The sequence below is a fragment of the Daucus carota genome, chromosome 1, assembly GCF_001625215.2.
Source record: "Daucus carota subsp. sativus chromosome 1, DH1 v3.0, whole genome shotgun sequence".
Lineage (NCBI taxonomy): Eukaryota > Viridiplantae > Streptophyta > Magnoliopsida > Apiales > Apiaceae > Daucus > Daucus carota.
Window position 1 is genome coordinate 30,624,548 of NC_030381.2, and position 62,462 is coordinate 30,687,009.

General features: G+C 32.7%; 5 protein-coding genes and 1 non-coding gene across 10 annotated transcripts; 4 read left to right on the forward strand and 2 right to left on the reverse strand.

The window, feature by feature from the left end:
* The first annotated feature begins 11,101 nt into the window (after window positions 1-11,101).
* Window positions 11,102-22,532, forward strand: LOC108227583 (GPN-loop GTPase QQT1). The gene is made up of 13 exons (XM_017402819.2): window positions 11,102-11,369; window positions 12,684-12,728; window positions 12,807-12,886; window positions 13,457-13,531; window positions 15,334-15,437; window positions 15,547-15,703; window positions 15,801-15,888; window positions 16,676-16,748; window positions 16,828-16,958; window positions 17,492-18,934; window positions 20,715-20,984; window positions 21,679-22,083; window positions 22,157-22,532. Exons 1-10 carry the CDS (start codon window positions 11,278-11,280, stop codon window positions 17,550-17,552), a joined length of 906 nt encoding a protein of 301 aa, XP_017258308.1. The 5' UTR covers window positions 11,102-11,277; the 3' UTR covers window positions 17,553-18,934; window positions 20,715-20,984; window positions 21,679-22,083; window positions 22,157-22,532.
* LOC108227596 (NAC domain-containing protein 60) lies at window positions 18,461-21,813 on the forward strand. Its single transcript, XM_064085960.1, has 3 exons — window positions 18,461-18,934; window positions 20,715-20,984; window positions 21,679-21,813. The coding sequence occupies exons 1-3, from the start codon at window positions 18,461-18,463 to the stop codon at window positions 21,811-21,813; spliced, it is 879 nt and encodes a 292-aa protein (XP_063942030.1).
* Window positions 22,533-37,274: 14,742 nt separating the features above from the next.
* LOC108227603 (transcription factor MYB46) lies at window positions 37,275-39,934 on the forward strand. Its single transcript, XM_017402849.2, has 2 exons — window positions 37,275-37,696; window positions 39,003-39,934. Exons 1-2 carry the CDS (start codon window positions 37,410-37,412, stop codon window positions 39,589-39,591), a joined length of 876 nt encoding a protein of 291 aa, XP_017258338.1. The 5' UTR covers window positions 37,275-37,409; the 3' UTR covers window positions 39,592-39,934.
* A 1,035-nt stretch (window positions 39,935-40,969) lies between these two features.
* Window positions 40,970-49,793, reverse strand: LOC108227096 (protein DETOXIFICATION 42). Of its 4 annotated transcripts, XM_017402093.2 has the most exons (15): window positions 49,704-49,793; window positions 49,191-49,317; window positions 47,718-47,868; window positions 46,981-47,102; window positions 46,024-46,233; window positions 45,729-45,919; window positions 45,484-45,619; window positions 45,091-45,187; window positions 44,844-44,944; window positions 44,102-44,265; window positions 42,854-42,925; window positions 42,650-42,766; window positions 42,453-42,548; window positions 41,505-41,626; window positions 40,970-41,273 (listed from the first exon to the last, which is right to left on the reverse strand). In XM_017402093.2, the coding sequence occupies exons 3-15, from the start codon at window positions 47,792-47,794 to the stop codon at window positions 41,231-41,233; spliced, it is 1,548 nt and encodes a 515-aa protein (XP_017257582.1). In that variant the 5' UTR covers window positions 47,795-47,868; window positions 49,191-49,317; window positions 49,704-49,793; the 3' UTR covers window positions 40,970-41,230. The 4 variants fall into 4 exon arrangements, with proteins under 4 accessions (XP_017257582.1, XP_063935615.1, XP_017257589.1 ...); XM_064079545.1 differs by lacking the exon at window positions 49,704-49,793 and having other exon boundaries at window positions 49,191-49,643; XM_017402100.2 differs by lacking the exons at window positions 49,191-49,317; window positions 49,704-49,793 and adding an exon at window positions 48,019-48,729.
* A 2,411-nt stretch (window positions 49,794-52,204) lies between these two features.
* On the forward strand, window positions 52,205-52,278 carry TRNAV-AAC (transfer RNA valine (anticodon AAC)). The gene has a single exon. It is a non-coding gene; the product is annotated as a tRNA-Val (tRNA).
* Window positions 52,279-52,471: 193 nt separating this feature from the next.
* LOC108227641 (chaperonin-like RbcX protein 2, chloroplastic) lies at window positions 52,472-56,119 on the reverse strand. 2 transcript variants are annotated; one of them, XR_001808025.2, is made up of 6 exons: window positions 55,498-56,119; window positions 54,239-54,330; window positions 53,682-53,739; window positions 53,507-53,572; window positions 53,220-53,404; window positions 52,472-52,852 (listed from the first exon to the last, which is right to left on the reverse strand). XR_001808025.2 is itself a non-coding variant. In XM_017402912.2 (5 exons), exons 1-5 carry the CDS (start codon window positions 55,786-55,788, stop codon window positions 53,282-53,284), a joined length of 630 nt encoding a protein of 209 aa, XP_017258401.1. In that variant the 5' UTR covers window positions 55,789-56,117; the 3' UTR covers window positions 53,040-53,281. The 2 variants fall into 2 exon arrangements, 1 of the variants encoding a protein (XP_017258401.1); XM_017402912.2 differs by lacking the exon at window positions 52,472-52,852 and having other exon boundaries at window positions 53,040-53,404; window positions 55,498-56,117.
* Between the last annotated feature and the right edge of the window lie 6,343 nt (window positions 56,120-62,462).

Below are 62,462 nucleotides of genomic sequence, written 5' to 3' on the forward strand. Positions count from 1 at the left end.
AAGATTTTAAAGTATTATATTTAGTTATAGAGTAACTACATCAATCGTACGACATTTTATCTAAAATCTTCATAAATTTAAAATATAATTGAGTAAATCAAATTAAACCGGACCGAAGGCATAGGTTTAATCTATAAATATGGGTAAGAAGTATAATTACGCAAGCAAAGTACTTGAAAGAGGCGGTCACCGTCATAGATGTGATGACAACTATATTACATGAATCTTATCGTCTCCTTCGTTTTGTTACTGTTTCGTTATATTTGGTTCTTTACTATACTTCCTAGAAAAGGAAAATTTTAAACTTATCAGCTAAAAAGCTTTGTTCCAAAAATATAGGGATGTTTAATTCGGTGGGTATAAATTTTGTTAACATAATAATAAAATATTTTTTTTAAATGGTTTTTTATATTTTTAAAATCAAATTTCAAAAACTAAAATAAGTCACTAAAAATTTATTCGGGTGTTTGGGTGCAAAGAAGAAGCGCTTTTTCAGCCGAAGAAGTCATTTCCATATTCTTAGTTGCGTTTGGACAAATAAACAGCGGAACTTATTTAGAGTTTATAAGCGGAAGTTGGAAAGCCAGGTTTTATAGTTTTTCTTTTCCTCCTTTGTGCTTACATGGCATACTGGCATACTGGAGAGGACTTGATGCTTACATGAAAATTTATAATATATACTATTGTAATATTATTTTTTAAAATATATATTTATGACTAAAATTTTATAATAATAAATTTTGCTTTAGACTAAGTTGATTTTTATTTTGAATAGTATTAATTTATAGATTCAAATTATAAACAATCAACTAAACGATAAATTATAGGTAAAATTATCCAAACACATAAAAAATTTATAAGCGCCACGACACTTTAATAACTTATAAGTCGTGACTCACTTATCACTTATAATCTATTTCTTCACTTTAAGCAATAAGTAACTTTTTTTAAGTTAAGCCAAACGGCCCCTATGATTTTCAACTTTTTATATTCCAACTTATAAGTCGGAAATTGACTTATAAACTTTACACAAACAATACGAATAGGCAAGGTTGTAAAATGATTCAGATGAAAACGAATACCGCTCAATCAAGTATCGGATCATATTATTTTTACATTGTTCAGATTTAAGTCCGGGATCATTAAATTTTTTTTTTTTTTTTGACAATGAGAATGAATCTCAACGAAAAGATTCGGCAATTCACCGTGATAATTCTTTCATTCAAGAAAACTTATCATTTAACCATTGGACATGCAAGATGGCCGGGGAAATTTAGACAATCCTATCCTATATTATAATAGTTGAGTCTACCACACTCCAGTTAACCAATAAGAAAAGAGGGATTATTTTAGGACCAATAAGAAATTAATCCTAAAATTTAGACCAATCAAATTATAACACTCGTTAATTAACTTGAGCTTCAACCATGGTTAGTGGTAACAAGTTAAGAAATTGATCCTAAAATTTAGACCAATCAAATTATAACACTCTTTTAGTTAATTAACTTGAGCTTCAACCATGATTAGTGGTTAAATTTTATTTTTTTAATAATAAAAGACCAACCTAAAATTTAGACCACTTAAAATTTAGACCAATCAAATTATAATATTCTTTCTATTATTTATCTAAAATTTCAATCATAATTAATATTTAAATTATACCAGTGAGACGATATTATAAAGGGAAAATAGATTTTTTTGCCACCCAACTTATTATTTGTTTAGAAACCTACCACTGAACTATAATTTTTTTCTTTTTTGCCACTAATGTTAGGTTCGGATTTATTTTTTGTCACTAACGTTAGGTTCGGATTTGATTATTAACACTGTGTTATTCTTTTTAGAGTTAATTGCATTTGGCACCCTTTTGATTTCAGCATGTTGCACATTGCACCTAATAGTTTTGGAATAAACACTATGCAGCCCCTTACTTTTAACCCGTAGACACTTTGCACCTTTTTCGTTATTTTCTGCCGTTACCGTTAACTTTTGAAGGGGTATTTTGGGAAATTTTATTATATTTAATTAAAATCAGACCTTTATTTAAATTTCCCGACCATCTAAACGATATTTTTCGGAAATTTATTTTTCGGTAGTCTGCAATATAATAGTGATCTGTGTCTATATCTTTATATGTAGTACTCCATATGTGTCCTAGGTAGTTTATCTTAGAGGACGAGAGTACGGATTTTCTTACTCAGAAAGGAAATCTCAAAATTAACTTATGGAACTATATTTATAAAAAGTGGGAACCTTAAAATACGTGACAAGTAGTGGTAAATAACTATAAAGTCAAGTGATACTATATATTTGTGAAGTCTTAAAATAATTCATAAAACTAAATTTTTTAGGTTCTTAAAATGCCTGTTAAACTCTCATACTTCAAGGTAAACTAGCTAAGGGACATATAGATAACTGTATATAATGTTATAGACACATATCATATCACCATAATATTGCAGACTACCACTATGTTTTTATAATGCTTAAAATATAACATATTGTTAATAATCAAATCAAAACATAACGTTAGTGACAAAAAAAAATCCAACGTTTTTTTAAGGAAAAAAAAAACCAACATTAAATTTTATACAGAAAAAATAAAATAAAATAATTTTTAAAATTTTTTGGAGTCTCAAAATGCGTGTCCAACTCTCGTCCTCCAAGGTAAACTACCTAGGACACTAAGATATAGACACATATCAGATCGCCATTATATTGCAGACTAACACTATATTTTAATAATACCAAAAAAAATAACATAGTGTTAATAATCAAATCCGAACCTAACGTTAGTGACAAAAAAAAGTCCGAACCTAACATTAGTGACAAAAAGGAAAAAAATTATAGTTCAGTGGTAGGTTTCTAAACAAATAATAAGTTGGATGACAAAAAAATCTATTTTCCCTATTATAAAACAAAGTAATTAAGCACACCAAAGACCGTTGGACCAATAAGAAATTGATCCTAAAATTTAGACCAATCAAATTATAACACTCCTTTAGTTAATTAACTTGAGCTTCAACCATGGTTAGTGGTAACAAGTTAAGAAATTGATCCTAAAATTTAGACCAATCAAATTATAACACTCTTTTAGTTAATTAACTTGAGTTTCAACCATGATTAGTGGTTAAATTTTAATTTTTAATAATAAAAGACCAACCTAAAATTTAGACCACTTAAAATTTAGACCAATCAAATTATAATATTCTTTCTATTATTTATCTAAAATTTCAATCATAATTAATATTTAAATTATACCAGTAAGACGATATTAATAAAACAAATTAATTAAGCACACCAAAGACCGTTCTACATGAACCCTGAGTCATGAAACTCCCTATAATAAACCAACTTACTCCCTATAATAAACCAACTTAACCTATTCCTCCACAGCTTCGTATTCAGGTGGCTCTACACAAGACAGAGAACAACTAAAAAGGTGGAATATAACAGAAAGACTAAAATTCCGATAACAGCAATTTTAAGACAAAATTTTCATTATATTGGTGGCTGAAAATAGATATAAAATTCAAATATATTCATTTTTTTAAAATTTTAATTATGTAAGTGAATTTTTATAAATTTATACTTTTACGACATGCTTTATTGAATTTAATAATTTATATTATTTCATAAACAAGTTAGGTGCCTCGAATTTTCTAAAATAATAATGACTGATATTACGGGATGCACATCTCCAATCCTAACGACCATAATCCAAAATTACCTAATTCAGTACGGGAAACTGAAAAAAGTTATGACCTCCCGCCCGCTCCAGTCCTCATTCTCTAACCTGCTCCCAAATCCTCATATATATTATAAAAAATTATATATAAATATTACATAATTGGTGAAAATATTATAATTTTATACGAGTCCACCCCTAAATTTTTATATGACTAATCGATATTTATAATTTTAGATCAATTTGATAGATCTTCTTTTAAATTAGGCGAATCTTCACACCCTACAAATTAGAACGAGTTTTTTAAATAAACATCAATCATTTTTATAAGTATAAATATATAATTATAATGAGAGAAATAATATAAAATCAAAACAAGTTAGCATTCAGAATGACCAGTTTTTAGAAATCTCACAGTGACTTTGTAGTTTAACATGACAAAATTTTCATTATATTAGTGGTTGAAAATAGATACAAAAATCAAATATATTTATCTTTTCAAATTCATAATATTTATTTTCCCATAAGTAAATTTTTACCAATCTATATTTTTACTGCATGCTCTACTGAGTTTAATAATTTATATTGATTCATAAACAAGTTAAGTGCATACAAATTTTCTAAAATATGTCTATAAAGACTAATCATGCAGATATAAACGAATTTATGCTTTCAAATTAAATAAATTATATATAATAATAATGACTGATATTAGGGGATGAATCCACCCGATCCGATTAACCTTAATCTGACATTACTTTATTCAATACGGAAAATTAAAAAAAGTTATATATATATATATATATATATATATATATATATATATACTATAAAAAAAGTTTATATGTAAATATTGCGTAATTGTTGGAAATAATATAATTTTTATATGTACATCTTTTGTACTCTTATCAGTTTTCAATATTTTATATTATAAAAGCGAATTAGTTTAGATCATCATCGGTGCAAATTGAAACTAAACCGAGATAATTTAAATTATGGGTCTGAAACCGGGAGCTTGGATTGTATTCCGCGATCTCTAAACAATAGTCGATCAATATACTCCCTCCGTCCCTGCCAATAGTATACATTGGGGGGCGGAGATGCGACACAGATTTTAATGCCTCAATAAAGCATAGTTCTGTAACTTATTTTTAAGATTTTTAATTTTTTTATAAAGATATGAATAAATTCTAAAAATAAATTATGGAACTATATTTCATAAGAGTCTTGAAACGTGTGCCGAGTAATGAAAATGAAACGTATACAATCGAATGGAACGAAGAGAGTATGATATTTGATTGAAAAGAAAATAAGGTTATTTCATTTAATATAATACGATAATTAGAGTATTTAAGAAATAATATTATTTTAAAAAAAATATTATACCTATATTATATAATTAAATTTTATAAATAATATATACTTAATTTTATAAATAAGATCAAAATAATATATATTTGATTTTATAAATATACAAATTTATTTTTATTTTATAAAAATAACCGTTCGGTGCGTAGCACGGGTAAAACGCTAGTAAAATTTTAATGTCCGAAAAGAAAAACCCGTCTTCTTCCAAGCATCCTGAAAGTATAAACAATGGAACAAGAATAATATAAGTCAATATATACAACAACTAATATATATTACAAAATTAAGGATAATATATCCAATAATAAATAAATATTAAAAACACTTGTATATTATTCGGGATGGGAAAATGAAATGAAATGAAATGAAATAAAGTCCAACCAAAGATGGATCTTTGGTTACACACTAAGAAAAAAATAAAATATTGAGAATTTAATAAATCAGTCATTAACAAGCCAACAAGGTGGCACTTAATTGAAGCCAACAAAGTGGCACGTAATTGTATCTTACAAGCCAAAAAAATCCATTAATCATGGTCACCCGTAAATGGTACAAATTAGCCATCAATGAAGGCACAATTAACATACGAATTAACGAGTAAATGAGAATAAAAACGTTTCCTAACACTTTCAAAAAAATTCCATTTATACAAAAGAACAAATTTTAATGTGATAAAGTAAATACTAATTAAGAGTAATAAACAGTGTTCTAAAAGTCGGCGATTAATCGGGATTAATCGCCGATTAATCGCTGTTCGGTCGGTCACCGTCTCGATTAAGCGTTAATCGGTAAAAAATTCGTTTTTTCAGAAAATCGGTCAAAATCGGGATTAATCGGTCAAAAGTCGGGATTAATCTGAAAAAGTCGGTCAAAATCGGTAAATTTAGAAAATTTTAAAATAAAAAGTAAATTTTTTTTAAAATTTTAAATAAAACAAAAGGCACGGAAATGACAAAACACAAGAATTAAAGTTGTTTTTATTAACAATATTAATTCCTAAACTCTAATTACATAAATTTGCAATATCTTCCTTCGCAGATTCAATCAAATTTGCATAAATTTGCAGTATTGTCTATATAAGATGACTAGACTTGTATCATGTTTTGTGTTATAAAAAATTATCAATCTTTTAATTTTATATGACTATAAATTTATATTATATATAATTATATATATGTATATATAATAAAAATAATAATATTAAATTGATTACGATTAATGATCCGATTAATCACTCCGATTAATTTCCGATTAATCGTTGGACGGTGTCTTCACCGACTAAGTCCGATTCCCGCTTTTTACAACACTGGTAATAAAACCTTTATACAAAGACCAAAAATTCTAAACAAAACATCAGTTAATATATCTTATCTAATCATAACTAAAAAGGATAATATCAAAATTTAAAAAATTAAACTAAAGAGTCAATCACTATCAAAGAAAAAATTGCATGAAACAATTAGCCTCCATTACAATCAAAATAATTAAAGAAATTAAATGCAGACAATTAAAAAACGAAAATTAAATACAAAACAAGAACTGAAATCGTAACTTAAGCCAAAAATTAAGTCAAAAAATCACAACCACAAACCACTGCTAAACCACCATCAACAACCACAAACCACTGTTAAACCACCATCATCAACCGAAAACACCGTTAAACCACCTATCATCTAACCGATATCTAATAACTTGCAAAATCATGTTAACACCAGATCAAAACCAAAATTTGATTATGGACACGAAAAGTTCATGCTAAAGCAAGCAAATATCAAAATACAATGAGTATATTCATTATATTTTATGAAGTAAAGAAATTAAGAAGTGATGCATATATCTACATAAACAAGTATGATTGTGAATTAGAAAAAATACACCTTAATTTTTGTGGAGTATATTCACACAAAATGAATCGTCTTCAGATTTAATCAGTTCTTTAAAGATGTCTGATTCCGCTTCATATATGCTTGCGAGACTAACTTTTCAACGACCGCGGCAAGAGGATGTGTTCGATCATATATGAATTAAGGATTGTATACATGAAATCGTAAGAATACTAACCATCTGGAGGTTTGTGTGTGCTGTTGCTTGGAAATTTTGCAAAGCCCCCACCACACTTGAGTTGTTGCTTGGAAAACCGTTTTATCAGTATAGCAATTCAGAATTAAAAACGTCAATACCAAAAAAAGGGGTTCAGACCCGTGTCCAATCTTTTCTAACACAGAATTTCAGATCGAGAGAAAGGGAGAGGAGGGAGAGAATGTCAACGTTTTTTATTTTTCAGGATCATTAAATTTGGATATAAACCAATCCCGGATATTTGGGGTCTCGATAAAACTGTATACGAGCTAATATCATATTTTTATTTTCTAATCAGTAGTTTATGATCCGTCGAATAAGATCCACTAACATTAACTATCATTTTTATTTCAGTTATTCAAATAATTGTCATTTAGTCTAAATAAACATATAATACCATAATAATTATAACTTATAAATTATAATTATATGCATGGGTTATTCCCAAATATCGATTCTACTTTTGAATGCTGAAATCTCGGTAGGTTAATCAATTAATGTCATGTCCCTGCCTGAAGACATGTTCCTGAACGTGTTGCTTGATTATTTGTCAGCTCAGTTCTATATTAGAGCCCTTGTCCAAAAATGGAGCTCGCTAGAGTACTTGTTCTGGTAATCAACCAAATGACCAGCTAGCTAAAGAAGAGACAACCCCTGCAAGAGCAGCGAATACTCCTTCGATCTTGTGGGAGAACCCTAATTCCCAAACGATCTCAGCCAAACCGAAAATCATCATCCCTACTCCATCGTACACCGTCATCAACCACCACTAATTCTAGCAACCCTCCCTGAATCTTGTTATAACCATATTCCTCCGTTAACAACACATATGTATGTATAATTTATTATATATATATATATATATATATGAAGATTATAGGTATTATCATGTTGAATAAATCATATTTTATGAAGATCCAAACTTAAATAAGATATAAAAATTATAAAAAATGATGATTATTTAATAACAAATGTAATAGGTTAATAATATAATCTATATTTGAGTTCGAATCGAATATGAACTATGGATTAAATGAAGATTATATGTATTATCACGTTGAATAAATCATATTTTATAAAGATCTAAACTTAAATACGATATAAAATTATATAAAATGATGATTATTTAATAACAAATGTAATGGGTTAAAAAATATAATCTATATTTGAGTTCGAATCGAATATGAAGTATGGATCATATTCGGGTAGGATCATATTGTGAAAAAATAATATGAGACATGATCTGAACGGGTATATGAGTGCTTATATTCAAGATAATATACTCTTTGAATTAATTTTTGCCAGATTTGAATCATTTTCAAAACGGATATGAAACATGTATCATATTTTCGAGCCGAAAATAAGCCGAGTCACTAAATAGTTTGGATTGATTTATAACCCTGCAAACATGCGACTTATTACGACTTATTAGTATATAAACCGGCCCAACAAACACCACCATAAACTATCCAAAACATCAATCATGCATTTATTCTTTCTCAGCATAAATCCCAAAAATTATATTTTTGGACATTTCTGCAATATCATTTATATAATTAACATTAACGAACTAATTGTATTAAGATATATATTCTTCGATTTGTGACAAATTTTTATATTTCACTTTGTACATATAATATCATTTAAAATTAACTAGAACATAACATAATTGATTCTTAATTATAAAATAAATTTTTTAACATAAAATCTTATAATAAATATGTGCGAAATTCCTATGAATCATCTAAAACGGGTGAAAATGACCGAAATATATTGAAATTTCATAACTGAGCTTGACCATTGATATCTTATTCATTTTTGTTCTATTTATATATTTAACGTCTATTACATATATCATTTCACAAAAAAAGATTAATACTACAATATTTTATAATCCGTAATTGATTCTATGCATGATATTTTAATTAATATAAAGATATTAAATATAGAAAATCAAATATACAAGATTATATCATACATATAGAAATAAAATATGCAGTTACATTATTAGGAAAAGTCAATTCTATATAGTTGTGTTATTGAGAATATCCTAAATTTTTTTTTATATAAAATTCTTGTTTTGTATTTGTCTTGTTCTTAACAAAAATTAAATTTCAGTTCTCCTTCCATTCCATGAACAAATACTGACTTTTTGTCTATCTCGTATAATAAATATTTATATTTATTAAAAATTTAAATTGATGAATGACCAAATATAAATAGCTATAATATTTTCAATTTGTTATAGTGTTATGTCTTCTAACTAATTGTAATTATAAAGGGACACATATTATGATACGATTTTAATTTAGACATGTCTTAAATATTATGATAAATATTTAATTTTTTTTCGAAATCTTTCGATGTATTTTTATATTCTATGTTATTAAACTGACTTGGGTACATCTATTTTTTAGTTTAGACATTTTCATCTTTTATATTATTCTTTGAATTCTTGTCGTAGTCTTGTCATGCATGTAATAGACCATTTTATATGTGATTAGTATTTTCAAACTTATTTCTTGTAAATTTAGTTTTGTTTTTTATATTTTCATTTCTTATATAGTTTTCATTAAATATTTGTCATGAATTCTATATCAAGTTGGTTGCACTTTTGTTAAAACGTTTGATTTATAAAATTTCTCGTTACTTTCTAACAGATCTTTAACTTAGTAGGCATCATGTCATTTTTCATGTCATAACTTTATTAGAATAATACCTAACCCATATAAAATCCCAACCACTATATATAACAATTTAAACAAAAAAATCAGTAATTTACTACACAAACGAAAATCGAGTTAGGCCTCATCATAATCTTACATCCCAAAACATCATCGAAACTCACATTCCAAAACATCATAACCAATAATTCAGACATCGAAAAACAACCCACTAATAATATAATGAAAAAATTTACTAGTATTGACATTTTACGCATGAAGATTATGAACAATATAATGAATTGATAAAATTCTCAAAGACACAAGGTGGAAGCATCATTGATGACTAAAACAAAATAACGTTCTAGTGATGTCAAAACAGAGACGACACTTGTGCCAAGCCTCTTAGTTCTAATAATTAGAGAGAAAATATCGATGACATCTTAGTAATGTTTAATGGTTAAGTATTTTTTAAAAATATGTTATTAGTAAGTTGTTATATATAAAATATATTATTTTAATTAATTAAATTTTAGGAGTCCCACAAAAATTGGGATGTTGACCCTTGTTATCATAATTTCAACTTTAATGTCCCGAATAGCAGGACTCAAAAATATGATATCGAATACCATTTATTAACGCAACATCATGTAGCGTTTTGCTTTAGAACAAAAAATGTTATACGAAAGCGTTGAATAACCCTAATCTAACCCTACATTATGCAACATTTTTAAAAAGTAAAACGTCACACGAAGATTTTTAAGCTCACGAACTGGGAGGTAATTGCTTACTCGATCTGTAACCAGACACTATCTATTTGAATGTTGCTAAAAAGAGCTCGTTGATGAGTTTTATTGCTGAGATTAAGGGGAGCCCAAGGGCCATGTCACATAAAAAAAATAATCAGAAGATCTGATGATTATGAAGTTCTTTAAGGAGGGTACCGAAATACTACACGATATATCGTTATGTTGTTTTTTAAAAATTATAACACTATATGCTTTAGCGTCTAATATATAAAACAAAACGCTATTTTGTATTTTAAAAAACACACTGCGTTACATGTGTAACTAAATGATATTGAAAAGTATTTTTCTTAGTGACAGAGAAAACTGTTATATTATGTGCAATTTTTATTTTTTTGACAACGCAGACTTATATACCTTACAAATTAGTATATGTTTAAATAATTTTCGGGTGACCCAAAGTCGAACCAGGTATCCCGGGACAACGGAGGATAAACACAAAACTGGGTTATCCAAACGTGCTCCTGTGCAATTTTTATTAATTCCATTTAATCTGCTGTAAGCCTGTAACTGGTGAAACAAGATTAAACGAGCAGGAACCAGTGAAATCACGTGCTTCTAAATTCAAAGAGGTGTATAAATTCTCGTACTTTTATGAAAAATTGAAAACCCAATAACAAACTCGTGAAGTCACAAGCACGGGAGAGTTTTGCAGAGACAGAGAGAGGAGAGGATGGTGTTTGGACAAGTAGTAATCGGACCACCTGGTTCCGGCAAGACTACTTATTGCAATGGCATGTCTCAGTTTCTTCCGCTTATTGGACGGTACTTTCATCATCTCTCTCCCTAATTTTGTTTTGTTTAAAAATTGAGGGTGACTAATTAAGCTTAGCTATATATGTTGTTTGGAACTTGGGCTTTTAAGGTAATTGTTTAGGGTTTTGTTCATACTGTTTTGTTTGGCTGGTCCACCACCTGTTTGCTCTATTGCCTGAAAACTTAATTGAGCTTAGCTATAGATGTTGTTTGGAACTTGGGCTTTTAAGACATTTAAGAGGCTGTTGGAGATGCTCTTGTGCTTGACATGCTGCTCTGCGTTAAAGCTGATTGTACGAGTTTAGCTGTATCGTAAAAGCATTATACATATGTGTACAATAAATGCTACGGAAAATATACCAGAAATCGGTTCACATTTTGCACATCTTTGAAACTGTAATCGCACAATGATAATGATGATATTAGGGCATCTTTGTCAAACAGACTTCTTTGGTATGACTTTCAAATAGCAACTTATGACTTGAAATTGATTCGCAAGTTTAATTTTATAAAAGTAGGAAACGGGTATTTGGTTTCTTGAATTTGTTAGCAGTTTTACCCTCCGCACTCGACTGTTACTATATATTTTTGTTTGTGTTGAAACAGATATTTAATCTTGTAGTTGAACAGTTTAGTTTTATATATAAATTATTAATTAAACTCTTTTACTTGTAGGCATTTTTACTTATATATTTTACTCTCTCAAGTGTTTACATAGCACATGTTCTGAACTTGTGTTTCTGTTCACTACTTAAGCAACTTGCCAAGTAGACAGAGGAATATTTGGAAATAAAATGATATTGTATAGGCTAATTAATGTTGGGACTTGGGAGGCCTTTACATTTCTCTTTTCTGGGTAATTCTTCTCCATGAAATGAAAGGTATTAAAAAAAGAAGGTTAATTTTTATAGTCATCGGGATTTAGGGTATCCAAGAAGTGACAGTGAATATTAGTAACTGATTTTGTATTGCAAAGTGGATGCGTAATATTTAAGTATATGTTAAGCAAAGATTTTAAGGGGTGGCAATTTCGGATAACGGGTCGTGTTCATGTCAGCAATCGGGTCGATTTTGGATCAAGCTAAAATCACTTAAAATTGAATAAAACTAAAAACTGAAGTTATTTGAAATGAAATTCTAATTTCGGGTCATTTCGGGTCAATTGGGTGATTTTCGGGTTTTGTCTCAGTGAATCGGGTTTTGGGTCGGGTCGGGTCGGGTCGGGTTTCGGGTCGTGCCTGATATTGCCACCAATAATATTTTTACTATCTGTGTGCAATGTTAAATTATTTCAGTAGTCACTAAATAGTTGTTTGCATGCAGGAAGGTTGCTGTTATCAATCTGGATCCTGCAAATGATTCTTTACCGTATCCTTTGCATATAAAAATTTGCTGGCTTACATGTGATATTTTCTATTTTTTTTGGTTTTTCCATAATATATACAGATATGATTGTGCGGTGAACATTGAGGATCTAATAAAACTCAGTGATGTGATGAATGAGCACTCTCTTGGCCCAAATGGAGGTGAGGTGGTCTTTAGGAATGTGTATCGAAATTTGTTAAGATTGCATAGATAAGCTTCTTTCTAAAATTTAGATACCATACACGGAACCGCATCCTCTCCAATTGTAGCCTCATTTCTGAAGAATTCCGCACTAGAGCAATGAAGACATATCATTGGATTCCCCATTTAGGATTTCGTTTATCTTTGTCACATGCTCATATCTCATCACACCTTCTTACCACAACTAGTTTAAACTTTAAATTATAAAAGGCATTTTGGTTGTGGTGAGTACACTAACTAAAGTTGTCCATGATGAGATTTCTAGAAGTGGCCTGATTGTAGTTTACTTGAGTACCCAACAATATGTAGTTTTTTATAGCTCTTGTGCATAGAGACTGATATTTTTGGTTATGTATATGGCTGTAATCTTTATGCATGACTGCATTGTAAAGACATTTGTTGCAGCCCTTAAGATACACACATGGAGTTTCCAAACCAATTTTTGTTTTAAAGTTGTTTATGTGATTCTACCTAATCGATTTTTTTTTTTTAAATAAAAATTTACCTAATTGATTTTGTATGTGACATAGGCCTTGTATATTGCATGGATTACTTAGCAAAAAACATTGATTGGTTGCAGTCCAAGTTGGAGCCGCTTCTAAAAGGTTGGCTCACTTATACCATCACCTATATTTGATATTAACCAGTTAATTGCTACTATTTGTTATTGTTCATTATATTCATAATAGATGTGCTACTTTGGTAAATATGTACATTTCTGAGATATGTCATGCAATTGGATAATGCAACACATGTCTGAACATGGCAAAAGTTTCAATTTACAATAAAGGAAGATCTTCACTATACATATTATAATATAGGAAAAAGTTATATGGAGACCACTATTTTAGTGAAGACCTCAGAGACTATATATGTACTGCAAGTCTGCAAGCATAACATGTTTTGTGTAATAATATATTGCAGTGTTCTACTTGCAGAACATATATAGTCTCCAAGGTCTGCAATGAAAAAGTGGTCTCCATAGAACTCAAGCCTTATAAAATATGATATACAATGATGATATAGGCAAAATTTGAAAAGAGTTTTGGCTTCTCATACTTACAGGTAAAACAAAAGTTGTGTTTAATAAAAATTCTTGCTTTAAACAGAGAACAAATTGTTGTTCCTTTTTATTGTGGTTCCCACCCAATTTGTGTGAAAGAGGAAACTAGATCTGAAACTGTTAGAAATTATTGTCTATATCATTACAAACCTTTATTCCAAATTTGTACAAGCATACTTGAAACAACCAAATTCAAATGGGATCAGAAAACTAATTCTTTATTTCATAATTGTTCACAAGTGTGACACTCACTGCTAATGTAAAAGCACTATACACCAAGATTTACCTACAATTTTGAGCTGACATTTTGGCAATACAGATCACTTAAAGCTTACTAAATTAAAACTATAAGCACAAAATGAAGGAATAAACCAGGCACTAGTATGCACTTTTAGCAGTGCATATATCATATTTGCACTATCAGCAGTCTTTGGTTGGTCTTTTTTTAGAGTTTATCATTTGATGTGGAACGGAAGTGAAAAATATACATGCATGTTTTTATTTAGTTTATATAAATAGTGTAGAGGGAATTAAAGGTATCTATGTATATGTTTTATATGTGGGGCTAGTACTTTATTACATTCGGATTAGTTGTAATAAGCTCAACTGCTTGGGCCTTAGGCCATCATGTTATTCTATTAGAGTTTAATCCCTATATAAAATTATAATCCCCACATCATCTCAGACCTGATACACAGACAGTGATTGTCTTGTGACTATTGATTTTGAGTCTCTTCCATAGGTTGCAATCTATAAATTTTCTCTCTTTTGCGATTGGGAAATCCTTGGGGTAGTAGATTTCCTGCTGTTAATACACCAAGTTTATTGTTATTTTTCATTCTACTTCATATATTCTTAATTGTAAAATCTGTGCTGCATCGCCATTTGTGTGAAGTGAAGTACTGCACTTAAATGTTCCTGTTTTAACGATGATATATCAAGACAATTCCTTTCTGTTGATAAATTGTGAATTGTCACACAGTCATTGTCCATGCATCAAACCATTAAGCACACCTGTTTTCCTGAAGTGTGAATTAAACAATTCATTTATGAAAGGACAGAATCATATACTTTTTTATATGACAGTCACTGGGTTTCATTTTTTCAAGAGAAGGAATTGATTGTGCTGTAAGGTTTCAACTTTATAGATAGCTTGTAGGTTTCATGCAGAAGTCGGGGCTCTTATATTTATATAACAAACTTGTTAAGTATTGGCATTGTTTTTGTGCTTCTACATTTTGTATATTGTAATTTGATTACCGGATTCTTCTATTAGCTTATGTCATTTGTATTATGTACAACATGAAGATCTCACTTAAGAGTAATACTACTATGATTATGCAGATCACTATCTTCTTTTTGATTTTCCTGGTCAAGTAGAGCTATTTTTTCTTCATGACAATGCCAAGAGTGTCATCATGAAGCTCATAAAGAAGCTGAATCTTCGGGTATGTGCTTATGAAGCATTAACGGGAATATAACGAAATAGTGGGCCGACTTATGGTTGTTCTGATGCAATATTAGTAGCCTTAAAGGAGTTTCTTTGTCTCACTGCAGCTGGCTGCAGTTCATTTGATTGATTCCCATCTTTGCACTGATCCTGGAAAGTACGTCAGTGCATTGCTTCTCTCCTTATCAACCATGCTACACTTGGAACTCCCACACATCAATGTTTTGTCGAAAATGGATCTTATTGAAAGCTATGGAAAGCTAGGTCAGATCATTGCGTTTTCCTTGACATCTTATGATAACTTCAGTTGACTCATTTTGTGTTACTCACCTTATGTATTACCATTTTGATTGTTACACAGGTTTTAATCTTGATTTTTATACGGATGTAGAAGATTTGTCCTATTTACAAAATCTACTCGCTCAGGATCCTCGATCTGCCAAGTACAGGTAGGTGTATAAATAACCAATGTCTATATAAGTTTGTGTTTAATTTTTGTAGTTCATTTCAGTTGTAATTCTTTGGAGCTGTTTCTTGCCTTAAGTTTTAGCTCCATGTCATATCATGTATACTGAGACATGAATGCAAAGGTACTATTAGCAAGGTCTAATTGATAGTTTGCACTCTGCATTCTTCTACTTGTGCTTTAAACTATGCTTAATTTTTTAAAGCTAAAAAAGTTGTACAAGATATCACAATATTATTTTCTTGTTGTGAGACTGAGTTGATGTTATGAGTAACAGGAACAAGTATCATGATTTATATACTTAATTGAGATATGAAATAATTAAGAGATTTTGTAGCTTAGCATTATCATAGTAAACTTTGTCTATCTAAATGAAGAATCTTCTAATTGATGATAAGATTAAACAAGAATTACTTTTCTGAAAATTGTTTTACTTCTCTGAACATCTTGAGCTAAGAACCAATCATCAGTATCATACTATTATTTAATTTTGAACCTGTTTTCCACAGCTATAAAGGTTCAGTACTTGGCAGCATTGTTGTTTATTTTCTTTAAAACTTCCAATCGATAAGTTTGCATTTTTTAACTATAAATATTTTAGATTTTGTTTCACATTTAATGCCACCAGTCATCAGCACTTGTGGGCTGTGGCTGGAATGTTAAGAGGTAATTTCTGTTTCAGTTATTGGACATAACAGATGCAGTCACCTAAATTATCAGATAATTGAGACAGCCTTACGTTTGGGAATATTCCAATATTTTCATCGCAGGAAGTTGACAAAGGCGCTGTGTGATGTGATAGAAGACTTTAGTCTCGTCAATTTTTCAACTTTGGACATTCAGGTTTGTATTGTCTGTTTTCGCTTGGTTTCTTACTTGCGTATGTTTATTGAAAGCTTTCTTGTTACCGTTTGTGTTTCAGGATAAAGAGAGCGTGGGAAATCTGGTTAAGCAGATTGACAAGTGCAATGGATATATATTTGCAGGCATAGATGCCAGTGCCGCAGAGTTCAGCAAAATTGCAGTTGGTCCTGTTGATTTTGATTATTACAGATATCCTTTTATTTGTTTCTTTTCAGTTGAAATCTTTCTCGTTATGTTTTCTGTGCTCGTTATATCATTGATCAGAATAACATTCAGTTACGTATTTGCAATATCTTGGTTTTAAAAAGTGAATCTTAATATCTTAGTATAATGGAGAATAGTGCAATTCTTTTTATTGGTACATGCTAACATTCTAGTAAAAAGTATTATGAGGTGAGTAGTATATATAGGAAAGATCTGGCAGGTTTTAAAGCTGAGCATCACCTTGGAACGTGCACCAGCTGGTTAGCACAACCAATGTTGCATTCCGGCTAGTATATACCTTAGTAGCAATCCTTCTATAAAACACTTAATGTACTGTTTCTATTTTAAAGTTCTTCATAACATGGCTAAACTAGTAGTTGGCTTCATATATTGCCGTTATGTTGCCTATTTTAAATATCAATTCTTTCTTATACTTTTGCGTTTGATACGTTAAGTAGTTAATTATGTCTTGGCTTTATAAGTGGTCCACTTTTGTGTTGCTTAACGCAGCTCTTCACAGTTGCAGCAGTGCAGGAGAAGTACGTGAAGGATGATGATAATTTTGATGTTGATGACTAGCGTTCTGTGCTTGGGACTGATCCGCAGTATCTTCAACAGAAACATGTACACTGCCTGTGATTGTAGGAAAATGGATTTTTAACTTCTCCTGAGTTTCTTTCGCACATTAGACAGTAATGTAATTATTATCATCATAGAAGAAGAAGATTCAGTTAATTATAATGTAATGGATATTCCCTGGAGCGTAATATGGAGTTATGGACCAATGGAATGGCAAAAACAACTGAAATGGCTGGCTAATATGCCAGAAAACAGTGTGCAGATGCCTATATATTTACTTCGGTATTTTTATCGGCAGAACGAAAGTGTTACTTGGGTTTTTTTTTTTAATTTTTGAAGGATTTTTGTACTTGGGTTACTCGGCCCTTTTTTGCATGTTACAGATCTTGAATTTCTTTGGTAATTACAAGACTCTATCCAGATTAGATGATCCCCGGTTTCGAATTATATGATTTATTTTTTAAATAGATGATTCGGTAAATATGTTAATGTGCATTCCCTACGTATTTTTTAAATTATTTTTTTTAATTTTTAGGCATGTTTCGAAAGAAACATAACATCTGTGAAATGTATCCATTTGATATTTGAGCTGAGTCTAGCATCTGTAATTTTTTTGTATAATCGTCATGTTGGGTTGCCTTTTTTATTCATTTTTCGATTAGACTTATGTGTACTCATTTTCGGGATTTTTTTTAATAGAATTTATTTAATAATAAAAATAAAAATAAATAGAGGGGTGAGCTGGCAAGTAGAAAAGCTTGAATGCTACGCCTCTTTTACTCCCTCACCCTCAGGCCTCAGTCCCCCCACTATAAAACCCCTCACAGTATCTCTCATTCTCCCCTAAAATCAAACCCTTATTAACAATTATACTTACACATATACTTACAAACCCATCTCCCAATTTCATGGGAGATCATCTCACTCTCCCCTCTCCAAACCCTAATCCCCCACCGTCTCTCCTCCCTCCCGGCTGCCGTTTCTTCCCCTCCGACCAGCATCTCCTCTCCGTCTACCTCACCCAGAAACACGCTCCGCGAAGCAGTCGCGACAATTCTTCAATCCCCGATGTGATCAAGGAGATCAATTTGTACGATTACGAGCCGTTCAATTTGCCTGATTCGATATGCTTTCGGTTCGGGAAAGGGGGGAGAAAGAGGCATTATTATTGCTTTGTGGTGGCTAGGGTTAGGGATGAGGAGAGGAGGAGAGGGGGAGGGGCTGGCTACTGGAAGAGGACTGGGAGGGTGAGGGATGTGGTGCTGGGGGATGTTGTGATCGGGACGCGGAGGGCTTTCGTGTTTTATTTGGGGGATTTGGGGAAAGGCGGGGCGAGGACAGATTGGTTTATGTATGAGTATGCCCTTGTTGAGCCCCATTTGGTACGTTTCGGAATTTGTTCTTGTAATGTTTGTCAATTTCTGCGTATTTGGATATTCGTATTGATTATGATTATTTTCGATGTTTTAGAATGTGTGTGTAATTTATATATGTTAATGTGATTTGGAAATTGCTGCTAAGTTTGTTAAAGGAATCGAAATTGAGCTTAGTTATGTAAATTTATAAATTGGGTAGTGATATAAGCAGGTATAAGATCAATTGTGCAAAACGTTCTAGAAATACTATATGGCTTTGCCATGTTTGTTTGGTTTGTTTTGTCTGTTGATAACTGTTGATGAAGATAGTGAGCACTCTTTCTTTAAGTTTACTTATAAAGACCTTTGCTCTTACCTAATTTGATCTAGCTTTATTCTGGAATAGTGCATATCCCAAAAAGGTATTAATGTTGAACTCCATAAATAAATTAGTTTTCTTGTGTGTAATTTTCTGCACCAGATTTGTGAAGATCTAGAAACAAAATAAAATGTAGTACTGATTTTGGTATGTGGATTGTGGAGCCCACAAGTAGAGATAGTAACTAGTAAAATGAAGCAACCGTACAATCAAGACATAGCTGTATACTATGTTTACTGTGCTTTGATGGCTCCAGTGCCTAGATTAACAAGTACAAATTAGTGTATACTTAATTCATAAAACTTGTATGCAATCATAACATTGCATTTACATATACAATCACTGTTAGACACTTTCTCTAGCTTGGGTAATTTGACGGCCACTTTTACCTTTTAGTTAGGGCAGAGCAGCATTGAAAATTTTCTCTCTTTTTTTTTCCTTTTCAAATCTCAACTCCTGGTGATCAACTCTGTGATAACCTTTACAACTCAACAAAGACCTGGAGCTTTATGTCTTCTCGGCGCATGGGATGTGGGATTGTCCTGTCTTTGTATGTGAGAGGGTTGGGGTGGGCGGGGGGTTGTTAAACAGACATCTCATTCTTTACTAGTCAAATTTATTTAGTTTTCTATAGTAGACGTAGCAAATCTTACTTTTTGCTTAATATTTGGATACTCTAGAGTCTAGGCAGACCAGTAAGTTCTTCTATTTATTTATATATTTTGGGATGCGTAGGATGCACAGAAAGTGTCATGTTACTGGTTAATGGTCAGAGGAGGTATGTTATTAACCAGACATTTCATTTTTTACTAGTTAAAGTTACTTCGTTTTCTATTGGTAATGTAGCAAATTATATTTTTTGCTTAATCTTTGGATACACTAGGTAGGGTAGTTCCTTTTTGGGACGTGTAGGATGCACCAAAAATGTAATGTTATATTTACTAGTTAATGGCTGAGTGAGTTATCAACCAGACATTTGTAGATTTGAGCAGAAAATGTCATGTTACTAGTAAAAGTTATTTAGTTTTCTAGTTTAATGGAGAAAACCTTATTTTTTGCTCAATCTTTGTATATAGTAGGGAAACCAGTATGTTTTTTTTTTAAATTTTATTTTGCGATGTGTAGGATGCACAGAAAGTGTCCTGTTACTAGTCAATGTTACTTAATTTTCATGTGTGGATGTAGTGATCTCATATTTTGAAAAAAATTTGTATACACCAGGCAGACCAGTAAGCTCTTCTATTTCATTATCATTATTATTAATTTACATGCCTTTTTACCTGTTTATTGATTACACAATATTCGCACCACTTGACTGTGGCTGTCATTCAGCCCTTCACTAACTTGTTCTACTTATTATTTAGACATGAATTCTGATAATTTGAAGGGTATATTTGTATTTGAAGTTTTTCCTATTCTTGTGTGTAGGCTTCTTTCGTACTGTGCCGAATTTTTGTCAAGAGTCGTAAAAGTAATACTAACACATCTGAGCGCCCATTAAGTTCTTGCGCTCAAGATAGTGTTGCAAAAGTTCGACACATTGGCATCCAGCATGATGGCACGGTTGATTTGGTCCCTTCGGAATCTAACATGCTGGGAAGGAATTCTCCACATCGCAACAATCAAGTTGTGAGGTATCCAATGGAACTGGTTAGGGGTTCAGACAATGTAGTCGTTGGTTGGCCAGTGGATTTGCAGGTATGATTGCAAGCATGTTATCATCTTGTGTTCAAATTACACAATGCACCTTTGCCTAGATGGGCTTTCTATTTTCAATCTGTTTTGAAAAGTGAAATGATAGATACAGTATTATTACAATTTTCCTCCTTTTCTTTTCATTCACTATCTGAGTCACTGGAGTGTTTTATCCTTTTAGTGTTTTGCAGAAGTAGAAGTGCATCCTAGTAACTATGCCCGGATTCTTTTTTCTTTTTTTTTTTCAATCCTAACTATTTGACATTTTCCATTATTGGAATACAAATGATAAATGCGTGTAGAAGAAACAGTATATTGATAAAAAAAATTCCAAAATTACCGCGACGTGCATTTTTTAATGTCATAAAAAAACTGAGACTGGACATTGACTTCTGACTCTGTGAGGTTCAAGTTCTAATTATGTATTGCTTAAATTTGATCATGGTCTTGCTAGAAAGCTGCCTTTTGGATTAATAAAAAATTATGTGATGTTACCATTCATCTCAAAACCTTTGGTCTTGTACCTATGTTTTTGTTTTTTAAACATGTACATATTTCTAAATATCAGTGTTGGAAGGTTTTAGAATCATTAGTCTAATATTTGATTTACTACTAGGCCATGCATGACATATCTACTGAATACATGTTTTTATATACCAACTCCGTCTAATAATTTACTCTCTTTTCTATTGTTTAGTTGGGATTATCTGGACATGCAAGTGCTAGAGGCATGATGGCTGATCCCTTGACTGCTGAGCAACTGACAGCCATTTTAGAAGATGATTTTCTGGAGTTGAATGATCTTCTTTCTCCGTATCCTGGCATTGACTAGTGTTAAAGAAAGACGTATACTCAAAGAGATATATGTGGGCATTATTTATGCCAAATTAACTTTCTATGGAAATGTTATAATGGTGGCAAACCTGACGAAGGATATATATGGGCATCAATATTGATGTCAAATTAAATTATTTCTGAAAACGTTCGTGTTCAAGAGATTTTGAATTTGGCAGATGTCTCAGGAGGTGTGTGCACACTGAAAAATGATACATGTCAACTATGTAGTTGATTGTGTCATTGTTGGATTGATCTGCCAGTTCAGGTAGTACAGAAGATGCATTAGTTGTTTTACTTTTTTTTCATGAAGCATACTGCTAATATTTCCCCTTCTTCAGATATGATCTCGTCCTTGTGACAACTAATATTAGCTATGCTGGATAAAAGGAGTTCGATGGGGAAGATGGAAACACACAGTTTGAGCTGCTTATGGGGATTGAGCATCTATTCCAATATCTTTGCAATGGTAGCTCATAATTGTGTTGAGATCTTCCTTTTCGTTGCATTCTTTAATATGACTTATGCTTTGTAGATTTGGTCGGATGGTGAAACTAAAACTCTTTGGATTTTGCTTGCTATATGGAACTTATTTAGTTATCGAAGACTGCATAATCTTTCATGTGTAATTTAGTAACTACACTTCCTTTGTTTCCGAGTGTGAGCGAGTTATGTTTTTAGCAAGTACTAATATAGTTACTTGTTATTTTAGCTCCACTCTGTCTTTGAATAATTCTCCATGCCTCTTAGTTGTTTCATCTCCACAGTAGTTTCTTTACCTTGTTTTGATATATTTCTGCATTTGCTTTGATTTTACAAATGTCCCAACATAGAACAGGGGTTACACCTAGATGATGTTTTATCTTGAAATTTGGTTGGGGGATGAAGATATCATCTAGGTGAACGTCTCGAAAGAGATGAAGATGGAAGTGTTTTGTGTTTTAGGATCAACTCAGGTCCTTGTCAACTAGAGGTTAGATTTTGGGTTTGTGTTTTAGGAGTTGGCTTATAAGTTTACACGGCAGAAGTTTGACTTAAAACTTCGTAGAGCATCTCCAACAAAATAGTTATATGATGCCCTAAACTATGAGCTTAATTCACTCGGTATTTCGTAAATGTTCAGGATACAGTTTTCATTCTTCATAAATAGGTAAAGACTAATCATTCCTCATTTTCTCATTTTGTTTTTAATGTTTAAGTATTCACTTCACATTCATTTTCTCATTTTGTTTTCAATGTTTAAGTATTCACTTCCCATTTTTTTCCCCCCACTTTCCCATATTTTTTCATTATCTTTTGCTTATAGATTTTGAATTTAATATTATAATAATAATATGAAACACAAATAGGGATTATTATCGGTGTTGTCATTTGTCCTTATTTTCTGGAAATTGAATTGTTTAATTAAGGATGCTTATGTTTCTCTTTTTCTGGTTTCCAATGGTTTGTTGCAATGTTTTGATGAAGCACTACATCCCTGGCGGCAATTGTTTAAACTAGTCTCTGACTTGCACTTTGATATCTTGTTGCAGAACACTTGTAGCTCGGTGTATACTTAATTTAACTGTGTTTCTCGTTGTAGAATGATATGCAACGCTCACTTATTAATACACATGAACCAGTTCTGGCAAAAAAAAGTTAAAAAATACACATGAACCAGTTGGAGGCTTGGAGCAGCTTCAAGTTGAGGTTTCATTCCAAACATCTAAAGCAGCATCATATAATCTGTTTTCCTGTTCTGATTAACCCGTTTCTATCAACATCCACATAAATTGGTCGCCACTTGTAAACCCTGGCACATCTGCTTTAATTATTTTTTTTAATTTCTCTAATTTTCAAATAAAAATTAAATTGATACCTAAAAAGTTTGGTTTTTATTTAACGGGTTTCTGTTGGATTAGAGACTTAAGAGTAGTTATTTCCTTATATATACTACTCTCTCTGATCCTTTATATAGGGCGATCTTTTAGTAGTTTCGACCACATATTTAAAATTGATATTTTTAAAATTTTCTTTTCCTGAATATTTATGTTATACTTTTATTTAGAAAAAAAATTATAAAAATATTACTCTCTCTGTTTTTTTTATATGACACTTTTGACTTGTGCACGTATCTTTAGGTGGGTTGATCGGGTGATAAAATTTATTATTTTTAACTGATTTTTTTTGTAAATTAAAATTTTGATTACATATTTTTATTCAGAAAAAGAAAATTTCAAAAATAATACTTTTAACTACCCGGTTAAAGCACTTAAAAGTGTGTGCCAAAAAGTCAAACGTCTCAGAAAGTCAAACGTCATATATTAAAAAATAGAGGGAGTAATATTTGTTATTTGGTCAAAATGCCCAAAGATACATGTAAAAAATAAACGACTTATATAATGGATCAGAAGGAATACTAAATTTTAAACCGTACAAAGCACATGTAATCTAGGTATAAATTTTAAATAATTTAGTCGCTATATACATGTAAGGATAATGTTTTCTATTAGATTAATTAATTTTATATCTGATACTTAATTTACCTGTATCAATTTGTGCATTATTGTTATTTTGTTATGTTAGTGAGAAATAATTGCCCCACTTTGTTCATAAATAATTGAGAAAATGTGATAGCTATTGCATAACTGTGATAGGACTTTTTTTCATGAATAACTTTTTGCTTAAATCTATGTTAAAATATATGTCAGGATTAATTAGAATCTTGCATAATTATAAGACCATTAGAAATTATCAACATTATTGTATGAGTAAAATACCTCGTACTTTATCACATGTGATTGTTTTCGTGTTAGAAGAAATGTAAATTTTGAATCCTTTTGATTTTAGAAATGTAAATGTTACAATATTGATCTATTGGATAATCATTCTTTTCACAATTTTAGAATATTTCGACCGTTTAATTTTGATTCCAGTTACTATTCTGCACAATCATTTAATTTCTTGTATATTATTACATCTTAGGTGGGTAGTCACAATCACAAATTTATGTACTTCATATCAGAAATTACATATCAAAATAATGTTTGTTCAAAATACACGATAATTATTGAATTTCTGAATAAGATACATTAGTACTAGTAATATCTTTATAGGTTCGTGTTGAAAAGAGAACCAATCATTCTTTTTTTTTTTTAAGGAAGAACCAATCCTTAAAATAGAATTTTGGAACCACTACGGTTCTGTTGCAGAATCCTAAATTTTAAATAGATTTTGAGGATCTAAATCTAAATGCACTCGTTGTGTGTGTTAATTTTTTTTTAAAATATAATATATAAACATGACATTTTTTTTTACATGTGCAGCTGCAAATTTCTCATGAATAATAGAAATAAAACTAAAAGTTCTAAGAGTTCTGACCCTAGCTTTATATTTGTTTGATAAATTTTTTTTGTCATTCAACCATCTACCTATTTTTAGAAAAAAATAGAAAAAAATAGAATTTTTTATCATAAAATTATAGACTCTCTTAGAAATTTACCGTCAAATAATAAACTTAATTAATATAATTACTAACGTTATATACATTTCTCATTTTCAACATTTTTGTTAAATTTTATAATTAAGTTCAATGGAGACCACATTTTTTCTGGAGACCTGGAGACCACATATGTTCTGCAAGTAAAATATTTCATAAAAATATTGCAAAACGTATAGTTTTACAAATCATGTTCTCCGAAATCATTATTACATTTAAAATCTTGAATATCATATAAGTTTTATATGTGGAATATTACAAAATGTTTTATTCTATGAAATATGTTTAATTTGCAGAACATTTGTTCAACTTGCAGAACATACATTATCTACTTATTAAACATAGATGATCTTCAACAATTTTAATGAATACATGATATTTGTAGAACATATTTTACAAAATAATGTGTACAGTGTTTTGATTGCAGAACATGCGTGGTCTCCGAGTTCTCCGATAAAATAGCGGTCTACATAGAATTTTCCTCTAATTAACTATTAAAAAATGTCATCATAGATTGTTTTGTTAATGTGTACAGTGTACTGATGAGATATATATAATTTAGTTATTAAATTCTCGGTAACAGGCATATGTATTTAAATTATTATGATTTGTGAAAGAAAATAATTAAAATTTCAAATAACTCTAACACAATATTTGTGATATATCTTCTTCTTCAATAAATTTCCAAACTAAGCATGCTGAACTTATGTGGAGAAGTAGTGTGTATTTGTTTTAGGGTGTGATTCAAAATATCAATGTGAAGGTTAAGTTAGAATGTTCAAGTATCAAAATTAATATTTAAAAGGGAATTTGTCAAAATTACCCATATTTGACATTTTAATTACAGATATACCGTTCTTCAGTTTTTATTGCAAATATACGATTACTTTATTAAATTAATACAAAAGCTTGCAAAAATACGGTAGTTTGTTAAAGTTGTACATAGGGCTTCCATTTGCTTTGAATATTAAGAGATGTCCAAACCTTTTCACCTCCTCTCTCCATCTCTCCCCACAGTCTCTTCCTTTCTCTCCATCTCTATCCTCAATTTCTCTCGATTTCTCTCTATTTATTTGTCTCCATCTTTCAATACGCTGCCCACCACCAGATCCGCCGCCATCTCTAGTGGCTCCGACGACACCGAGTCTTCATCTCCACTCAATCCCTAACCCTAACCCCCTTTTTTTCCTTCCCTTCCCACATCCCCCATCAAATCCGTCGCCGTCTTTGGCAGCTCTAACGACGACAGATTCCCTCGACCACGGCAGCGCGATCGCCGGAGAGAAATAATGTCACGAAGACTAGAAGTAGAGATAAATATTTGAGTTCCTTTTGAGTTGATTTTTTATAATTTGAGTTGCTTTTGTTGATTTTTTGGTTGCAATACTTGTTGATTTTGCTTTTGTGGTTGTTTTTGTGTTATTGTTATCGGCCCCGCAGGGGCATTCGTTTTTAGCCATTTGCAACTAGTTGCAATTTATTATGCAACTAAACGTAATTTTCAAAAAAAAATTTCAAAGTTGCATTTGTGTTTGCATATAAGGTTACTAACAGTTGCATGTATGGTTGCATATGCAACCACCGTATTTTTGCACATTTGTTTTGAAAGATAGTATGTTCGCAATTTGTTTAGAAAAATAACAGTATTTTGGCAAAAATTCTTTTTAATATGAGTATATATGAAAATAAGCCCTATTTAAAAATATTTCATCTATGTATTCCGCACTGTTAGCTGATTATTAAAACTTAATAAAATACTTTTAATTAAATATAAAATGTAGCATTGGTGACTTGAAAAAAATTATTATGTAATTTAGTGGTAAGGTTTCAGAAGTATCAATATTGATTCATAAAAAAATAGTTTTCCATTATAAAACTTAACGGAATGACTAGAATCACAAACGTTCATAACATGAGTGATAATATTGAGTAAAATAATTGTTCGGTGATAAGTTTCTAAAAAAGTAATAGTTTAATGATAAAACGAATTCATTTTTCCTATTTGTTTAAAATATCATATGTTGACATATATGTAAAACTCACCTCCAATATCTACAATAAAATGCCATATTTTGTTTCTTCTTCATTAATTAATTCCTCAACATCTTCCGTCTCTATTGCAACAACTTCTTCTGTTAGAACAAAAAGAATCCTTAACAAATTATGGTGTAGTGTTTAGGATATACATAACCTCTTCAAAAGACCCTTTAAACCTCCAGGGAGAAACTTGACCAATGTTCGGAAAAAGAAGAAGCAAATATCTCATACCCTTCGGCGACAAATTGTTCACTACCTGAATTTTAATGTCACAAGCATCATTGACAAGATATAATTAATCAGTTAGTAGTTCAAACAAATACAACAAATCTGTGTGATTTATCTGGTCCCTAATTGATACGTCCTTTGAATCACCAAGAAAAAAAACATCAACACAACGGGCTCCTATATCTCGAAAATATTTTTTACGCCGAACTAAGATTTTAGAACATGTAAAGCTATTCAATAATTTCTCAACTTGCATCATTCTCATTTTTTACATCCTCTTATAGTTTTTCTAGTTCAAGTAAAATTTTGGTTCAGTATCTTTAAAATCTTGAAGTCCAATTTCTCTTCTAGCAAAATCTAAGTATAATATGCGGTCAAACGTAAACTACAATTACATATTGTTCATCATTGTCAATGCAAAAAATTAATCGGCAAAATAATATGTCATCCAATCTTCATCCTTCATAGCATCTGTAATGAATATAAACAGATATCTTTATTATTATATTTTCAAATTCAAATTATAACAATGATATCAAATATTAAATATGAAACTCAATGTATAGGGAAAAAAACTCAATATTCTTAGATATCATTAGTTAGTAATATTTTATTTTAATTTATTATACAATGTTTAGCCAATATTCATAATTTTAAGTAATATCTATTTTTTAATATTCAAACACTATGTAATATATGTTTTAATGTATTTGATTTTTTTCCTGAAATGGAGAATTAAAATTTTCATTTAGTTGATAAATCATACGTAGCTTTTCTTATCACACGAGACCGTGAACTCCACAAAATTGTAATGCAACGGTAACGAAATTTATACTTTCTTATTATTAATTAGGATGATGTTGATGTTAATGTTCATGATTATTTATTTATAACTATAATGTTGTCACATATAATTAAAAAATTTGTGTCTGTCATTGACAGTTTAAATATTAAATTGTCTTTCAATTATCATGAAATATATCACTATCATACACATTATTAATTTAAACTAAACTCATTGCATCATCAACCTCTGTAATCCTCTATAAGATCATCTTTTTAGCTGAGCAAACTTAAAAGCATAATAAATGTTAGCATATGTCTTATCTACACAAGAGATATTATCCATAGTACTTATAAAAATTTATTGACCAAATTGACTTACAAAATTAATCTCAGAACATGTCTCAACTCGTTTACTCCATATAATTGAGGTAAAAGAAGTCCATCTTTAAGTTTGTGCAAAATATCTAGCAATGCAACGTCTATTTCTAGATCAAGATGTAAAACTTGAGCAACACATATCATTTTATTAAAACAAACAACATATACATACTTTTTCTCCACGACAACATGGGCAGCTATAAGTACCAAATGTCTTAAACAAACTTTATTTCATCGCCTCTTAGTACATCAATCCCCTTATAAACATACAATGCTAATCGTTTTTCTATATTTAGTATTTCGCTTGTCAGTAGCAATGTTTATATAATGGATTTGTTTGTCAGAAACTGATTATGAAATGCGAGTGTAGTTGAGTTAAAGTTTGTCAGATCTTGGAGCACAAAGTGAGTGTGCAAATCTGATAATGAAACTTGTTTTACTGGGGTTTTCAAAGTACAATTTCGGGAGACCTCGAATAGTTTCATCATCCATGCCAACAAGTGCAAGATTGATCATTTCCTCACTAGAATCATCACTTAAGGAAGAGTCTTCTTCATCATCACTCCAAGTCAGATGTGTCTTTGATTTCCTCTTTCTATCCTTGGAAGCAGTTGACTGTTTTGATTTCAGCTCGTAACAGTCCTTCTTATAATGAACAGGCTTTTCACATTTGAAGCAATTCTGATCCTTTGAGCCTTTGAAGCATTTCTTGCTACTGGAGTATTTTGCTTTGTCTTTGTCTTTCTCTTTTTTCAACTTGTTATTTTTATAAATCATCCTTTGAATCTTCTTGGAGAGAAGTGCAAGATCTTCATCCAATTATTCTTCCGAATCTGGATTGCTCTTTTTAGCAGCAAGAGATAAATTCTTCATCTGGCTGGTAGGAGGCTGAGATGACCTTTGTTTATTTTCTTAAATCTTCGTTTAAAAGTTCTCTAGTCCAGAAAATACTTGTAGAGTGTTTAGAGTATCCAGAAGTGGAGAGGATTCTAAGAGGACTCGCCTTGTAGAGCCATTCCCTCTGCCCCTTCCTTATGACTAAGAGGACGCGCCTTACATCAAATGTAAGACTTTTAGCCTGATTCATACACGCTAAGCCCAGCTAGGTATATATCTGGTCCAATAAGGACCTAGTCAAATTTGACTATAAAATTAATACGTCATCATGCCATCTATAAAATTCTGAGGACGTGTCCCTTCCAATTGATTCCCAAACCATCAGGCTTTATGAACAAAATAAGGGGCACGTCCTATTCATGGACCCCATTTTTTTTATAATTCTAATGAGGTTTTAGACAAGTAAATAGAGGGCACAACCTATCTATTATAGACAGAGGGGAACAGCCTTACTTTTTTTTTTGTAATGGTTTCTAACTTCTGATCACTTCATAAACCAGTGTAAGCAAGGGGCGCGACCTATCTTTCGCCAACGGAATGGCGTAGCCTTACTTTTCTTTTTGTAATATTACTTCCCAAGTACTGATGTAAGTAAAGCCTGACAGAGGAATACCCCTCAATCTATACATCATCCCGTAAGGGATATTATGGTTATCACGCATCTTATCGTGATTTAATATAAATAGAGCTCTGGTGCATTGCACGGGTCCCAAGACTTATAACTTAATAGGAAATTCGTGACCCGATAATGTAAAGTTCTACCCAGAGCATATCATGAATATGTAAATTTAATATGCAGGGCGTGTCAAGGAGATATAAATAATCATAACATCCAGAGCAAATTGTGGATGACATCTAGAGCGGATCATAGATGGCTAGAATCACAACATTTAGAACTGATCATGAATAATTAGATAACACTTTGAAAGACCTTAAGCGTAACAATATGAATAGCATGAGTCCATGATCAGGAATAAACAAAGACTTTGCAAGTATCATGATGCATCCCTGAATAACGGAGGGCGTGCCCTAATCAAAATACAACATCTCTAGAATGTTGCACTTGCTCGCATGACGCGCCCTGTTAGAGGAAGGCACCCGAAAAATCAATCATGGCAATATGACTTTGGAACTCGGGGCACGCCCTCGGAAGGGATGTGACCTCCTCAAGACTATTGAGTTCATTCCTGTATATGTTTGTCTTCACATAAATTCATATTAAATAATTAATTAATGCATCTATCATTACCTTAGAGTGCGTCCTATCAGAGATAGACACGTCTTATTTAAATTTAACACCTTGCCCAATAGTTCGTTTCTTATAAAAGTTTAGGTAGACATAAGAATACATAAAATAAAATTTTGTACATGACACGACTATTTGTCAAGGCCAAGACGTGCATTCCTCATAAAAGTAGTCGAACACCACATTAATTGCTTGGGAATAGAATTTCTCAAAAAAAAAATTACCATGAAAATTCTAGGTATTGTTCTATGACAATTCCAACCGAAGGTGACTGCTATGGAATCCGATTATGAGGAACGGGCGCGACCCTTAAAAGAAGTAATTACTACTTGGATGGATGAGATAGTTAGACAAGAAGATGACTTCATGTCTGAGACATGGGGCGCGTCCTTAGGGGCCTGGTTTGAATAATTTCATGTCTGGAAAATGGGGCGCGCTCTTAGGGGCCTGCATCGTATAAAATGGTGTATGTTGTAATGTTAGCTCTTCCTATAAGAAGAGTGTGATGTCGCGAAGACAACGCCTCCAGGGAACATGAAGACAACTTCTTTTAGGGGATACAAAGACTTAACCCTTCGAGAGATACAAAGATCGCTCCTCTGGGAATATGAAGACTTAGATATCCCGAAACCCATCTGACGTGATCTTCGATTCTCAATTTTGTATTCTGTCTGGTTGTACTCGTGCGGAGACTTGAGGTGATCACGATTATTACTAAAGGCTCTCCAGGGTGATATGAAGAATGGTCAAATGTTTGGATCATGTATACTGATTAGTTATCCTCATCGGGTATCGAGACGATCGAATGTCCCGATTGCTTAGGGAGAGACCTTGCCCTGCCCTCAGGGGGTTGAGGACACGTCCTTACACCTTAAGGATGGTCAGGGCTCTCCGGATGACTCCTTCCATGATACGAAGAGTAGCGGTTGGTGTTACCTCCTACAGTTAGAGATAATGTCGTATCCGTGATGTACTTGGATTAGGAACAGTTTTATAGTTCGCCTCAAGACTAGTCCTTGGCATAGTTGGACTCTCCTTCTGAGCATATTGGATGGAAGACTCTTGAAGAGTAGTTGATAAGCCACCACCGTGGTTATAGACTTCTCTGCGGGGCTTACTTCTAATCAAATTAGGCATCTGACCTCCTAAAACTACGTCTGGCTTGATTTCTAAATACAAGATAAGTAGGCACATTAAAGAGATGAGAGCTAAGAAGTAACCTATAATACTTTTGATCTCAGCCACTCTTAAATACACAGCCACCACACCTGACAACAAAATCACCGTCATCACAAATCTTGATTCTGATCACGATTCTCTTTATTGATTATCAAATTCCTCCGTCAACACACTCAAAACACAATATCAAACAATGCAAACACCTCGAAAGGAAGCAAATTTATACATTTTTCAATTCTCCTTAAAACATCGTAATCAAATCATTCAAGAGATTTCGAGATTACTAGTAATGGCCGCCGGGGTTGAATAATTAGCATTTCTTTCTCGTTTTCTAAATGTTTTCAAACTCGTAAAGTCTTGACACACACATTTGGAAACCAAAATTTGGAGAGCGGTGACACAACGCTGAAGGTGGCATCAATGCTTTACTTAAAGTGCAAATCAATGGATCCATCATTCACTTTACGATGCTAAAATAGTACATTAGCTTCTGTAATTATTATTTTAATGGTAATCAAGCAAACGTATTAGTAACATGTACTGTACTGTTAATTATAAGTGGGATCCATTGAGACGGAATAATAAATAATTCATGCGCAATTATTACAAGATCTGATCTCAATTCCACCATGTTTTTCTTTCGCGAGACTGTACATTGGACTTGCTAAATTTTCAAAAAAGTTACTCCCTCTGTCCCATTTTAACTGATGTTTGACTTTTTGACATGTATATTGAGATGTAAAAAAATAGTATCTACGCTCAATAAAAAGATTTAATTCTTATATCAAATAAAAGTTTAGATTCTAAACTTTTATTTGATATAAATTTTATAAACAATAATTATATTTAGATGTGATTTTTTTAACACCTTAAAATACGTGTAAAAAGTCAAAAGGAGTTAAAATGGGACAGAGGGAGTATAATCTCTCCGCTTTCAAATCTCTAAGCTTAGTTGGTCTTTGATAAAGTTTTTCATAAATATAAATAATCGGTTTTTCTGTGGTGTACTCATGGGCACACACTAAGCGCTAACTTTCATGAGTATGGTGCATTTTTATTGGTCCTCTAATCATGAATGTGGATGGCCCCCTGCATTTACACCAAGTCCACCAATAAAAATCCACCAAACTCATCAAATTTAGTGTTTATTGTTTGCCCTTGGGCACACATTAGAAAGACCCATAAATAATATTCAACCATAAAATACAAAAATAATATATTTTCAAAGTCTGAGTTTTGTGTTCAATGTACCCGCAATGTGATACATCCTTTTGATTCACTTCCATGGATTTGATTGCATCACATGCCTAATTAGGTTTATTTAATAGTTTAATGATACCTAGCTAGTTTTCAAAATCATAATAATTCTCGTTTATCAGTATATACCATTTGCTCAAATAGTATTGACGTGTGTGTACAAACATTTTTTCCTAGTTACATATATTTAAACTGATACATCTTATGCTTTTCAAAAAAAAAAAAAAACTGAAACATCTTATTCAATCCAGATTTAATCTAAATGATTTTAGTTAGACAAAGATATCTTTTTAATTTTAGGAACATTTTACCTTTAATATCTACGATATATCTCTTGCACGTATTCCAATTTATCATATAATTATTTATTTCTTTCAAGAGAATTAAGTAATGTATATATTATGATTAATTTAATTAATATTTTGGACGAGTTCATCTTAAGTTTAAGACATTTGTGTGATAATTGTGGCCGTCTCTTGACTTTAAAAAAGTGATTTATTATTTAAAGTAAAGAACATAGTTATAAGTAATAAGTGAATTTGACCTATAAGTTATTAAATAAATTTGGATAAATTATACTTATAAGTCAATTCAGTGTTTCGTATTTTAAATTTATATATATATAAAAAATCAGATCATTAAAAAACAAGAATTTTATTAATAAATAAAATTTATTACACATTAAAATATTTCAAAATAATAAACAAATCACTAAAAACATCCAAAAAACTAGAATTTCCAACTTTGACTTAACAAAAAGAAGCACTTTTCTTTTGCCAAACAATGCTCAAAAAATAGAAACAACATAAATTCTGAAAGAAGCACTTAATATTACTAGCCAAACACACCGTGGATTGCTAATGACTTATCGTTTAAAGCAAAGAAGATGATTGCAAATGATAAGTGAATTCGACTTATAAATTATTAAAAATATATTTGAATATATATATTTTCACAATAATATATTCATTTTACAGTAATATTAAATGTTTATATATTTTCAGAGTAATATATATTATTAAATGTTTATATGTATCGACTTATATCTGTGTAGATTATCTTAAATATTCTAGTTTATAATAATTTATAGTTATCATGTTTTTTCCATAAATTTTTCAACAGTTTAAAAATGAAATATAATACGATAATTTGACATTTTACATATCTTTTATCCTTAAAATTAATATTCTAGGGATTAATTTTATATATTATCGACATGAATTAAATATTAGAACTTTGTATGAAAATCTTTTTAGTATTGTATTTAGTAGTTCCATCGATTCCAATTGAAAATTATAACAGTTATTCCTAAAAGGAAAATTAAAGTGAGGGGTTAACTCATCCCTGATTATATCATATAAATTTTAGTAAGATTTTCGAAAAATACGTGTAAGCGCTTTGTATAAAGAAATCTTTTATACATAAAAATTTCAATCCTTGCCTTTTATAAATGAAACTAAAAATATGATAATGCAAGTAGAGTTTATTATTATTTACTTCAATATCCATAAAAAATCAACAGCGAAAAAAATATCGGTCTAAATATCTTAGCTAAAAATAGTCAATATATATTATAAATAAAAATTCTGTAGAAAAAATCAACTCCATTGTGACCTTCCTCTTATTTATAAACTAGTTAAGAATCCGCGCGTTGCGGCGGCCTATAAAAATTATATTAATAATTCAATATTAATATTTGTAGAATGCAATAATTTTGTGGGTATCTATAAAAAGTATATTAATGTTTAAAAATTAATATTTGTAGGATGAAATAAATTTTATATTATAAAAATTATGATATAATACCAATACTAATATATAAAATTATAAAATTGGACTATAATTCATGTTGTTGAAAATAAATTTCCACACGTAATTAACAATTTAAAGCACGACGAATATTAAATTTATTTGTGTTTTTTTTTTTTTTGAAAAGTAATGATATTCATACATTGTTACCTTCCTCCAATTTTTTTGGATTGATTGTGCACAAAAACATGTAACTTAAATCCATGAGCTAGCGGTCTATAATTACCCTTGCTTGTAACAACTTTTATTTTTTAATACTGTATGAACAGTCTTCACTTAAAAGTTGCTTAAACGGAGCAAACAGATAATACATGAATAATTTTTTCCTAAATCAGATAAGAATTAACAACAATAAACATGTCTGATGAATAAAACAAATATTATAAAAGAATAACCAACAAACATACATCACTGATAGTTAATTTATTGATATCATCCATCAATATAATGTCAAGACTATATTCTTCTCCCGTGTTTGGATTTGTCGACTCCCACATAGTGGTCTGTAACTACCTTTGCTTGTAATAACCTTTATTTTTTTTAATACCGTATAAATAGCCTTTACTTATCGTTGCAGAAGAAAGGCACCACCGAATTAGAAATCGAGCAAGAGAACTATCACTGAGAGAGGTATGGTTGTGGTATTGAGAGAGAGTTTGTATTTAGATGATCCTAAACCCTACAACCTATAGGGTATTTATAGGTGTAGAGAGACTTGTGTGTTAATTTTTCCCATAATTAAATAATCTGAAACAAAATCAGATTAGAACTTTCAAGCTGCTATGTTCCATAAATAATCTGAAACAAAATCAGATTCTGAAACTTGCTTCTAATATATCGGAAAGTAAAAACGGTAGTTCTAATTTTTGATATTTTTCATTCAAAAATTCCAAAAAATTAGAAAAATAGAACGGAACGATGTGAGAGGCGCCACCTACACGCCCCTCGCTTCTCCTTTATATAAGTATATTGATTTATTTATATTCATGATATTTATCGAACGTGAGACCTATAAAAAGATTACACATCATTTTTTTATCATTATTGAGATGATATATTCTATTATAATAATTTAAAATAATAATAACATATTTTTTTAAAAATATATTCAATTAATAAATAGTATTATTGAAATACATTGGCTCATCAAATTTTACACAATCAATAATTTGTTTTTATCATTTTAGTCAATTCTATTAGAGATGTATACTAAAAGCTCAAATCCTATGAATTTATTAGTTGAAAATAATCTATACATATTATATAAAAAATAGAAAGATCATGTACAAAAAATTCTCCAAGGCAATTAGTCTATACTGTATATAATTTAGCCAATTAACCGTACTCATGGTGGTTATATTTTTTGAAGACTGGCAAGATTTATCATATTTATAACGACCGAGTATATAATAACAAGAACAATAACATGAAAAAGTTTAGATATCTCAAAATTTTCTCTCAAAATTCACATATCTTATTAAGTTGATAAATAGGTATGAACCCCCTCTTAAATTAATCTCTGCAATATAATCATCCAAAATCTATTTCGTTTTGGGACGAGAGTTTGACACCATTCCTAGAGACTATAATTTCATAAAATATTTTTCTAACTTTAATTTTTTGAATACAAATTTGATTTTTGAACTTTTATACACAGAAAGAAAATTTAAAAAAATAAATTACATAACTATGTTTTATAAGTGTCTTAACATACCTGCCGAACCGTGTAAACAAATTGCCGAACCGTGTAAACAAATGAGATGGATGGAGGGGTATGTCACAGTATAAAGCATTTGCAGCAAATTTTGTAATCATTAGTTTCTGTCATTTTAACTCGCCAATTGGAAATGTTTCTATCATTTTAAAACACCAGTATTTGGAAATGTTTTAACGGAATAAATATTTAGCCAGCCCTTCTTGGAATTTCAATATACTTATGAATCCGAAAGATTACCTTGCGAGGGAAGAATACATGTGCACATAAAGAGAAAACAAGAGATGATCATGATCTCATGCATGGAGTCAAAGACAAGACGAGCCCACCCCTCTCTCTCTCCAAACCGTTCTCCATACATCTACAGTTTGTACTACACCATGTACACAAAATACAAATGTACAATATATTTCCCAATTTTTTCACAATAATCCAACGTCCCCATATTTCTAAGCAAACCCCAACGTCATTATTAAATATATTTCTTCTTCCCTTTTCACTTGTTATAAAACGTCCAACGCATGATCAAAGATTGTGAATTACAAACCAAGATATCTAGAGATTATTATACGTGATAAACTGATAATGATGATGAGAAAGGGTGCATCTGAGGATCCCGAGAAGAAGAACAAGAAGATGAAGAAGGGGTTGTGGTCGCCCGAAGAGGACGAGAAGCTCAAGGAGTATATGTTCGGCAATGGCGAAAACGGGGGGTGCTGGAGTGATGTGGCCAAGAATGCAGGGTTGCAAAGGTGTGGGAAGAGCTGTAGGCTGCGGTGGATTAATTACTTGAGGCCTGATCTGAAACGGGGTCCGTTTTGTCCCGTTGAGCAGAATCTTATTGTTTATCTCCATTCGGTTCTTGGCAACAAGTAAGAGTACTCGCTCTCTTTATGTCCCTCTCTCTTTCTCTGCATGCTGCATTCATCTGCATTTATGTATATGCAAAAACATACTAGTTCCGAATACTCGTATGCAAAAATGATTTCGTAAGATTTAAGACAAAACTTTATTTGATTCCGAGTATTTCAAGTCAAATTTAGGTTTTGATTTTTTTTCATGAATATTGGACAATGATCAGAAACATAGATGTTGCAATTAGTGAAACTTGTTTTTATTATAATGTAAGATAGTATCAAGAGGATAATATATACATGAACTATGAACTCAATTATTATTAATGTGTTGTCAATAATATTAGATTATTATTATTAATATATAACATGTTATTATTAATAACAAGAAATTGTTATACTTAAGTTTCAAGTTAAAACACTTGTAATTTATATAAGTTTGATTAAAAAAAGAATTTACGTCAATGAAAAAAATATTAATATCCGAGTAGCTATCCGAGTACTCATTTTTTCGGAACAAAACTGAGTCGATCCGATTTCCGATTTTAACAACCTTGCTTCCAGGGAGGGAATTTTGGAAAGTTAAAAGAGTCAATTTTAACATGAAAACAATAGATTGATCAATTTATTCTTTCGGATCGAATAAGGATTCAGTGTATTTTTTGTTTGTGTGAGTGTTTGGTTCATCATGATTTTAATTATTATTTTATATTGTACTAAAAATTGTATAAAATTTTGCACAAAATTGAGATGATATTTTTAGTTATTTATATGAATACAGATATCTCATTGCAATCAATAATAAATATATATAAGTTTTTGAAATTTTTTATGTAAAATCTGTGTATAAAGTATTTTACTTATCATAAACGTTACCTTACGACGAAGTATGTTTACAAGCCATCACGACTGTATCACTAATTATTTCTCTATCTTCTATTATGACAATCATCATAGATTACATTACTCGACACACATGTATATACACTCAAACTCTCACTTTGTTTGAAAGATTACTGGCCCCGTACATACGATTTAGCATTTGGAAAAAAACAGTTTACTTATTTTTGGTGGGTTTTTCGTATTTTGACGAAGGGAAAATCCAACTTTTTTGTTTTTACGGAAGTAACTTAATTCTTCTTGTTTTCTGTATTCCACGCTCCCATCCCTTTCGATCTTCAATCGAATTGAACACCAATTTAAGTCTAGTATTTTTTAAGGATCACGATTGTTATTTTTTTGACGGATCACGATTATTAACATTCTAAAAGTAGATCATTTTATATGATTTTCATATTTCTCACCGTGTTTCTTCTTCTAAAAGGTGGTCCAAAATTGCAGCCCACTTGCCTGGAAGAACCGACAATGAAATAAAAAATTTCTGGAATTCCACAATAAAGAAGAGGCTCAAGAACTCATCATCAACCTCCATTGCTTCTCCAAACACAAGTGATTCATCTTCAGAACCTTACAAAGATTCTGTCCTAGCAGGAATCTTTCCCATGCAGGCTCACAGTAACAATATTGTGTCAATGTACTTAGAACCATCATCATTTCTGCAACCAATGGCTACAAATCTCTCTGGCTTGCCTATCGACGACAATAATCACATAAACATCCATGCTGAACATCGTCGTAGACCATGTTTTCAAGGTGTCTCGAATAGCTTGACAGCTAATGAAGTGCAAGCTGATGATGAGGTTTTTGAGAATGATTTAGAGATTGAAGAAGAGCAGTTCGTTCTGCATATGGAAAACATGAACATGAAATCAGATATTAAAATCGAAAGCGACTTGAATAACTGGAACAACAATGCAGATATGCAAACTTGTGGGAATTGTGAAGGAGGAGATGAGGTAAGATTAGAGGAATGGGTTGAAGAATTAATGAGAGACGTTTCTTTCCTTCCTTAAATTCACAAGATTTTTTTTACTTCTATTCTTGTTTGATTTGTTTCCCACCCCTCTTCAATAATCCCCAAATTATCTTCCAAATTGGACAAAACTCTGAAATTGTATCAATAAATTAGTGGAAATTGAAGTGTTGTATAAGATTGTAGTTTGTAAAGAATGTATTGCAGTGAGAACCATTTTTTATGACTAGGGTAGTGAGTGAGCTTGCGTATACATGTATTGATCATATACATTGTGATGTAAATCTTGTATAGATGAGTTGCTGGTTGAATTCCATGTATAAATATCTTGGGCCATGTTTGTTAATTGTATCAGACACTTTTACATCTTTTACAAGTTAAATTTGTATCCGATACTTGTATTCTCTAATTTATAATTGCCAAGTGAAGTTAAAAATTTACTGATTTTAAGTGTATTTTTTATTTGAATTAAAAAAAAAAGGTGTAGTTTTGATCATGTCAAGGTTTCTCATTCTTGTAGTCAGAGACATGTTAACTTTTAGTATTCGGTTATTTTGTGAGGGAAGTGATATTTTGGCTTTGACATAGATACTGAAATTCCAATTAAGTTATGGTTTATGGCAGTAAAAATGGAGAATCGGAATTAATCGGTTGACCTACCGATTCAGAATTTATCTGAATTTTTTTTGATTAATTAGAAATTTTTCGTGAATCCAGAATGTAATCATCAATAAATTGATAAATTAAATTTTTAAAATTTTGATAAATCGGAGAATTTTGGAACACGGCTCCTGATCTATATAGATGGAGATGAAAAGAATACTGCACAAGTAAAATGCACTTGATTCTTTTTGTCGCTCATTGTCAAGTTTCTTTTGTTGATGTGTTCTTTTGGCTGATGCTGTTGGTTTCAAATCAGATCCCCTTGTATCCAATTTAATCTTTTTGGCACCACCTTGTGGTCCTGCTCTTTCTAATAAATTATATGCTTTAAAACAAGTTTAAAAAATCATAGAGGAAAACTAGTTTCATTTATGTTCTCCCCAGTTGAAAAACCGTATAGAGTAAATTACAGTTTTGTTTTAAAAATTAAAGAACTATTTTTTCTCAAAAAAAAATAAATTAAAGAACTATTTGTAGTATCAATTACTTTTTAATTATTCTCTCGACTTACTTTTCTCTTCATCTCACTTTTGGAATGAGATTTTAATAAATTATTTCTATCTTCACTTGTTTTCGTTCCTATAAGCATTTTGTAAATTTTGCTATTTACTTTTCTTTTCGTTTACTTTACTGTTTAATAAAAACTTGGGAGTATGCCTAAGTTTCACATTACATTTTCATAGTCTTTTTCCAAAAGTGAAAGTAATAATTCACTGAATGTAAATTTTCGTTACACTACTTAAGAAACGGCAAAATGAGGAACAACCCAATGGATTACAGAAAAAGAAACCTCTGAATACTTCTCCATACATTGCCAGGCAAAGAACATCCCCTATATACTTGTAACTTGTCTAAAAAAGAACTACAACAGAGATAAGTTGGGATTTGAAGCCCCAGTATGTATTTTCTTTCTTTTAGAGTTACCTAAGCTGTACAGGTAGACCATAAGTAAAGACCGCAAAGACTGCACTTCTCGATTAAGTCTATGAAGCAGAACTGCAGCAATGACAATGCATTTAGCTTCTAAGATAGCTCCAAGGCCCTGTTCCGGTTCCAATTCTGCAAATAGTGACCAAAACTTAATGAAGGGTTACTTTACGTTATCTACTTTTAACAATTTTAAGCCAATGTAACTACGTCGGTCATGGTTGGGTATTAATAAGGAGACTATTTCAGTAAAAATTATCAGAACCATATGATATATATAGAGTACTTGATTTGGTGCTAGGCATCTTCGACTTCGACTGTCATGCACATTTTTATGAATATTGAGATTAAAAAAAAACTGACCTCCAAAAACCGACAAATGCTCTCAGGCTCATATAAATGGTTAGAGCTATCCATAGTCCAACATAGCCAAAGCTTGAAGACAGAATAAACAGTGATATGATGCTCAATATAGCCACCAGGACCTGCACAACATTGACATGTTACACAATCTATACCCAGATTTCTGTGAATGACAATACGTGCTTCATGCAAAAGTAAATGACTCTTTGCCTTTGTGATATAGAAAGACATGGGTCATATGACTGGACACAGAGGGAGATTATGCTTTTATATAAAAGAAATATAAAGAAATGAAATGCAGATTTAACACGATGTTACCAAGGGGTATAAACTATATCGCAGATTTAAGCCTTGGCTAATTATGTTTTTACTATTAAGGCATATTGGTTACAGGTTTTCATGGCTGTTCTAGGATAACAAAATGTAAGTAGAAAATTGCTTTTAAAGGCAGTAAAATGGGGAAGTTCACTTCAAGTATTATATGACTTATCTAGCTCAATATCTAACACATCAAAAATGACAGTTTTACATATATATAAGGGTCCTGGTCCCTGAACACCATTTGTCAGGGACAGTTTATCTAACATAAACTACGTCGGATCTATATTTCAAGGGTCCAGATTGAAACTTTTTTTTTAACGATCCGCTATAATTTTCCACGGATCGGGACTTTTCCTTTCCGCGGAAAGGAAAAGTTCCGACCCGCGGAAAATTATAGCGGATCGGTAAAAAAAAAGTTATTTAATCCAGACCCTTGAAATACAGATCTGATGGTAATGGAGCTGTATGTTAGATAAAGCTTCCCTAACAAATGGTTGTCCGGGACCAAAACCCTATATATAAAGACTTGTAATATTTACTTTGGACTAAAATTTGCAGCAATCAACAATTTACAAGCATTTTTGTTTATTCAGACATGCATTAGAGACTTCAGAGACTCAGAGTTACCAAAGAATGAGCTGCATATGAAAAATCAGAAGCTCCAAAATTGACTCCATCAAAAACAAAGGCCAGCGCATTGATTGGTTGAGTAGCTGCAACAAACTGAACAGAAGAAGAACAAAAATCTCATGCCCAAGTTCCTGATTGAAAAAAAAAAACTCAGACAAAAAGAGGCATCCATTCTAAACTCAGGAAATAGGTACCGGAGTAGCAACAGTAATGAGGTGGAGGACGTCATCATCTTTTGTGAAAATTCTTCCAGCGAATGGTAGTCCAACTCCAAGGATGATGGCTAGAACCATCCCGAGGACCAGTCCCAACTGCAACAGTAGTTCATATAACACACTAGATTAGTTCATGAACTCTGTTAAGAAAATTGTTTCTTTCATACTATAAAATTAAGATACCTGCAAAACTCTGGATGCTGTAGCAGTGGTTCTGTCAAAGTCCTTTCTAGCAAAGGCACTTGCAAGAATCGCCTAAAAGAGTAAACCTTTAGTTGAGCTTGAAATTGTAACCATTTCCACTTGATAATGTAACATGTACATTTTCATAGATAAAAAAAATTCAAAGTTCAATTTGCTTTGACATGCCAAATCTATTATCGAATTACATATGCAGACCAAGCAATTATAAGGCCAGCATCACGATAATGCAACTCTCTACTAAATGAAGAATAAATAACAATTAAACCCAGTGCAGTGGTCTGGACTCTGGACATATGATTAATGAAAGACTCTGAGTCTCCATCACCTAAATGTTAGGAGTTCCTATATGATCTTATTTGCAATCTCTATATCTGCAAATAGAATTTAGCAACAAAATATAACTTGCTTGGAGAAGTGACAATGTTTGATCCAAAGAAACTTAAACTACTGTTCTATCTCTAAAGCATTTTAATCTTTTTATATCAATTTCAACGTAGCAGCTAGTGAACATGAGAATGAATGTTGTCCAGAGCGCAAAGGAAAATAGTATAATAATCAGTGACATATTTACGTGTCACATTAAAGGGTCATTCCATTTGCTTAAGAATTTTCTCTACTTTTTCATTCTCTAGTGTCATTCGCTTGCATTCGATATTCTGCATACCTTTAAGTATGCATTATGGTTAGTGGAGAAGAATTCCTTTGGGCTTGTATATGCAATGAAACATTTAAGTTAAAGGTGTATTTCTATATTCTCGGTAAGCTGATGTTACAAATCCTGAAATAGGTCTTATACTAAAGACTGTTGTATCATAAAGTTTCAGGTAAGTGGGAAACAGTGTCCACCACCATATCTGCATATCATATTAATCAATTCCTTGTATTAATTAAAAACAAAGGAGAAGGTCAATGAACCTTTACATGAAATTCTTAATGACTAAAATCATTCTCATAATGTGTTCCCTATAAACATGAATATTGAATTAAGACTTGAACGCTCGAAGAAATAAGAACCACGTATCTCCAATCTATTGTCAGCCATTAACATCTGTGCTGTAATTTTTTTCCATTATCTTAATAACTGAATGTATTCTCCATTACATGTATGCTTTAAAACTACTTCTTGATAACATACTAGATCATGCAGCCCTTGTCAGAGCTATGCATTTCTAGTAGCCACTATGTTAGTACTCTGACTCGAAACATAAACAATCCCAAGTTCGTTACCTGCCCAGCAACAGCTAAGCCATCAGCCAGAAGAGATGTTGCCAACCAGACCTGCAAGCAAACCTGAAATGCAGCCATTGGTATTGGCCCCTGATGTGCAGCCAAAGATGCAGCCAGCGTCACACAGAATGTTACAGCAATGACTCTCGTCAAAAGCAGAAAACCTGTTGAACAAAAACAGAGGACTGATGAATAGAGTAACCTAAAAAGTTGATTGATCTGATGTGACGCTTTCTTAACACCTAAGAGGGATAAAACAAGATGTAACTTGATAAAAAATAATGAATTGAATATTTGCCACCTATGGTATGATAGACCCTAACCTTATCTAAAAAGAATTTTTTACTATTGCAGACTTCAACCAAAGAACATGCATTTTAGTATTTACAAGCATGGTACATAACTTAAGCAACTCACTGAAATGGACTTGTTAAAAGCAATGATTTAAAGCTCATATATACTGCCAACAACGTTTATAATATCTATATCTTCATCAGGAAGAAGAATGCATAATAAAAGAAAAAGAAAGGATTCTAATGCCTTCAAGAAACAGGTGAATGCAACTGAATTTGAATTGCCATAATGCTCTACTACTTGATTACCCCTTTGCTGATTAAACATCATTTAAAGAATTGAGTTATTCATATTTACAGAATTTAAAGGATCATTTCAAACACAAGTTCAACTCTACAAGTGTTAAGACACTAGGACAAAAATTACTAAAGGAGTATGAAGTCCTCACCATTTTTAAGAAATCGAGCAATCTGCAGATGTTTGCGACTAGGGGGTATCAATACCACTTGTTGCAGTAATCTCCAGAAGAGTATAACTGAAATTAGATACCTAGAATACCAACAAGAGAAATAACAAGGATAATAAGGCATTATGAGCCTAAGAAGTAAAGTCTTATAAAAAACGTGATGCGCAGAGATTCAAAAGCGTAACACAAGCATAAAAACAATACTTGAAAGAAGTATGATGTAACTCACTGAGATAAAATATGAGCAATGGCTGCACCACTGACACCAAGCCGGAAGATGAAGATAAATATTGGGTCCAAAACAATATTTGTTATGTCACCTGCCACTGTATCATATCAAAGAAATGCGAGTCAGATCGAACTGGATATTGACTATGTTTCAAAAGTTAGCTAGCAGCGAGTAAGCTAATTTGCACTTAGCACCAAACCTTCTTGACTAGATACTAAAAGATCAGCCAAGGCCATTAAGAAATATAATGCATAATTATCCCTTTTCCTTCTGTAACTCTCATAATTTTTTTATGCACAAAAAATTTCCGGTAAGTTCCCCCGTTTTGCACATCTTCTTAAGGTGAGATTTTTTTAGGCATTAGTATCCATCATAATTTCATATTGAACTCACAAGTGGCATAAAGAGGGGTCTGCGTGTCCTTAAATCCACGAAATACACCTTGCATAGCCAGTGAGAGTAGAACAGCTGGAGCACCTAGAGACCTCAATTTTAAGTACTGTTGTGCAGGTCTTAGCATTGGTGAATCCTACCAAATAAAAAAGAGTACTTTCAGCGATCACAAAATGTACTTTTTTTGAGAAACGTATGAATTATGATATAAAACCAAGAATTTCATTGTTACAAAAGTTCCTTACTGATTTGACCCCCATAATATTCAAGGCAGGTTCAGCTAAAGATATGAGTAAAACAGCTTGGATGATGCCAAGAATGCCACCAATTATAAGAGCTGATGAGGCTGATGGGATGCTCCGTTTTTCAGACTCAGTCTTTACTATATTACAGCAATTCGATTGTGACTCTAACATATCGGTACAGTCATGAGACTCTGATACAAACAAAAGATATGACTAGTTAATTTTAGGATGTTTTAGAAAAAAGTTTTTAGATACATGTTATCATTAACTAACAACTATTAAAAATCAAACATACCTTCAGTTGGGATTAACTTATCACCTTCAGTACTTACAAGAGTACCCATTTGCAAGGTCTCACTCTTTTCTGCTTCTTGACTCATCTGGGTCAGGGTGTCTTCCTCTGCAACAAAGGAGGTCGTGACACTGACAAGGGGGAATATTGCAATTCTAGATACTTGATTGAATAATGCAATAGATATGCCTACAGCAGCAAGTTCCACGGCACCTGTTACAATTGGTGGAGATTAATAACGTATTTAGATAGATAATATTGGAGATGACAGTAGAAATTACACAAGTATATATGAGGAAACATAGTTGTTCAGGAACCAAACAGAAAACTAATTTGCAAAATAGTAGAACAAAAAGGCTTGCTAGATTCATAAATCATACTTCTATCCATCAATAGAAGAAGCCAATTGTAAGTATCTGTTTAGTTAATTGTGGTTCAATCTGTAAATGGTAATAATCTAACACCAATTTCTGGGATACTATATTAGCAGTTAATAGCTTATCTTTCCAATATTATAAATCTTTCCGTAGGACAGTATGAGCATTTTAAAAAGTAGAGACGTGTATAAGTATAACTTGATCAAATTTGAGGTGAGGTCCATATTTTATTTTTGAGAAGTCTTAAATTGTGCCATTCCCTAACAACAAGTAGTGGCAATTGTTTGTTACACGCTGCATTGATCGACAGCAGTGAATACCAAAGCGCCAAACTTGCAAGTTAAAGATGCCCCTATATAGTTCAAAGCACACAACACTATGGAATACCATAACAGCTATGTGGCATGTGCAGTCAGTAACAGTAAACATTCACAGACCACTAATTTAAAATGTTGGATGTTGGTAATTTCAAAATTCCTAATGTCTCTAACAACTAAGAAGGGTATTCTTCATTTTAACAGGGTAAACTCTTCCCAAGTAAAAGTTTTGTATTAGATAAGTAAAATTGTAAAAGAGTATATACCTATCTGGCCAATGAATGCTGTATCGATAAGAGATGCAATAGGATCAGCTGTCAAAGCCATTGCTGCCGGGAACGCAATTTTAGCTATTTCCAGACCAAGCTCGTCCAATTTGAATACTGATCTGATGAAAAATGGCGAACAATGAAGATGCACATATTTGAGCGGCAAGAGTTAAAAGAAAAATCTTTAGAAAAGCGAAATTCCAGTAGACACCACAAGGGTGTGTACACTCCATATCTTAGGCTTAAATATATATATTTAACCAAACTTGATGCTGCAAGCGAAAATATTCCATGACAATTGGGAACAACATCTACAAAATAGGTAAAGCCAATTACATTAACCAGCTATTTACATTTCACCGACTGCACAAAATATTACTTTGGCTTAAGAAACAAAAATAATCCATCTCAACAGACTTACAAAAGAAGTACTTAACATATGTAGAAAATCATTGTACTTGAGAATGAATACAAATTTCAAAAGAGATAGCTGTTTGAAATGTCCAAAGTATTATCAAATGATAAATGTCAAGGGCAGTCAGCCTGATAAAGCTTTTGCCTTCCAGCATACATACCAAGATACATAAGATATTTTAAGATGAGGAATTATTGAGAGAACAAACTGCAGTTAATTTTAGTGTACATCACAGGAAAGAAAGTAGTGGTTTGTACTTGTCTAGTTGTTTGATATAACAATTTAACTATGAAACATTCTTAATAGAAGATGGCAGTACCTGAGATCCTTAAAAAATGGGCAGAAGAAAATTTTCCACTTTTCCTGACATGGGTATGTTTCGACTTTCTCAGCCATGAATAAAAAGGCTTTCTTGCCTTTATACCTTTCAGGAAAAGAGTAAATTTGCGGTATATTTATTCAAAGTCCACCTGCAAATTCCATCACATAAACAACCGAAAAATTGCTTAAGGTTCTAAAGATAAAGCAAGAAGAAAGGGATGGTAAACGCCAACAAAGTTAAAGCGAAACAGGATAGTTTAAGACACCAGAAAGAATGGTGCCATTCATTTCGTTGAGACCTGTAAGTTTCCCAGTGAAGAAGATACACAAATCGGACACTAGTAGGTTGTGAAGTAATATATATTGAAAACCCACATAAGAGAAACTTCCAGGACCAAGACTTACACGTGCCTGAGAAGAAATCGTATAAGGGTTCTACATGCATTAAAACAACTTAAAGTTATTTGCATGAGTGGCTTCCAACTGTCCACTAATTTTAGCTTACTGTTGACACTACAAAACACAAGAATGACACAAGTAAACTTATCTCAACAGACATCCAGGATTGTTAGATCATCTTTTCTCTCTATTTCATCTTTTTCCTCTTTTGAAAAGTAAAAGAATATGCTCTCACAAACACATTAATGGTGCATATCTAAAATCAGGATCATGAAGGAATATGAAACAGGACTAACAGGTTACTCTTTTACTTTTATATCAAACATTCAAGGTTAGAATAAAAAAGTTGTGTAGACTACTAGTGGCTATTATAACCTAAACTTTATGCTTAGTTGATCATTTTCTTTCAAATTCACCTTTTATTACAAGTCTCCCATCACAATAAGGAAATGCTTACTTTTCGTAAACTATTGCTTAGAATCTTCACATGGACATTGACATATGCATAGGGGAATAGCTACCACGTAAAATACATTTTAGTTAAATGTGGACATTAGTCCTGCCTAATTAAAAATTTGGCAGTACATCTTATTCAATTTACTCATTTTCAATCCCAGTAACAGTGTATAATAAATGGTATTCAATATTTGATTCATTCCTTAAGCAATAGAAGGTTTCTTACCATTCTGAGTTTTATATTCAGTCGTTTCTTCAAGGAAAGCTTCGAGCATCCACTTAAAGAAATCAAGCTCAATGTCACTCAAACGCCACTTAAAACTTCTTAGAACAGTACAGGTACTAATCCTATACCCATCTATTCCGGATTCATCTAGCGTATACTATCCGAAACCCAATCACTACAACTTGTATGCAAAATTGGTAAAATTTACGAATTAAAAGATCCAATTTCAAGACTAGTAAGTTCATGAAGAAGTAGTCTGATCATTTGGTTTAAATGAACTTGTACTATTAAAACTATAAACATTTAAAAGAAGCCTCAAGTTGTTGAAACCATACCACCTGTATGAAATAGTAATATACTATGAGGCCAATAAAAAAACATAAGACGTACCAGTAATACAGTTAAAAAAACTGTCGGAAAATTTGGAGGATCTCCGGAGCAGCCGCCGGAGATGTTCCTTAAATTCCGGCAGAATAAGCGGAATATTTATGCTGGAATCCAAGGAGAAGATTGATAGCTGGGGAAAACCAACGTGAATATAAGTAAGAAACAACTTTCATATACAGAGTAAGATTGAGTGATGATGACGAGAAACAAACCAAACCAAATGGTTCGCGAACCATTTGGTTCTGGTGACGTGATTCTCACGAGTAAGATTCAGTGGAGAATCCACATAATCATCGTGAGGATCACGAGAATCAAATGGTTCTGCACGTCTTTTTAGTGCAGAACCATTTGATTATTGTTCGGTTCTTTAGTTCTCGATTAGATGTATGTTTATGTGTATGTGTCTGTTTGGACGGAAATGAAACTGTTTTTCCGGCGAGCTCCATTAAAATCGGTGACATGTGAATGTGATATTTTAACGAGGAAAGGAAAATTGGGTGTAAAAACTAGACTTACCTTCTTTTTTTCTTACCGACCTTGTCCGTGCCACGATTAATCAGGCAAAAATGGTAGTCATATTAATTAGGCTTTTACATTTATTGTTAGATTTGATGGGGTCACTCTAAAGGTTGGCTTGGGATACACTATTTATTTATCTCAGAGCATAGTGGGATCGTTTTGGAGCTTAAAATAAGTGTTTATTGTTTAAAATAAAAAAGTGGAGTAGAAATTGTAAACTAATGAAGACTTATAAGTGATTAAAGTGTTTGGGAAAAAAGTGAAAGTCCTGAAACAAAAGCCAGCATTTCTAGCTTTTTATAAGTGCTTCTTGACTATTTACACAAACGGTACGAATTAGTGCTTCTAACTTATAAACTCAGAAGTCGGGCTTTTAAGTTGCAAACAAACACCCACAGTATCTTAGCTGGCTCCTAAATATAATAATATAAATAATGCGGTTCTTAGCAATCTAGTACAAATTTAAGAGTGTAAACTCCAACAATATTTTTAATATCTCTTCTTTATTTTATCTTTTATTCATATTCGGCTCCACTATAAAACAAAAGGAGAGAGAAAGGTGGAGGTGAATATGAGTTAAGGAATTTTTTTATTGTGCAATATTAAGTTAATAGCTATGTGGTGTCTCTTAACTTTGAGGAGAGAGGAGAGAGAAATAAAAGGCTCTCAGAGCAAGTCCAACGGTGTCCTAGTTGGAGCCTTAAATATAATATAAAAAATTATGTCTTAGTAGTTTAGGACATCTTCTACTAACTTCAACTCCAACAATGTGCCTTATTTTCACTATATGTTTAATATTTTATTATTAAAAGTTCACTTTCATCATTAAAACATAATATGAAATAAAGAGAGAAAGAGAGTGTTGGTAAGAATTTATTATAAAATATGAGATATGGCAAGGAGAGAGAATGCCTCAAAAATAGGGCTTAAATGGGTTGTCCTAGTGATATAGGGCATCACTGGGACATTGTTGGATCAAGTTTTTTCATCAAATGCCCTGTATTATGACTTAGGACACTAAATAGGGCATCTGTTGGACTTGCTCTTAGTGATTTGAGGAGTCACTAGGAGTATATTGGACATTGGAGTAATATTTTTTCCTAACTTAAGAGCCTAAATGAATAGTATCTTGGAAATGCTTCTAGTATTATTATTAAGAGCATCTCCACTAGCCTCTTTATAGTGGCTCTTAAATTGAAATTTGAAGAGGATGATATTTTTTCTTGCTTCAATAGACCCTTAGTTGCTCTTAAATTTACTAAATTTCTCCTCTCTCTCCTCACTTTTAAGAGCTACCAGTCACTGTTAACTAATATTTTATAATAAATTTGTAAGCACATATTCTCTCTTCATCCACTTTCTTTTGCACTTTTATGCAAATAACTTACTTTTAATAATATGAAACAAAGTCTTGTCCAATCAATCAGGATCTTTCATGAATGTAAAACTCTATTTGATCTTTCATGAATGTAAAACTCTATTGTCCGAGCTGAAAGATAGTAAGGTTCTTGTTAAGTTCGTTAAATGGTCTGCGAATATGATAGCCCACTTCCCAGCAAAGTCTACCACTTCTGTAGCTGATCATATTTGGCGGGTGAATGATAATCACCTGGAGTTCATTGATGTATTGATGAGCGATTTGATTTATGAATGAAATCATCATTCCTTTGGCAAAAAAAAAAAAAAAATAATATGAAACAAAGTAAGGAGTGAACATAACGATTATTGTTGGAGTTGAACCCACTTTAAATCGTTAAGAACCAACAATTTATATTATATTTAAGTGTGAGTTAGGAGACTATTGAAGATGCTCTAAGGTTGTTTACAAATCAGCCAAACTACCCGCATGAACTCAAGATTAATAGTTTTCAAAAAAAAGGTACTTAAGATTAATAAGTACTTTTCATATCGAATTTTATATTATAAATTCGAGTTAGTTATCAATCAAGTCACTTATTTTGTTCCAATATACAGTATCAAATGAATTGCAAGACATATTTTGATTCCATTTACGCCAATCATTTCAAAATAAATTAAATTTGATAACATTTTGTGAAGTTAAGTCAAAATAAATATTTTTTGTTAAATAATATGATATGAATTTGATTAGATTTTTGACATGAATTTCTATACAAGGTAATGTGGTGATAAATATTTAAAAAAATCGGAAAATAAATTATTTTCCACTTGTTATTTTAAATTTTTATAATTAAAAGCATCTTCACCTTGCTGACAATATCCTAGAATTCGATATTTTGTTAAATAAAAATTAAAATTAAAACAAATTATTTTCCACGTTCGTAAAAGAAAAAGAATGCGAAAAAAATCCTCCTGCCGCTACTACCGTACCCTAGAGATATGCTGATGATCGGCAACTCGATCCACTGATCTACAACATTTATAGCCGTAGTAATTTTGTCTAGACCAGAAATTGTAGATAAGGCTCGTTTAGGTTTTTTCGTAGGGTTATTATAAGATAGTTCGTTAAAAGTTGCATCGGTTTCGTGGTGTAGTTGGTTATCACGTCTGTCTAACACACAGACGGTCCCCGGTTCGAGCCCGGGCGAAGCCATTTGTTTTGCAAATTTAAAATTTTATCCTTTTGCTGTCCTATTTTAAAATTTCATTTCTACAACACACCTTACAAATATGTTTAGAGCGTACCGTAGTGCACCCCCTTTTTTTTTTTTTTTCAATACACATCTCTATATATATAATAATGCAGCTGACTGAAATTTTCACTATTGCTGTAAAATTCTAGTGAATGATAAAATTATCTGGAAACTTTCATAGAATGTATATCCTCTGCAACTTAAGTTTCACAAGGGAGTGCTTATGCACCGACTGATGCCACAGGAAGACCCTGATTCATGTCAGTAATAGACTAATAGTCGAGTTTTTGCAGAATAATGACAGCCAACTACTCGCGGCTGCTGTCTGGGCTTTCGTAAATCTGAATTCATTCAGTAGCCCTGGTGCATTTGCTCGTGCTGTTCGGTAGTTGCAGACTTGCAGACTATGCTTGTTGGTCATTGATCCCTGCTTAGATATCCGTCGTCTGATATTTACTTATTTGAGGTTTTTCTCTCAGCTTCGTGTAAAAACACCACTCGGCTCCATGACTTACAATGGCATAACATAATTTCCTGTATTGCAATAACAATTTTCAGATCACTTTCTACTAGTAACATCCTAGAACTTGTTATATAGTTGTATCCAGTAGGCTACAATTCTAGATAAGCGAAGCTTGTTCAGCATCTTTAAAGCAAGAGATGACCTCTTCTCTTTGCTCATTCCCCGTCGAAGGAAATGAACAGAATGATGGCTAACAAATTCCCAACAACAGATTCTTCTTCTGGTACTAAAACTGTATAAAATGGTCTATATATACATTGTTTAAAAATATTACATGACAATCCTTATTACTTGGTGGAAAATAATATAATTTTAATTTTATGTGTTACTGTAACTGATGAATTCTAGTGGAGATTGGATACGACGCCTGATGCCTACCTAGACTGTAAGAACAGCGAAAACAGGAATAAAACTAAAGGTATATCCATCATTGAAGGCCGTCATCCAATCTTCTCTGTGTTTGTGTCGTCTGAGGGCCATATCACAGTCTCCATGAGCCTTTCTCGCATCAACTCTAAATTCTGGTCTGAAATCTCATTGTACATTGCTGCATGATCACATTTCTAAACACACAAAATCAAGACATCAAAGAATGTTAATGAAATATTATATCATAAATTTGTCTGTCAAACTTGAATAAGTTCACTGGATCGCAGATTAAGTACCTTAATCCATTTTCCATAGAGATGAAGGCGTGTTACCATCACTCTTTCGGCGAGATCCTGCTTCTCCTGTTAAGTAGCAAGTACTTTAGTAGACTGACATTGTGTCAACTGAAGAGTAGTGCTTAAAGATAAAGTTTGGTGTTAGAACTATTTGTCAGAACTGATGGATGTTTACCTTTACAAGGATGCGAAGAAATCTTTTTCCATCACCCGGCTTGTTTGAGACAACGAAACTGTCTATGAGAAAAATGAAATGTCTTAGGAATGCGATGACAGGCTTCAGCCAGAGGAGGAACTAGATTGGGAGATGCAGGTCTTAGAAATATGTTATTTATATGTGTAGTAAAATCTATGGTTGCTTTGTCTGTCATGAGATTAGAATTACATATCCAGCACCTATACGCTGCAAATGCTGTCACTTCAATGAGAGAAACATATGCAAGTAAAAGATGCAACATAGTGGATTGTTACATGTTTCTTGTATTATTAACTTGAGTCTTCTAAAAAGGCCCCCCAAAAAGACCATAAGTCCATAAGTGGTACTAGTTATTAAGGACTAAAATGTAACTCCGATTAGCCAATTGAAATGATTCTATCAAGGTTATCTTTGAAGTTCAGAAATAAAGGATGTGCAAGATTTAATATGTAAAGATAACATAAACTGTAAATCAGGTGGCTAAGGATTATTATGAAAAAGAAAGATAAAGTTGAAAAGATGGTAACGCCACTTACTCATAGAACCAACGGTACTCGGTGGGGTTCATCTCGTAAAGCTGATTCATAACAGTCCTCACAGCTTTGTACGTAAAATAATTAATCATTTGCTGCAAGACGATTAAACTTGGTTAAGTACCATTATAACAGATTAAGAAAAAGAACCTAAAGTAAAAGATGTCTAGCAGAGTGTATGATGTATAACTCAAAAGATTTATATTTCTGAGCAAGCCTATACTAGGTTTCTTTCAAAAATTGTATGTACAGTTATTATCTGCAGACATTGTAATGTAACAAAGGACTACAGAACTGAAGTCCTCTTTTGTAAATAGGCATGAATCCACATTCTCATCTCCAATTTACTCTGGAAACCAAGTTTCAAGCTCCGGTTCCTCTCTGTTCATGTATTACATAAAGGCACAAGTACTTACAAGAAAAGCAACCTGTACAAACAAATTTCGAGTCCTTTCCTTAGAAGTTATAATCAACTTCAGACGAGGGAACTCTAGTCTGTAATGACCAGAATGTGTTGTTCCACATCTTTATTCTTTACTGACTTGTGAGTTGTGATCATTGTTCATAATGTTTTTTTATATATAAAATGGTTCCTTACCTACTTGAACTCTTAAAACATTAGATTTCGAACTAAGAAATAGGAATGAAACTAGTTGCAAAATGGCCTAGACACAATATGATTCTGGAAACACTCGTTTGACATAATAGTTGATTTTTCTTATATATCATAAGTTCATGTATAGTTTTTAGCTGTGAGCATCCCGAATAGATGATTAGAAAATTTCGCCTGTACTCGATGTAATTCAGAATTAGCATAGGCATGCTTGTGAACACAAAATAATTTTCCAACCAGATTATTAACAGATCTACATATATGTATGTTAAGCTACTTTTAATTGAGAAAAGTACATGCTCTAGCCCCTTAACACCATACTTCTGGGACACTTTCGTTTCAACGACAACATAAAAAACATTTACAAGAAATGAATTCTTCGAACTTCATCTATATGAACACGATAACAAAATCTCTCTCAATACGATATTAGCAGATCTATACTCATGTCAAGTTAGATTCTAGTTGTCAAAGGTACATGCTCTAGGACTGCAATACCACAATTTGGGGACACCATGAAAATTTCGAGGACAAAAATCATGCCTAAAGAAAAGAAACAAAGGATAAATTGCATCCAAAACGAAAAAGATCAACTTGCAAACAAAAATTCTAAAAAAATTGAAAATAATTTAAAGGGCTCTGTTCTTACAGCTTTGACATCCTCGAAGCTGTCTTCATACTGTCCAGCCACTTCATTAACAATCACAAGACTCCTAGTCTTTCTCTGCTTCTTTGAACTCTTAATCCTGGACAAAGCTTTGGTCGAAAACTTCTTCGAATCGACGAAAGAAGAGCTCAACTCCAACGATCCAGGCCGAGGCATATCACGCTTTTTACTCAATGAATTCACATGATTCGATACCAGAGAATCCAGACACAAACAAGGACCAGTATGCGTGTCCACCATTGATGAACCCACAACAGAGAAAGCCCCCACCATTTTTCCAAAACAAAACACACCCTAAATCAAGAAAACCAAAGAACCGAAATCTAGACTCAAGATTCCAACAAAACAAAAGATACCCTTCTTAGAAAACAAGAAAAAGTAGGTGGGTATCCAAGGGAATTGGAGATTATAGAGTGTAGTCAAAGATGCATGAATTTGGATGAAAAAAGGTGGAAGATACAGAGGCCAGATTTTTTTTTAAAGGGGTTGATGCATGTGAAATCAAAGTCTGGCCAGAAGAATAATATGAGGTCCAGAATGATACAACCACAAGAACATAACAAAAATGTAGTGAAATGAAATGTTGGCTGCTTCTCAAGTATTATGTATGGGGACACATGGACGGTTGTTCTATATTGGGGGCTCGGGACTGTTTAAATCTTGGACGTAGTGAATTAGTAATCTTAAGTTCATGAAACTTCTTAGATTGCGTAAATGGTTTGCATGTTTGCTTGTTGGTAAACTAACTTCTTCATTCCATCATCACATGCGTAACTCGAGCAAAAACTGAATTACTAGCGAGTCCTAGTCTTAGTAGTGCGCGCCCGACCGGTTCTTTCTCGTTGTATAGTCATTTTCGATCGTTTCATTACTATTCGATTTTGCGACATATGTTCGTTTTAATTTTTTATATTTTAAAATTTATAAAAAATAATAAAATTTTATAATATAAAAATTAATTAAATCTCATACTCCTTCACTGTACTCATTTTATACTATAAATATTAACTGGTTCAACTTTATATAATCTTTTCTCGCTTTTACAGATCTAATGAGTCGGGGTAGGTCGAGATTGACCTCGGGTCAAATGGGCTTGTAAAGGATTTAGTGGATCCTATTGAGCCTATTTAAAGCCCGTTTGGGGCTACGTATGGAGCTTTTTATAAGGTTCTAGTCGGTTTGTGATGGATTAAGTAGGATCGGAAGTGGATCTTATATCAGGTTGAGCGAGGACTCGATCAATACGGTTTTACAGTAAAATTGAAATAGAAATCGTATAACTTCAATTTTTATAATCAAAAACTGAAAATGTCGATTTGGTTTTGGTTTGGTTTCGATTTAAATATCAAACTTCTCAGTTTGGTCCTAATCATTTTGATTTTGATTTCAAAATTGCATCACATAAAAGTAAAAAATAACGATCAAATCTGACTACTAAAATTAAAAAAAAAACAGAAAAATCTGAAGCTAAGACTACGGAATTTCTTTAACTTAAGTAGCTTTATATGCGTGTGTGTGAACGAAAAGAATTCACATTTCAAAAGAGCGAATAAATTATAAGATTTGCCAACATAATAATTGACAAAAAATTCTAACCAAACTTAAAATCGAAACATGTCCATAAATATGCCAATGTTCTAACATGAAAAACAAAAACTTATATGTGATATAAATAAGAGTTAATTATCTTTTTTGTTGGTCATTAGTTTTCACATTGACACAACTAATAAAAAAGAACAAGAACATCTTCTGATAATAAATATCTCGTTAAATTATAGGATTTCAGAGAAACAACGCTCAATATCTTTTGGATCATATACCTATAATATCTCAAGCCCGCAACTAGACGCATACCGGACCCAACAACCCACCACATGTCGGCCCAAAAATGCTATCAAATTGGTATACATTAGTCATTTGCTTGTGCTTATAAAGGCCCAAATACTCATTATCTAACCGATGTGGGATGTTACAAACACCCCCTCTTATATGCTCGACGTCCTCGTCGAGCCAACAAATCAAACTTACGAAACCCGGGCAGTGCCTTTGCACTTCCGGCCGGGTAGAACTCTGATACCATTTATAATATCCCAAGCCCACAACTAGACACATACCGGCCCCAACAACCCACCACAGGTCGGCCGAAAAGTGCTAGCAAATTGGTATACACTAGTCATTTACTTGTGCTTATAAAGGCCCAAATACTCATTATCTAACCGATGTGCGATGTTACAATACCACACAAAACAAAATCATCAAGTCTTATACTATCATCATTCCACAATCATATACCTAAGATCACTTAGGTTTAGAGTGAAAGACTTTTTAGACATAAATATCAACTATGCATCCATGATTAAAATTTGTATCCAACATATTTTTTAGATAAACTAATTGTGCGACCATTTCCTATGAAATATCTAGACGAGTTTCAAATTTCTTAGAAAGAATTTAAGGTGATATTTATTATCCTATTTATGCATCTTTTGGTCAGTTTAGATACTTTATAGTTTTAATTGATGTCTCCACTGGACGGTCTCATGTAAATCTGATTTCAACATGAAATACAATTTTTGCTAAATTATTTTCTCATATAATCAACATACGAGCACATTTCTTTAGATATCCCACACAAAGGATTATCTAAATTGATTCGTTTCTACCGATAAGATCCAATTGCATCATAAAAAATACAAAAAAAAAGTTCTCTTTCTTTCCTATATGTATAGTTATTCTGATAAATTATTTTCTTATATTTTATGTGATTCGAAGGATTATACCTATCTACACAAACACCTCGACGATACCCGCTCGTTGAGATATAGAGTGCAATAAGCCTATCTTTAGTTGGTACGAAAATAGGTTTCCCAATTGTCAAAGATATAAGGTTAATATGAGAAAAATATAAGTAAACATGCTTCCAATTGAGTCTTAAAAGATAAAGACAAACAGAGGCATGTTATCATGATTAGAGATAGAAGACATTAAGCATCGGCAATTATATTCTGTTAAAATATAGTGGTCTATATGGTTTGAACAATCTGGTCGTATGTGGTACAACAGACTTAGCAAATACTTATTAAATAAATAGATATATTAATAATCAAATGCGTCCTTGCATTTTTATTAAATGTTCATCAATTGATTTTATTATTGTTGTTGTATATGTGGATGATTTAAATGATATTGGTAGTACTGATGCTACTAACTATTTTAAAAATTAGCTTGAAATGAATTTTTTTATTTAGATATGCAGGAGGAACACGTATTCTTAGACCTATTTGTTCATTAATCAAACTACGCTGAAAAATTGAAAATGAACCTTCCTAACCTTGAATAGAGGATGAAGAAGTTTTTGGACCTGAAGTTCCGTATCTCTGTACAATTGATGCTCTCTAGTCTCATGTGTTTTACAAACAATACCAAAATTCTTTACACTCATGAACTTGCTAAAAAGGTTCGTAAAAGTTGAAAATGATTCATTTCGACCTAGAATAGAGGACGAAGAATTTTTTGGACATGAAATTCCATATCTCATTATAATTGGTGCTCTCAAGTCTCATGTATCTTACAAATAATGCACCTTACAAAAATTCTTCTACACTCATGAATTTCAAGCAAATGACGACATTGATGTAATAACAAATTCGCTCATAAAATAACATGATAAATACACTTACAAAGTCACTACTGATATCGATATTTGAGATTCTGCGATACATACTGATATGGGTCAGAAATAATATTTAATTATTATTAGATATTAAAAGCCCAAGAATACTAAAGCCCAGTTAAATAAGGCCCGAGGCTCTTAAATATTAATTAATTTCGTAGTTAATTAATAGAGGCCCAGTCAGAGGTCCAGTTACAAGTCCGAATTCTATAATACATCTGATTCTAGCAGATAAATATTCAGAAGTTCGGATAAACGTCAACAACAAGAGAATAAGAGTTCTATCTTATCTCTTGCTTCGAGGCATACTTCGATAAGAAGTCTGATACACGGAATCATACCTCCGTCCAGCTTCTGACTCCGAAGCGCCTATATAAAGGGCTCTACCCCTCATAATTAGAACTACGTTTTGGACTTGATTCTTCTCCACGCAGAAGATACGTAGGCATCTCGCATCGAGACCAGTCCAAAGCACGAATCGCTCACCCCCGTTTTTAGTTCTATAACATTTGGCGCCGTCTGTGGGAAGACAACAACAACCATGACGAACCCAACCGGACCACGTTCTGAAATCCATGTTCCACGCAGTCGAACCACCACCGGGGTCTCGACTGAATCAACCCCTGTAACTACCACCCTCCCGCTCGGTACGACTATTGCTCAAACTACTACTCCCCTGACTTTTGGCTCGCTGCCCCCTCTGACTCGAGTAATTGCAACCGTCACCGACGCCGGCACACATTACTCAACGGTCACTACAACCACCCGTGGAGGCACAAGAGATGACTATGTGCATGTAACTGACTACGACTCTTCCGAATCGGAGCAGGAGCATGATACACCCCCTCGAAGGAGGAGAGATGCTGATCGACACCGTCGACGCCGCCATAGGCAAGAAACTAATGAGCCCCGGGGGCCAATAACTTATGACGAAAGGATCCGGGCCTATGAAGAGGAAATCGCACGGTTAAAAAGAGACCAGGCAAGGATGCAACCCCCAGAGTCTAGGGATGAAAACCCTCGTCAAACCGTGATGAATCAAATTCACTTGTTACCAGCAGGCGATCCTGATAACCCGGTTCCCCCTTTTACGCAAGAAATCATGGGTGCAAGGATTTCCCGAAAATTCAAGCTCCCAACCATTAAAGCTTACGATGGCACGGGTGATCCCGCTAACCATGTTCGGACCTTCATGAACGCTTTGTTACTCCAGCCCGTCACTGAAGCAATCAAGTGCCGCGCTTTCCCCCAAACCTTGAGTGGGATGGCCCAACATTGGTATAGTCGCCTACCCCCTAATTATATCTCTTGTTTTGCTGACTTGAGCAGGGCTTTCATAGGGCAATTTGTTGGAAGCAAAACACATGCTAAGAGCTCGGCCTCCCTAATGAATTTGCATCAAGGTAAGAACGAATCACTCCGGGAGTATATGAATCGTTTTACCAAAGAAGCCTTGAAGGTCCCAGACCTTGATCAGAAGGTAGCCATGGTTGCCCTCCAACAAGGCACCACTGATGACAATTTTCGCCGATCCCTAGCCAAGAGGGCTCCGGACAATATGAACGATCTACAAGAGAGAGCCGGAAAGTATATAAAGGCGGAGGAAAGCTTGAGAAAATCCCAGAACAATCAGGGACCGAATACCAACTTCAAGAAACGTGGGAATGATACGGAGTATAATGCTGAGAATAAGTACTCCCGGAAGGAAGATGAGGAAAAATCGCCCGCTAAAAAGAAGCTGGGGCCGAGGTTTACTGAGTATGCCAGGCTTAACGCCCCGAGGAGTCAAATCCTGTTGGAAATTGAGAAGGATGAAAGTGTTAGATGGCCGAAGCCTATAAGGACTGATCCGGAGAAACGTAACAAAGATTTATATTGTCGATTCCACAAAGACACAGGGCATAAGACCGATGATTGTCGGCAGTTGAAGGATGAAATTGAATTCTTGATCCGAAGAGGCAAGTTGTCCAAATTCACCAAGGATGGAGACAAAAACTATCGGGACAATGACAACCGTGGAAGAGACAATGATGATAAGAGAACCCAGCCTCGAGGGCCTGTGATTAACGTGATCTCCGGCGGGCCTACAGCCGCTGGTACTTCCAGTAACTCGAGGAAGGCTTATGCAAGGGAAGTAATGAGTATAGTTGGAGAACCCCCGAAGCGGGCAAAAATTGACTATGCAATGGCATTCGATAACGTCGACCTTGAGAAGGTAAAATTCCCCCATGATGACCCCTTAGTAATTACACCAGTGATCGGAAACTCGTCCGTAAAGAGAGTGCTCATTGATAATGGAGCCTCGGTGGATATTTTGTTCTATGATGCTTATGAAAAGATGGGATACTCCGATACTCAACTGACACCCTCGGATATGCCTATATATGGCTTCAACAATGTGGAAACCAAGATTGAAGGCATGATCCAACTACCTGTAACTATGGGTACCGAACCTAGGCAAGCCACATGTATGATAAATTTCTTGGTTGTCAAAGCCTCGTCTACCTATAATGCCATCCTTGGAAGGACTGGGATACACGCTTTTAAGGCAATCCCGTCCACTTACCACATGAAGATTAAATTCCCAACTAGGAACGGAATTGGAGAAGAATTAGGAGATCAGAAAATGGCCCGAAGCTGTTATATCGGGGCATTAAGATCTGGAGGAGCCGGGGGGCAGGTATTACCTATAGAGGACCTTGATGTCCGAGAAGAAGAGGAAAGGAGAGGCAAGCCTGCCGAAGATTTGGTTCCGATCCCATTATATACAGAAGAACCTGAAAAGGTCACTTATGTTGGAGCATTACTCCAGGAAGATTTGAAACAAAAGCTTGTGAGTTTCTTGAGGAACAACCGTGATGTTTTCGCTTGGACAGCGGCTGATATGCCAGGTATCGATCCCTCATTCATGACTCATAAGTTGAATGTAAACCCCGCGAGGAAACCTATTAAGCAGAAGAAAAGGAACTTCGCCCCTGAAAGGCAAGAAGCCATTAAACAAGAGGTCGATAAGTTGTTGGAAGCAGGTTTCATCGAAGAAATACAATTTCCAGAATGGTTAGCCAACCCTGTTATGGTCAAGAAGGCCAATGGAAAGTGGAGGATGTGTGTAGACTTCACTGATCTGAATGATGCTTGTCCCAAGGATTGTTTCCCTCTTCCAAGGATAGACACGTTAATAGATGCCACCGCTGGCCATGAGATGCTAAGCTTCATGGATGGCTTCAGCGGATATAATCAGATCCGGATGGACAAGGATGATGTACCCAAGGTA

Excerpts from the sequence above, each read along its gene's own strand:
- LOC108227641 (XM_017402912.2), bottom strand. The coding sequence starts at position 55,788 with ATGGTGGGGGCTTTCTCTGTTGTGGGTTCATCAATGGTGGACACGCAT. Across the intron at positions 54,331-55,497 it reads GCTTCGAGGATGTCAAAGCT|CAAATGATTAATTATTTTAC; the intron begins GTAAGAACAGAG and ends ATCGTCTTGCAG. Across the intron at positions 53,573-53,681 it reads TTCTTCGCATCCTTGTAAAG|GAGAAGCAGGATCTCGCCGA; the intron begins GTAAACATCCAT and ends GCTACTTAACAG.
- LOC108227603 (XM_017402849.2), top strand. The coding sequence starts at position 37,410 with ATGATGATGAGAAAGGGTGCATCTGAGGATCCCGAGAAGAAGAACAAG. Across the intron at positions 37,697-39,002 it reads CATTCGGTTCTTGGCAACAA|GTGGTCCAAAATTGCAGCCC; the intron begins GTAAGAGTACTC and ends TTCTTCTAAAAG.
- LOC108227583 (XM_017402819.2), top strand. The coding sequence starts at position 11,278 with ATGGTGTTTGGACAAGTAGTAATCGGACCACCTGGTTCCGGCAAGACT. Across the intron at positions 12,887-13,456 it reads CTCTCTTGGCCCAAATGGAG|GCCTTGTATATTGCATGGAT; the intron begins GTGAGGTGGTCT and ends TATGTGACATAG. Across the intron at positions 15,889-16,675 it reads CCTCGATCTGCCAAGTACAG|GAAGTTGACAAAGGCGCTGT; the intron begins GTAGGTGTATAA and ends TTTTCATCGCAG.
- LOC108227096 (XM_017402093.2), bottom strand. The coding sequence starts at position 47,794 with ATGGCTGAGAAAGTCGAAACATACCCATGTCAGGAAAAGTGGAAAATT. Across the intron at positions 44,266-44,843 it reads TGCTCGATTTCTTAAAAATG|GTTTTCTGCTTTTGACGAGA; the intron begins GTGAGGACTTCA and ends TTTGTTCAACAG. Across the intron at positions 42,767-42,853 it reads CAGCATCCAGAGTTTTGCAG|TTGGGACTGGTCCTCGGGAT; the intron begins GTATCTTAATTT and ends CTACTGTTGCAG.
- LOC108227596 (XM_064085960.1), top strand. The coding sequence starts at position 18,461 with ATGGGAGATCATCTCACTCTCCCCTCTCCAAACCCTAATCCCCCACCG. Across the intron at positions 18,935-20,714 it reads CCCTTGTTGAGCCCCATTTG|GCTTCTTTCGTACTGTGCCG; the intron begins GTACGTTTCGGA and ends TCTTGTGTGTAG. Across the intron at positions 20,985-21,678 it reads GTTGGCCAGTGGATTTGCAG|TTGGGATTATCTGGACATGC; the intron begins GTATGATTGCAA and ends TCTATTGTTTAG.